Below are 55,851 nucleotides of genomic sequence, written 5' to 3'. Positions count from 1 at the left end.
ATTAATGTTTCTTATAGAAAGAAGTGATGCAGTCAGTCTTTCCTTAACTCTTAGCCAAGAGAGACTAGCATGCATAGTATTTACAATGAAGAGCAAGACGTGGCACACTGTTCTGGGCCAGCTGCAGCTTAACTAGGTATTTCCTTGCAGCACTCGACCACACGACTGGACAATAATCAAGATAAGACAAAACTAGAGGCTGCAGGACTTGCTTTTTGGAGTGTGGTGTCAAAAAATTAGAGCATCTCTTTATTACGGACAGACCTCTCCCCATCGTTACAACCATTGGATCTATAGGTTTTGACCATGACAGTTTACAATCTAAGGTAACACCAAGTAATTTAGTCTCCTCAACTTGTTCAACAGCCACACCATTCATTACCAGATTCAGCTGAGGTCTAGAATTTAGGGAATGATTTGTAACAAATACAATGCTCTTAGTTTTAGAGATGTTCAGGACCAGTTTATTCCCTACCACCCATTCCAAATCAGACTGCAATTCTTTGTTAATGTAACGGTCTGCTTGTGGTGAAGTAGAGGCGGACCAAAAAGCAGGGTGATTATATTGATTCATGTTTAATAACAAAAAGGATAAACACGAACACTACAAAACAACAAACGTGGAAAACCAAAAACAGCCCTGTCTGGTGCAAAACACAGAGACAGGAACAATCACCCACAAACACACAGTGAAACCCAGGCTACCTAAGTATGATTCTCAATCAGAGACAACTAATGACACCTGCCTCTGATTGAGAACCATACTAGGCCGAAACATAGAAATACCCCAAAACATAGAAAAACAAACATAGACTGCCCACCCAACTCACGCCCTGACCATACTAAATAAATACAAAACAAAGGAAATAAAGGTCAGAACGTGACAGTTAAGGGTTTCACTGACTTCAGTAGCTGTGGTTGCTGATGTGTATATGGTTGAATCACCAGCATACATGGACACACATGCTTTGTTTAATACCAGTGGCAGATCATTGGTAAAAATAGAAATGAGTAGAGGGCCTAGAGAGCTGCCCTGCAGTACACCACACTTTACATGTTTGACATTAGAGAAGCTTCCATTCAAGAAAGCCCTTTGAGTTCTATTAGCTAGATAGCTCTGAATCCACAATAATGGCTGAGGTTGAAAAGCCATAACACATTTGTTTACAGAGAAATAGCATTGTAATTGGTCAAACACAATTTTTTCCAACAGTTTGCAAAAAGCTGTCAGCAATAGGTCTGCTGTTAGAACCAATAAAGGCCGCTTTACCACTCTTGGGTAGCGTAATTACTTTGGCTTCCCTCCAAGCCTGAGGACAAAGACTTTTCTCTAGGCTCAGATTAAAGATATGACAGATAGGAGTGGCTAAAGAGTCAGCTACCATCCTCAGTAGCTTTCCATCTAAGCTGTCAATGCCAGGAGGTTTGTCATTTTTGATCGATAACAATTTTTCCAGCTCTTCCACACTAACTTTACAAAATCTAACTTAACATCTAACATCTTAACTAACATCTAACTTGCAATACTTTTCTTTCATTATTTGTTTTTTGTATGCATAAATACGATGGCTCACTGTTCGTTGTTGGCATTTCCTGCCTAAGCTTGCCCACTTTGTCAATTAAGTAATCATTCAAATAATTGGCAACATCAAATGGCTTTGAGATGAATAAGCCATCTGATTCGATGAAATATGGAGTTGAATGACCCTTTCTGCCCATAATAAAATGTATTGTACTCCAACATTTTTTCCCGTCATTCTTTATATCATTGATCTTGGCTTCATAATACAGTTTCCTCTTCTTTTTGTTGAGTTTAGTCACATAATTTCTCAATTTGCAGTAAGTCAGATGTACAGCCAGACTTATTAGCCACTCCTTTTGCCCCATCTCTTTCTACCATACAGTTCTTCAATTCCTCATCAATCCATGGAGCCTTAACAGTTCTAACAGTCAGTTTCTTAACAGGTGCATGTTTATCAATAACTGGAAGAAGCAATTCCATAAATGAATCAAGTGCAGCGTCTGGATGCTCCTTATTAATCACATCAGACCAACAAATATTTTTAACTTCATCCACATAAAGAGGCACAGCAAAATCTTTTGTATGATCTTATCAACTATTTTAGGCCCAGCTTTTGGAACTTTAGCTTTCCTGGATATAGCCGTTATATTGTGATCACTGCATCCAATGGGTATGGATACAGCTTTAGAACAAAGTTCTACAGTATTAGTGAAAATGTGATCGATACATGTGGATGATCTTGTACCTGTAGTGTTTGTAAACACCCTGGTAGGTTGATGAATAACCTGAACCAGATTACAGGCACTGGTTACAGTGAGAAGCTTCCTCTTGAGCCAACAGCTTGATGAAATCCAGTCAATATGCAGGTCCCCAAGATATACACTATCAAGCATTTCACACATATTATTTAGATACTGACTGTTAGCACTTTAGATGTGACAAATGAATCTGCAACTACAACACTTCAATAACACTTGATATAAGATTGAATCTAAGTATTACAGGGATATGGCTCTGAATATGCACAGCAACACCTCCCCCATAAGCATTTCTGTCTTTTCTGTAGATTATATATATTCTTGTATTGCTACTGCTGTATCATCAAATTAATTATCTAAGTGAGTCTCAGAAATGGCTAATATATGAATGTTATCAGATGTTAGCAAGTTATTGATTTCATGAACCTTATTTCTAAGGCGACATACAGTGCCTTCAGAAAGTATTCAGACCTCTTGACTTTTTCAAAATGTTATGTTACAGCCTTATTCTAAAATTGATTAAATAGTTTTTCCCACTCATCAATTTAAAAATAATACTCCATAAAGACAAAGCAAAAACAAGTTTTTAGAAATATTTGGTCATTTATGTATATTTTAAAACTGAAATATGACATTTATATAGGTATTCAGACCCTTTACTCAGTAATTTGGTGAAGCACTTCTGGCAGCAACTACAGCCTTGAGTGATCTTGGTTATGACACTACAAGCTTGGCATATCAATATTTGGGGAGTTTCTTCCATTCTTCTCTGCAGATCCTCAAACTCTGTCAGGTTGGATGGGGAGCGTTGCTGCACAGCTATTTTCAGGTCTCTCCAGAGATGTTAGAACGGGTTCAAGTCCAGGCTCTGGCTGGGCCACTCAAGGACATTCAGAGACTTGTCCCAAGCCACTTCTGCGTTGTCTTGGCTGTGTGCTTAGGTTTGTTGTCCTGTTGGAAGGTGAACCATCGACCTAGTCTGAGGTCCTGAGCGCTCTGAAGCAGGTTTTCATCAAGGATCTCTCTATACTTTGCTCCATTCATCTTTGCCTCGATCTTGACTAGTCTCCCAGTCCCTGCCACTGAAAAACATCCCCACAGCATGACGCTGCCTCCACCATGCGTCACCGTAAGGATAGTGCATGGTTTCTTCCGGACGTGATGCTTGGCATTCAGGCCAAAGAGTTCAATCTTGGTTTCATCAGACCAGAGAATCTGGTTTAGGTGCCTTTTGGCAAACTCCAAGCGGACTGTCATGTGCCTTTTATTGAGGAGTTGCTTCCATTTGGCCACTCTACCATAAAGGCCTGATTGGTGGAGTGCTGCAAAGATGGTTGTAATTCTGGAAGGTTCTCCCATCTCCACAGAGGAACTCTGGAGCTCTGTCAGAGTGACCATCGGGTTCTTGGTCAACTCCCTGACCAAGGCCCTTCTCCCCGATTTCTCAGTTTGGCCGGGCGGCCAGCTCTAGGAAGAGTCTTGGTGGTTCCAAACTTCTTACATTTAAAAATGATGGAGGCCACTGTGTTCTTGGGGTCCTTCAATGCTGCAGAAATGTTTTGGTACTCTTCCCTAGATCTGTGCCTTGACACAATCCTGTCTTGTAGCTCTACGGACAATTCCTTCAACCCTCTTGGCTTGGTTTTTGCTCTGACATGCACTGTCAACTGTGGGACCTTATATAGACAGTTGTGTGCCTTTCCAAATAATTTCCAATCAATTGAATATACCACCGGTGGACCGAAATCAAGTTGAAGAAACATCAAGGATGATCAATGCAAACAGGATGCACCTGAGCTCAATTTTGAGTCTCATAGAGGGTCTGAAGGTTAGAGCGTGGGGCCCTTAACCAGAAGATTACTGGATCGAATCCCGAAGCTGACAAGGTAAAAATCTGTCATTTTGCCCCTGTGCGCTGAAGACGTAGATGTCGATTAAGGCAGTCCCCTGCACCTCTTTGATTCAGAGGGGTTGAGTTAAATGCGGAAGACACATTTCAGTTAAATGCATTCAGTTGGACAACTGACTAGGTATCCCCCTTTTCCGAAGGCACTGGATATTAATATGGGCTAATTTCCTGAGTAGCTTATCGGAGATAGACCTAATATGCAAACAAAGCAAGAGGAAAAAAATATACATTCAGCACTCCATTAATCAATTGGTGTGTGTGCTGCGGGGTTGAAGCTATGTCACCCATAGGCTTGGTGCTCTCATCCCTGCCAGGCTTCTGGGAGGAAGGGGGGGACAATGAGCCTGTCATAGCAGATGTAAGCAATGTCCCCGCATGCTCTGGCAGCTTTCATGGCTGGGATAAGTTCTTTCCTATTCTGGCACACAGCTTCAGGATAGTCCTTGTTGAGGAAGATAAACGTTCCTCTCAAGTTCTTGGCTCTTTCCAGAACAGCTACCTTGTCCTTTAACCTCAGGAACTTGACCACTATCGGCCTGGGCCTGTCACCTGGGCTGGGGATGGATTTTCCAGTTATGTGGGCATGCTCCACCACAATCTTCCCATGGTCCATCTTCAATTTCTCAGAGATCATTCCCTTCATTCAGACTCGGCCCAGGTCTCATGTGGAGATTTTGCAATTCCATCCACAACCATGTTGTTCCACCTTGATTGTCCCTCTGATTTCTCTGTCATTGTTATCATGGATTCACACACAGAACTGATGTCCTCTCTCAAAGACTTACAGATTGCTGTCATCTTGCCGTTCTCCTGTTTCAACTCATCGACCTGACCCTGGGAGAACTGCAAACTGTTCTTCAGGTCCTGGACCTCTCTAGTCAGGTCGTCCATTATTTTATTAACTGACTCCACTAATATTTGGACAAAACACTTGAAGCAATTTTCTTGTTGTTGCAACAACTGCTTGTAGAACTATTTTTGTTAGTTTAAAATATCCTTCACTTGTGATAGAGAGACACCACTGTCCTCAACATTACTACCGCCAGCTTAAGTCTTTGTCATGGTAGCTAGCAATGTAGGTTACGCTGTTACTTCTCGTAGTACCAGACAGGGCAGGTTACAGATTGAAAACAACAACAGCAGAGATTTTGACAGCCACAAATCTGGGACAATCCTCGCTTCCAGCCACAATGGCTAACCTCGCCGCATGCCGCGTTCAAGCCCTCCAGAAAACCCTGCTATCTTGTTAGGCAGCTAGCTAGCAGCTATGTTAGCTGCTACGCAAATAGCTCCTCAGACCCTGCCTTGGTCGGCAGGATCACTAAACAGAGAGTAGCAGTCCCAGCAACTGATACCAACTGCGTTGCGGAATTGACAAACCCCCCCCCCCCATTTTTTTTTTACAATGCTGCTACGGCGGTCTTATCTATGTATAGTCACTTTACCACATACCTACATGTACAGTGGGGAGAACAAGTATTTGATACACTGCCGATTTTGCAGGTTTTCCTACTTACAAAGCATGTAGAGGTCTGTAATTTTTATCATAGGCACACTTCAACTGTGAGAGACGGAATCTAAAACAAAAATCCAGAAAATCACATTGTATGATTTTTAAGTTATTAATTTGCATTTTATTACATGACATTAGTATTTGATCACCTACCAACCAGTAAGAATTCCGTCTCTCACAGACCTGTTCGTTTTTCTTTAAGAAGCCCTCCTGTTCTCCACTCATTACCTGTATTAACTGCACCTGTTTGAACTCGTTACCTGTATAAAAGACACCTGTCCACACACTCAATCAAACAGACTCCAACCTCTCCACAATGGCCAAGAGAGCAGAGAGCTGTGTAAGGACATCAGGGATAAAATTGGAGACTTGCACAAGGCTGGGATGGGCTACAGGACAATAGGCAAGCAGCTTGGTGAGAAGGCAACAACTGTTGGCGCAATTATTAGAAAATGGAAGAAGTTCAAGATCACCCTCGGTCTGGGGCTCCATGCAAGATCTCACCTCGTGGGGCATCAATGATCATGAGGAAGGTGAGTAATCAGCCCAGAACTACACGGCAGGACCTGGTCAATGACCTGAAGAGAGCTGGGACCACAGTCTCAAAGAAAACCATTAGTAACACACTACGCGTCATGGATTAAAATCCTGCAGCGCACGCAAGGTCCCCCTGCTCAAGCCAGCGCATGTCCAGGCCCGTCTGAAGTTTGCCAATGACCATCTGAATGATCCAGAGGAGGAATGGGAGAAGGTCATGTGGTCTGATCAGACAAAAATATAGCTTTTTGGTCTAAACTCCACTCGCCGTGTTTGGAGGAAGTAGAAGGATGAGTACAACCCCAAGAACACCATCAGGTGGAAACATCATTCTTTGGGGATGCTTTTCTGCAAAGGGGACAGGACGACTGCACCGTATTGAGGGGAGGACGGATGGGCCATGTATCGAGAGATCTTGGCCAACAACCTCCTTCCCTCAGTAAAAGCATTGAAGATTGGTTCGAAACACACAGCCAGGGCAACTAAGGAGTGGCTCCGTAAGAAGCATCTCAAGGTCCTGGAGTGGCCTAGCCAGTCTCCAGACCTGAACCCAATAGAAAATCTTTGGAGGGAGCTGAAAGTCCGTATTGCCCAGCGACAGCCCCGAAACCTGAAGGATCTGGAGAAGGTCTGTATGGAGGAGTGGGCCAAAATCCCTGCTGCAGTGTGTGCAAACCTGGTCAAGAACTACAGGAAACGTATGATCTCTGTAATTGCAAACAAAGGTTTCTGTACCAAATATTATGTTCTGCTTTTCTTAAAAATCATACAATGTGATTTTATGGATTTTGTTTTAGATTCCGTCTCTCACAGTTGAAGTGTACCTATGATAAAAATGACAGACCTCTACATGCTTTGTAAATAGGAAAACCTGCAAAATCGGCAGTGTGTCAAATACTTGTTCTCCCGATTGTACAAATTACCTCGACTAACCTGTACTAACCTCTTTCTTGAACTGCATTGCCGGTTAAGGGCTTATACAGTTGAAGTCGGAAGTTTACATACACCTTAGCCAAATACATTTAAACTCAGTTATTCACAATTCCTGACATTTAATCCTAGTAAAAATTCCCTGTTTTAGGTCAGTTAGGATCACCACTATATTTTAAGAATGTGAAATGCCAGAGTAATAGTAGAGAGAATGATTTAATTCAGCTTTTGTTTCTTTCATCACATTCCCAGTGGGTCAGAAGTTTACATACACTCAATTAGTACTTGGTAGCATTGCCTTCAAATTGTTTAACTTGGGTCAAACGTTTCAGTTAGCCTTCCACAAGCTTCCCGCAATAAGTTGGGTGAATTTGAGTCAGGTAACTGAGTCAGGTTTGTAGGCCTCCTTGCTCGCACACGCTTTTTCAGTTCTGACCACACATTTTCTATGGGATTGAGGTCAGGGCTTTGTGATGGCCACTCCGATACCTTGACTTTGTTGTCCTTAAGCCATTTGCCACAACTTTGGAAGTATGCTTGGGGTCATTGTCCATTTGGAAGACCCATTTGTGACCAAGCTTCAACTCCCTGACTGATGTCTTGAGATGTTACTTCAATATATCCACATAATTTTCTTTCCTCATGATGCCATCTATTTTTGAAGTGCACCAGTCCCTCCTGCAGCAAAGCACCCCCACAACATGACGTTGCCACCCCTGTGCTTCACGGTTGGAATGGTGTTCTTTGGAATGCAAGCCTCCCTCTTTATCCTCCAAACATAACGGTGGTCATTATGGCCGAACAGTTCTATTTTTGTTTCATCAGACCAGAGGACATTCCTCCAAAAAGTACAATCTTTGTCTCCATGTGCAGTTGCAAACCGTAGTCTGGCTTTTTTAATGGCGGTTTTGGAGCAGTGGATTCTTCCTTGCTGAGCGGCCTTTCAGGTTATGTCGATATGGGACTCGTTTTACTGTGGCTATAGATAATTTTGTACCTGTTTCCCCCAGCATCTTCACAAGGTCCATTGCTGTTGTTCTGGGATGATTTGCACTTTTTGCACCAAAGTACGTTCATCTCTAGGAGACAGAACACGTCTCCTTCCTGAGCGGTATGATGGCTGCATGGTCCCATGGTGTTTATACTTGCATACTATTGTTTGTACAGATGAACGTGGTACCTTCAGGCGTTTGGAAATTGCTCCCAATGATGAACCAGACTTGTGGAGGTCTACAATTTTTTTTCTGAGGTCTTGGCTGATTTCTTTTGATTTGACTCAAATTATGTCAAATAGCCTATCAGAAGCTTCTAAAGCCATGACATCATTTTCTAAAAATGTTCAAGCTGTTTAAAGGCACAGTCAAACTTAGTGTATGTAAACTTCTGACCCATTGGAATTGTATGTGAAATAATCTGTCTGTAAACAATTGTTGGAAAATTACTTGTCATGCCCAAAGTAGATGTCCTAACCGACTTGCCAAAACTATAGTTTGTTAACAAGAAATCTGTGGAGAGGTTGAAAAATTAGTTTTAATGACTCCAACCTAAGTATGTAAACTTCCGACTTCAACAGTAAGTAAGCATTTCAAGGTAAGGTTGTATTTGGAGCATGTGACAAATAAAATGTCATTTGAGCCAAACTTGAAAGTTAGCGAGCTACTAGGTCTCTCTTTATGTAGTGTTGTGGTGTCTCTCTTGTCGTGATGTTTGTTTTGTCAAATATTAAACATTTTAATCGCAGCCCCCGTCCCTGCAGAAGGCCTTTTGGTAGGCCGTCATTGTAAATAAGAATTTGTGCTTAACCGACTTGCTTAGTTAAATAAAGGTTAGAACAAAAAATAAGAAACTTTTCAATACAATTTCAAAACATTAAACCGAGCTTTCCCTCATGTAGTCCAGGGTTGCTAGCGCAAAAAACCAACATGTGTATTCCTTGGAGTCCCGATGACTGAGTTTGGGAAATGCTGATGTAGTCTAGTTAAGTTGACAAGTTCTACATGTGCTTCCTCGATGCCGGGTGTCTTTTGCTGCCATTGCATTGCTGCTCTAACTAGATGTTGCTCACTATGCTTGCTGTTTTCTGATATCCCACCACCCCATTCAACACTTGTCTAGGTTCTGTGTTTCTTCCTTCGGGAATTTGGTATAGAATATCGTGCTCACTGCCTGTAGTTATTTTATCATATTTATATGATCCTTTGCTCTGGCAGTGAGCTACCCTGAAAGAGCAGAGCCCTAATGCCAAGACTATCATGTTTTAGGGAAGACCCAGATGCAGACAGTGTCAAAGTAACAAAAGTTTATTACTAGAACAGCGGACAAGCAAAACGACAGGTCAAGGGCAGGCAGATGTCAGTAATCCAGATCAGAGTTCAAAACGTACAGAACGGCAGGCAGTCTCAGGGTCAGGGCAGGCAGTCTCAGGGTCAGGGCAGGCAGGTTCAGGGTCAGGGCAGGCAGGGTCAGGGCAGGCAGGCTCAGGGTCAGGGCAGGCAGAAAGGTCAAAACAGGAACTAAACACAGACAGGAGCGAGGGGAAAACAGGAGACGGGATGTTCGTGGAGGCTACGGGGCAACAGAAGATGAACAGCTAATGACCTTGGAGGGGCTAATGACCTTGGAGATGGGGAAAGGCCCGATAAACTAGAGGGAAAGTTTGCAGGACTGTCCGGCAGATCCAGGGTGGACAGCCATACCTTATGATACCGGGGAGCCGGGGTCCGGTGGCGTTCTGCTTGTCGTTGATACAGTGCCTTGCGAAAGTATTCGGCCCACTTGAACTTTGCGACCTTTTGCCACATTTCAGGCTTCAAACATAAAGATATAAAACAATTTTTTTGTGAAGAATCAACAACAAGTGGTACACAATCATGAAGTGGAACGACATTTATTGGATATTTCAAACTTTTTTAACAAATAAAAAACTGAAAAATTGGGCGTGCAAAATTATTCAGCCCCCTTAAGTTAATACTTTGTAGCGCCACCTTTTGCTGCGATTACAGCTGTAAGTCGCTTGGGGTATGTCTCTATCAGTTTTGCACATCGAGAGACTGACATTTTTCCCATTCCTCCTTGCAAAACAGCTCGAGCTCAGTGAGGTTGGATGGAGAGCATTTGTGAACAGCAGTTTTCAGTTCTTTCCACAGATTCTCGATTGGATTCAGGTCTGGACTTTGACTTGGCCATTCTAACACCTGGATATGTTTATTTTTGAACCATTCCATTGTAGATTTTGCTTTATGTTTTGGATCATTGTCTTGTTGGAAGACAAATCTCCGTCCCAGTCTCAGGTCTTTTGCAGACTCCATCAGGTTTTCTTCCAGAATGGTCCTGTATTTGGCTCCATCCATCTTCCCATCAATTTTAACCATCTTCCCTGTCCCTGCTGAAGAAAAGCAGGCCCAAACCATGATGCTGCCACCACCATGTTCAATTTTGGTTTCATCTGACCAGAGCACCTTCTTCCACATGTTTGGTGTGTCTCCCAGGTGGCTTGTGGCAAACTTTAAACAACACTTTTTATGGATATCTTTAAGAAATGGCTTTCTTCTTGCCACTCTTCCATAAAGGCCAGATTTGTGCAATATACGACTGATTGTTGTCCTATGGACAGAGTCTCCCACCTCAGCTGTAGATCTCTGCAGTTCATCCAGAGTGATCATGGGCCTCTTGGCTGCATCTCTGATCAGTCTTCTCCTTGTATGAGCTGAAAGTTTAGATGGACGGCCAGGTCTTGGTAGATTTGCAGTGGTCTGATACTCCTTCCATTTCAATATTATCGCTTGCACAGTGCTCCTTGGGATGTTTAAAGCTTGGGAAATCTTGTTGTATCCAAATCCGGCTTTAAACTTCTTCACAACAGTATCTCGGACCTGCATGGTGTGTTCCTTGTTCTTCAGGATGCTCTCTGCGCTTTTAACGGACCTCTGAGACTATCACAGTGCAGGTGCATTTATACGGAGACTTGATTACACACAGGTGGATTGTATTTATCATCATTAGTCATTTAGGTCAACATTGGATCATTCAGAGATCCTCACTGAACTTCTGGAGAGAGTTTGCTGCACTGAAAGTAAAGGGGCTGAATAATTTTGCACGCCCAATTTTTCAGTTTTTGATTTGTTAAAAAAGTTTGAAATATCCAATAAATGTCGTTCCACTTCATGATTGTGTCCCACTTTTTGTTGATTCTTCACAAGAAAATACAGTTTTATATCTTTATGTTTGAAGCCTGAAATGTGGCAAAAGGTCGCAAAGTTCAAGGGGGCCGAATACTTTCGCAAGGCACTGTACCTGGAGGTGGTCTTGAGAGGGGCCGACCGTGCTCTCTTCCAGGTACGATGACAGCGGCGGACAAACATCTGGGCCGAAGGTATGCAGACCTCTGCCTTTTGCTCAGGGAAGTGCGGGGGCTGATAACCCAGGGAACACTCAAAGGGCGAGAGATCAGTGGCAGAGAAAGGAAGGGTGTTGCGGGTGTATTCGACCCACACTGCTCTCACTTTCCCGGGATCCATCTGTACACTCCCTGCAGCGATGATGTAACCCAGGAAGGGGATGGTGGAGCGATGGAATTCGCACTTCTCTGCTTTCACAAAAAGCTGGTTCTCCCGGAGGCATTGGAGAACCTGTCGGACGTGGAGCACATGTTCTTGGGCGGAGCGGGAGAAGGCGAGGATGTCGTGAAGGTAGACAAAGTCAATAAGGGGATTATGTCGCTGGAGCCAAGAGAATCCCAATACCACGGGAACCTGAGGAGACTTAATGAGCAGGAACTGGATCATCTCACTGTGGTTCCCTGACACATGTATGTTGATATGGGTCGTATTGTGGGTGACCCGGCCTATAGAGCACCGGTCCAGTGCTCTAACATCCATGGGAATGGAGAAGGGCTGAGTGGAGATGCCCAGCTTGGACGTCAGAGTAGCGTCCATAAAGCTCGTGTCAGCCCCAGAGTCGATGAATACCCAGAGAGATTTTGACTTGTTCCCCCACAGCAAAATGGCATGAAAAGGGGTGCGAGTAAGGGGAGAGGAAATGTTCGCAGTATGGCCCACCAGAGTACTCGCTCCTACCGGTGAGCCTGGTCTTTTAGTAGACAGGTGGAGACGAAATGACCAGTAGTCCCGCAATACAGGCAACTCTTAGTCTGAAGCTTGTATAGCCGTTCGGCTGGAGACAGTATAGCTGTGCCTAATTGCATTGGCTCGGGAAGAGGTGAGTTGGCAGACTTCGGAGACTCTCGGGGAACTCGGGTAGCCTAAGGTTCTCTTGGAAATGGAGCCGTCGGGGACTTGCGGGATACCTCGGTGGCGAGTTGGAATCCTTGGGCAGCCGAGGGAAATCGAATCTCCTCTCCTTCCTTCGTTCCCGTAGTCGCCCATTGATCCGAATGGTCAAGGTGATGAGATAGTCGAGATCCGTCAGTAGTTCCCGGGCTGCAAGCTCGTCCTTTACCTCCTCTGATATTCCGTGCAGGAACATGTCAAACAGCGCTTCCAGGTTCCAGGCACTCCCAGCTGCCAACGTGCAGAAATCCACTGCATAGTCTGCCACACTGAGGGAGTCTTGTCCGAGTAACTTCCGGGCAGCCTCTCTCCCAGACAATGGAGCATCGAAAACCTCTGCCACTAACTCCTCCAGACTGAAACATACGGCCAACTGTTGGTCTCATACTGTGATAGCCCAGGCAAGAGCCCTCCCTGACATCAGCGTGATGAGGTATGCTATCTTAAAGCGGTCCGAGGCAAAGGAGGAGGGCTGCAGCTCGATGATGAGGGAACACTGAGCGAGAAACGCACGACAGGTGCCCAACTCTTCATCGAAGCGTTCCGGGAGAGGTAGGTGGGGTTCCAGAATGGCCGGGGAGGTGGTGCTGCTAACAGCCGGGATACTGAGGGGCTGGGAGGTTACTGTCGTGGTAGGCTTCCTAACAGACAACCAGCGGAATTGCGCCAGGAATGTGTTCAACGCTCAGTCATGGCGTTCTGCCAAGGTCTGGAACCCTTCCATAAGACCACGAAACAACTCCTCGTGCCTTCCAATGGTGGCTCCTTGGGAGGAGATGGAGTTGTGGAGCTGGTCCGAGTCTGCTGGGTCAGTCATGGCCAGTTCGTACTTTCATGTTTTAGGGAAGACCCAGATGCAGACAGTGTCAAAGTAACAAAAGTGTATTACTAGAACAGGGGGCAGGCAAAACGACAGGTCAAGGGCAGGCAGAGGTCAGTAATCCAGATCAGAGTCCAAAAGGTACAGAACGGCAGGCAGTATCAGGGTCAGGGCAGGCAGAGGTAAATAATCCAGTGTGGTGTGATATGGTACAGAACAGCAGGCAGGCTCAGGGTCAGGGCAGGCAGAATGGTCAAAACCAGGAAAACTAGAAAACAGGAACTAGCCACAGACAGGCGCAAGGGGAAAACCACTGGTAGGCTTGATGGACATAACGAACTGGCAACAAACAAACAGAGAACACAGGTATAAATACACTGGGCATAATGGGGAAGATGGGCGACACCTGGAGGGGGGTGTCGACAAGCACAGACAGGTGAAACAGATCAGGGAGTGTCAAAGACGGCATTGTAACTGGTTAAAGGTACACTTGCTGTTTCCTTTATGAACCTTAGTTGTTAAAAAAATATGAAAATGCTGATGGAAAATGGTGTCCCATAAAGTATGCATATTTAGCCTTCTTGCCATTAAAGCTAGTTAATCTTAAACCTAGGCGTCCGGCTAGCGGGACAACTTCCGGTGACACTGGAGGGCATGCAATTCAAATAAATAATCATACAAATTATGAATATTAAACATTTAGGTACATACAAGTGTCTTATATCGGTTGAAATCTTATATTCTTGTTAATCTAACTGTACTGTCCAATTTACAGAAGCTATTACAGTGAAAGCATGCCATGCGATTGTTTGAGGACGGCGCCCTGCATCAAAATATTTTTGCACAGGTTTCATAAATTCACAAATAGCGTTTAAATATTCACTTACTTTTTGAAAATGTTCCTCTGATTTGTCATCCAAAGGGTCACAGCTATAACATGTAGTGTCGTTTTGTTAGATAAAATCCTTCTTTATATCCCAAAAAGTCAGTTTAGTTGGCGCCATCAATTTGAGTAATCCACTCATTCAACATACAAAGAAAGGAGTCCGAAAATCTAACCCTAAACTTTGTTTCAACAAGTCAAAATGCATTTCTATATATTCCTCAGATACCCTAAAATGTCATCAAACTATAATATTTCTTACGGAAAGAAGTATGTTCAGTAGAAAACTGATTTTAGCAGCTGCGTCTTGTCTTGGTGCGCGCAAACACGGATTTCCAAAATCTGTACTAAAACTGTTATTTCTTATTCATTATTCAAGTTTCAAGCCTGAAACCTTGAACATAGACTGCTGACACCCAGTGGAAGCCACAGGAATTGCATCCTGGGAGGTAGAATTGAGTATGCCCTTATACCGGCCATTGGAAGAGCATGGTCTCTCTCTCTCTCTCTCTCTCTCTCTCTCTCTCTCTCTCTCTCTCTCTCTCTCTCTCTCTCTCTCTCTCTCTCTCAAAAAAACAAAACAATTTGGTTGGTTTTTCTTTGGATTTTCTCTTACCATATCTATTGTGGTATACTCTCCTACATTATTTTAATATTTATACAAACTTCAAAGTGTTTTATTTCCAATGGTACCAATTATATGCATATCCTGGCTTCAGGGCCTGAGTTAACAGGCTGCTTTAAGAATGGAAATGATGCCGTTGCAGCCTTAATGGATGATGCTTTATGTACCTAGGCTAACTTTAACAGACCAATAAGAAAGAGAGTTCCAAACCTCTCTGCCAATAACAGCTAGTTTTCAGTTTTCCCCTCCCCACTCCCAGATAGTCCTTCTTGCTCAAGAAATTGCTCTTTGCTAAGAAGCTATTTATGTTTCTTTTTGACCATTTTAATTTAAAACAATCAGAGTAAGGTACTTAAGTACTTAATTGTTACCAAGAAATGATTTGATATCAAGATAAAAACGGCTGCATTGGACCTTTAATTCATCAAACGTCATGTATTTAGTACACTCCCTCTCCTTTGGGACCTCTGTCTCGAGCAGCCCTCCCCTTGTGCTCTGGCAGCCTGAGCCTACGTAAAATCATTTGGTGAGGAGAGAATCAAGAGGGATCTGCTGGCTTGGACGTTGGCCTTATGGTTAAATCCAAACGCAAGACGATATTAAATAGCCACTGTTTTGTCAGAGAAAAAGAGAAAACGATATCTACAATGCCAGTTATCGAACTGCCCAGTAATAACCCAGAAAGTGAAAGGTGAGTTATGATAGTGTAATTTAGTTAGTAATTTATATTTAGCTAACTCCAGAAGGGCTATGCTAATTCATTAGCCACAGAGGCCTACGCAGCTAACGTTAGTGCCACTTGTTTACAGGGGATATTAGCTATGTATCTAATAACGAGTACGTGGAACAATATTGTTCTAAACTCGTTATTTATCTTAAAGTTGAATAACTGTATTTAGCTTTGATCGATGCCTGTATAATTGTGCTTATTAAAGTTGAATAACTGTATTTAGCTTTGATCGATGCCTGTATAATTGTGCTTATTAAAGTTGGATGCGGTTCGAACAATAATTTGTCATTTAGCATTCTGCGGATGTTTTTGGCTAAGGACAGGTGTTCGGTAGCTAACTAGCTAGCCAGTTTACCAGCCAATGTTCGTTTACTTGCTTTGTCGACAATGTACTGTTTACTTGCTTCATATGTGAGATTAAGAAACAAACGATCTAACGTTACGGCAATATGTTTCTCAATAATAGCGGAATTAATGGACTGACCCATGTTATTTCGTCGAATGTTCTGGGAGATGTTAGTAAACTAGTTAGCCAGCTGGCTCGCGATTTTAAAGCAATAGGCACACAGCCATGTCGTTGTCTATACCGATTTCAGACAAGATGTGGTGTGTTACCAGTAAAGAAAATATTTTAAAAAAGGCAATGTTTCCTAAATACATTTTTTTTTTTTACTCCATACATTTTCCCTGACACCCAAAAGTACTCGTTACATTTTGAAAGCAGGACAAGAAAATTGTCCAGTTCACCCACTTAATGATCGAGCAGACTCACTAAATACAGATTTTTGTCTGTATATGAAAAGGATACTAGCTACTGTTACTAGCCATTACAGCAAATATTTAACTTGCAACCCTTCGACACTTGTTAGCTGCTCACCTGCCGGTATCAAGATCATATCTGTTCACTCACATTCAATGTGATTTATTAGCCAATAATTGTTTGGCCAATTTAAAGCTTTGATGGCTTGAATGACTGTTATCCTAGTTTAAGAATAACATGAGTGACAGCTAGCTAACTTACCTATTGGCCAGTTCCCAGTCAGTACTTGTGCCTAAAAACCAAAGTACCGGATGTACATTCTCTAAAGGTAGGTCATTTAGCTAAAAACAACCTAGCTATTTTCACATTTTGTTTTGGTCAAGTCTGTTCCCAATGGGTGTAAAATGCTGTTATTTATGGTCTGTTATGTTGGTGGGGCATTGAGCAGCAGTCTGTTTACTAGATGAAGAGGCCTCTTGAAACGTAGTCCCCACCATTTTAAGTGATTTGAGTAGAGGTTAGGTGTCCATGAATGCCTCAATTATTTCCCTTTGACCTAATATCTATTTGTATTTCTCTGCGAGACAGTATTTTTCCACATCGCATTCATTCAACTGTTAATGGCTCTTACGCAAGTGGTGGAGACTCATCTCCCACCTGACTAAGCCAGTTGTCACAATTTAAGCCTCTTCATGAATATTGCCTACTGTGTAGCAGAGTGTAATGGGGATTTTAAGGAGTATTGTGAAGAGGCTTAACTTGGCATAGAATAGCAGTGCTGTTGAATCTGCGGGAACAACGTGCAGGTGGAATGCGAACGGACAGGGATTTGACATAAGGATGCTAGTTGGATATTATTTGCGATCTGGTCATGCAGTTTCCAAAGGAACCTTATTCACTAGGACCACTTATTAGGGATTCCAGTCAATATGCCGCACAAATGATGAGCCTATGACGCCATCATGACGATGGTTGAGGTATATCACTGTTACTCAGAGGTTGAGCTCCAAGGTTGACACAATGCTTCTTACTTTGCTTTCACATGCCTGCTCCACATATAACGCTGGAGTGGTGTTTGCGTAAGAGCGCGTCCGTGAGCAGTATGCCACCCTTAATGGGGGTTGTTCACTTTTCGACCTCTGAGAATTGGCATACTCATCTCTCCTAGCGCAACCCCCACACAAAAGCTTATTCTGAATCTTAACTAGAACACACACTCACGTTGTGGCTTATGCAAAATGGCTGATCGGTGGAGTGGGTAATCTGGCACATGTCTCAATGACGTAAGAGGTTGGTGTTTTTGTCCTCCGTGCAGACTTGAATTAGGCCAAAAAACAACACACTATTTTTACCACCCTCATTTTTAGCTGAAATTGTTCTCAGTATTTTTCCATTGACATTGTCACCACCTTTTTTGCCACACGGAGCAGTCATCTCTCCCCATAGGCTACTCCTACTGTGACAGTCCTCTCTGATTAATCAGTGATGTCAACTGGGAATCAATTACAAAGGTAGCATTCAACCTGAGGGAAGGCAGTCATTTTGTCATAACTCATTGGGACATCCTGTTACCGAATGTGCTTTGTTGCCAACAAAGCAAATAAAATATCTCCTGCCTGTTACTTATTTAGCCTCAAGCAAAGTGTTCCATTCAGACATGTAAAGATTTAGTCAGTGGAACAGTTTGAACTTCAATCCTTTGTCCTGGTTAGGGTACCTATTCAAATTACAATGTTTTACCATATTAGTCATGTGAGGTACATGGACTAGAATGATGATACATAGACTTCCAAAGGGACATTTTTCCTGGTCTCCAGTTAGGCTAGCTCATAGTCAGTGAATCCTTGAGGAATAATGGCTCAGTTCTTCTGTGTCCTCCAGTCCGAGGTGGTGTTCCCGCTGTTGCAGTAACCCGTGTCCGGGGCCTCTGTGGTGTTCCTGATGCCCCTCACCCACCCCTAAAGATCCCAGGTGGGCGAGGGAATGACCAGCGGGATCGCAATCTTTCAGCTAAGCTATTCTACTCTGTGAGTCCACTCTCTTCTCTTTCTCCTTCATCATCTGGTGTTAAGCTACCTGTATCAAACCTCTCTTCATACCTGCTAATTTCTGCATTCTCCTGCAGGATGCTCGGTTGCTGGTTCTTGAGGAGCCGCCCCCCGCCAATGGCAGAGTGCGTTTCCTGCTTTTTGAGCCTCGTTGCTCAGAGGGCAAGCACTGTGTCTGGAGGGGGGTGCTGAAAGGGGGGAACATCTACATCGAGATCCCCCCTGGAGCTCTGCCCGAGGGCAGCAAAGACAGGTCAGTGATCCAATGCAAGTACAACCCCTCGTTGTCCTCTGGTTTTACTTTAGACTGTTTTTGTTGTCTTTTAAAGGCGCAATATGCAGAAATCACTCTGCCATTGCCGGTGTGTAAAATTCTACAACTAGTGTGGAGAGTCATTGTACCATCTAAACTGCTGTGAAATCTTTCATTAACCAAGAATATAGTATATAGTATATCCAGATGCAAAAAAATTAAATTTTCGGACAGGGACGCATTGAAATGGCACACACAGAATGGATCTACCGCTTATCAGACTTGCTTACAATGAGAATGACAGCTCTATAACTCAAATTTCTATGTGAATTTGGTCTGGTCGCGCACAAAGATGCATATTGCGCCTTCAACTTGTTTGATGTTGTTTCATGGTAGATGGACTTAGTTTCTATTGCTTGCTGACTGCAATGCACTACCTTCATAACTCATTGACTTACTTAATCTCTCCAGTTTCGCTCTCCTGCTGGAATGTGCGGAAGAGAAGCTGCAGGTTGACCATGTCTTCATCTGCTTCCACAAGAACCGAGACGACAGAGGTAAGTCACTGTGTGTGTCTGCTTTCAGTCAAACACCTCTGTTAATACTTTATGTGCTTTGTTATGAGGCAGTTCTCTCATTGTCCTTTTCTCTCTTCAGCATCTCTGCTGCGTACCTTCAGCTTCCTGGGCTTTGAGATTGTGAGACCGGGTCATCCACTCGTCCCTACCCGCCCCGATGCTTTCTTCATGGCTTACAGAATCGAACGAGACTCCTTCAACGATTAATAATGGGTCACGCACATGCCACAAATGCATATATATATATATATACACACACACGTTAGCTTTTACATACCCTTCCCCATCCCACTTCATCACTTAGGGAAAATAAATATGATCAAAATTCATTAAGGTCAAGATTTCCTGTGAAATAGTTTATTTACTTTGATGTGATGTATTACAATGACATTTGAACTAGTGTGTAATGTTAAACCAAGAATGTATCCTTATTAAATCTGGGAAATGTTTCCTCAACACTGTACTAATTTCCATGTGTAGTACTGATTTCCTCCTTCCCCATCCACTACAATGATCATCTCTAGGCTGTACAATTTATGGTGAAAATGTCCATGCTGCATATTCATGTTATGTTAGTTATGTTTTCTTGGGTATTTCAAGTTGATTTTCATGTTTTATATTGATTTGATTTTAATGTGTGCATGAACTTTGATTTCTAGTTTTGATCCACTTGACTGAAATCTGCATGTTGTAACAAGTGCCCGAATAAAAGTGCTCACCTTAACAATAAGGCATAAATCCACTTGTTATGTGTTTAGGAATTGGGGAAAGGGCATTGAAATATGTGTAACGATTTTACAAGACGTATTTTGTGGGCACACGTACCAGAGTTGTAGAAGTATCTGTTTAAACTCGATCAGTCTGTGTTGAATTTAACATAATGCACTTTAAGTTGATCTTTTAAAATCTTTAATGGGGCTCCTTGGATCCATGAAATGTTAATTATAGAACACAGTGCATATACATTTGATTTGGAGCTGATATGTCATTTGCTCAATATCCTTGGAAAGCAATACTGTGGAAAAATGTCTAATAAAAAAGCAAACCTTTAATGCATTCCAGATGTTCAAGATAGATTCTGACAACATGAACGTTAAATATCATCCACATTTTACATTAGATTAGAGCAGGGTATCCCTAAGTCTGTCCGGGGACCCCACCCGGGTGCACATTTAGTATTTTGCCCTAGCACTACACATCTGATTCAAATAATCAAAGCTTGAGTAGTTATTTTAATCAGCTGTGTAGTTCTAGGGCAACAAACAAAACGTGCACCCAGGGGGGGGGGGCTCAGGACCCAGTTTGGGAAACCCTTGATTGGAGAATCATTAATTCAAGTGGTGTTAACTTCAATTAACAGATATGAGTAATCACAACTTCTTGTCCATTGTGTTGTGGAGTCCTAGTCGAGCTGTGGCCCTCATCACAGTTTCAGAGTCAGTGAAGGAGATGTACTGTAGACACAGGCAGTGCTCCCAGTCCAGACTGGGCAGGTCCTGGATCAGCCCTCTCTCTGCCAGCTTCAGCATCAGAAGGGCCTGCTTGACTGACAGCCAGTTGTGCAGAGTGGAAGGCACGGTGGCATTTACCCTGAAGAGCTCAACACGTGGACCCCAGAGCAGAGCCTGCAGGACCCCCACTACGTCTGCTATCTGTAGCCCACTACCCTCATCCTGAAGCCAGGAGGCTAGTTGGAGAAGCCCTGGTAGATATGGGGAGCTCTGGATGGCGCCATCTGAACTCTGTGTATGTTGAGAGGGAGCATTGTCAGAGAGGTACAGGCAGTACTCTAGCAACACTCCGAACTGAGACTGTATGGATAGAGGTGCATGAGCAGGCTGAAAGAGACTGGGGTCACTGTGACTGGTGTGATTGGTCAACGCCACACGAGGGGTTCCCCACTTTCTCCATAGCTCCTGAATCTCTCCTTTTATCTTTTCATTCTCCAATAACTCCATTTCTTCACTTCTTCCACTTTCTTCTGCTTTGTCTGCCTCTGTTTCCTGCCCTCTCTCCCTTGGCCATACCAGCAAGATGCCTTGAGCCTTCAGCTCAGCGCAGGTGGCTGCATTACTCCACAGGTGTTGTAACCCCAAGGCTAACTGTAGCAGCAGAATACTCAGTTGCCTTTCATACACTAATGGTTTAAAGCTCCGCAGGAACCTTCCCTCTTGTACAAAGTCTTCCAAAGTAGCCTGTGGTAAGTCTCTCTCAATTGTCACTGCATATCCCTTGAGCAATAGTGAAGCAACTGTAGGTCCACTGCTCTCTTCAGACTCCGCTTGACTTTGGTCTGCCTCAATTCTGCTCTCATCTGGTGATTCTGTCCCTGTCTGATCAGACTGTGAGGAGTCTGAAGTGGTTGTGTTTTTGGTTCCAGGTTCTTTCTCCAGTGCTGGGCATGATGGGAAAGATACAATGACCTGCTGAATGTTGACATTGGGCGGCACTGAGGTAGGTTGAGACAAGGGGCCAACTTCACTGCTTACCTGGGAATGAAACCGGGGAGGAAATTAGAACAAAAAAAAAACCTTTCACTTCCTTAACAAGGCTTAGTCACATTAAAAGTTGTTTTTCTCCTCTATTGTACAGTCATATCTGATTCATTCACAGTCTAACAAAAGACCCCTAATCTAAAATTAGGATTCCCATTAGCTGCTGCTAAAACAGAAGCTACTCTTCCTAATGCTAATAAGCCTTTCTAAGACATGGATGTTTGCTGTTGTCTGTACAGTCTGTTGGGTTGCTCAACACCTGTTGACAGTTCAGAGGAAATGTGTCACTGGAGTCGGGGGTTGCCAAACTTGCTATATAATGGTGCAAAACATGACTGTTGCTTGAGGTAGAGCTTAGAAATGAGCCCTTTTGTTGATTATCTCTTCTTTGGCTTTTGGCCTTATCGTGGCTTTTTACATTTGGTGCAGCTGTGTTTGCATTCTGCTTGACTTTTGCATTGTGCACATAACTCGAGTATGAATACTGCTTGAGCATGATGCATAAACTGCACAAACTTATTTACAACCACAGACAGATGCTGGCACTAAGACCGCAGTCAGTCAGCTGTATAAGGAAATAAGCAAACAGGAAACCACTCACCCAGATGTGGCGCTCCTAGTGGCCGGAGACTTTAACGCAGGGAAACTTAAATCAGTTCTACCAAATTTCTATCAACATGTTAAATGTGCAACCAGAGGGGAAAAAATTCTAGATCACCTGTACTCCACACACAGAGACGTGCACTAAGCTCTCCCTCACCCTCCATTTGGTAAATCCGACCACAACTCCATCCTCCTGATTCCTGCTTACAAGCAGGAAAATTAAAGCAGGAAGCCCAGTGACTCTGGCTATAAAAAAGTGGTCAGATGAAGCAGATGCTAAACTACAGGACTGTTTTGCTATCACAGACTGGAACATGTTCCTGGATTCTTCCGATGGCATTGAGGAGTACACCACATCAGTCACTGGCTCTATCAATAAGTGCATCGAGGACGTCGTCCCCACAGTGACTGTACGTACATACCCCAACCAGAAGCCATGGATTACAGACAACATTCGCACTGAGCTAAAGGGCAGAGCTGCCGCTTTCAAGGTGTGGGACTCTAACCTGGAAGCTTACAAGAAATGCTGCTATGCCCTGCGACGAACCATCAAACAGGCAAGGCGTCAATACAGGGCTAAGATTGAATCATACTACACCGGCTCCGACGCTTGTCTTATGTGACAGGGCTTGCAAACTATTACAGACTACAAAGGGAAGCACAGCCGTGAGCTGCCCAGTGACTACCAGATGAGCTAAATCACTTCTATGCTCGCTTCGAGGCAAGCAACAATGAGGCATGCATGAGAGCATCAGCTGTTCCAGACGACTGTGTGATCACACTCTCCGTAGGCGACATGAGTAAGACCTTTAAACAGGTCAACATACACAAGGCTGCGGGGCCAGACGGATTACCAGGACGTGTGCTCCAAGCATGTGCTGACAAACTGGTAGGTGTCTTCACTGACATTTTCAACATGTCCAACATTGAGTCTGTAGCACCAACATGTTTCAAGCAGACCACCATAGTCCCTGTGCCCAAGAACACAAAGGCAACCTGCCTAAATGACTACCGACCCGTAGCACTAACGTCAGTAGCCATGAAGTGCTTTGAAAGGCTGGTAATGGCTCACATCCACACCATTATCTCAGAAACCCTAGACCCACTCCAATTTGCATACCGCCCAAACAGACCCACAGATGATGCAATCTCTATTGCATTCCACCCTGTCCTTTCCCACCTGGACAAAATAAACACTTATGTGACGTGGCAGATGTGTTGATACCTACCCTCACCACCTGGGGGCGGCCCGTCAGGGAGTCCAGGATCCAGTTGCAGAGGGAGATGTTTAGTCCCAGGATCCTTAGCTCCTTATTCATTGACTACAGCTCAGCGTTCAACACCATAGTACCCTCAAAGCTCATTACTAAGCTAAGGATCCTGGGACTAAACATCTACCCCAGGTGGTGAGGGTAGGTATCAACACATCTGCCACGCTGATCATCAACACTAGAGCCCACCAGGGGTGTGTGCTCAGTCCCCTCCTGTACTCCCTGTTCACCCACGACTGCATAGCCAGGCATGACTCCAACACCATCATTAAGTTTGCAGACAACACAACAGTGGTAGGCCTGATCACCGACAACGAAGAGACAGCCTATAGGGAAGCGTCAGAGACCTGGCCGTGTGGTGCCAGAATAACAACCTGTCCCTCAACGTGACCAAGACTAAGGAAATTATTGTGGACTACAGGAAAAGGAGGACAGAGTACGCCCCCATTCTCATCGATGGGGCTGTAGTGGAGCAGTTTGAGAGCTTCAAGTTCCATGGTGTCCACATTATCAACAAACAAGAATGGTCCAAACACACCAAGACAGCCTATTACCCCTCAGGAAACCAAAAAGATTTGGCATGGGTCCTGAGATCCTCAAAAGGTTCTACAGCTGCAACATCGAGAGCATCCTGATTAGTTACATCTCTGCCTGGTACAGCAATTGCTCAGCCTCTGACTGCAAGGCACTACAGAGGGTAGTGCGTACGGCCCAGTACATCACTGGGGCTAAGCTGCCTGCCATCCAGGACCTCTACACCAGGTGGTGTCAGAGGAAGGCCCTAAAAATTGTCAAAGACCCCAGCCACCCCAGTCATAGACTGTTCTCTCTACTACCGGACTGCCAAGTCTAGGACAAAAAGGCTTCTCAACAGTTTTTTACCCCCAAGCAATAAGACTCCTGAACAGGTAATCAAATGGCTACCTGGACTAATTGCATTGTGTACCCCCCCCCCCCCAGCCCTCTTTTATGCTGCTGCTACTCTCTGTTTATCATACAGTGCAAAATTATTCAGCCCCCTTAAGTTAATACTTTGTAGCGCCACCTTTTGCTGCGATTACAGCTGTAAGTCGCTTGGGGTATGTCAGTTTTTCGAGAGACTGACATTTTTTCCCATTCCTCCTTGCAAAACAGCTCGAGCTCCATTTGTGAACACAGTTTTAGTTCTTTCCACAGATTCTCAATTGGATTGTCTGGACTTTGACTTGCCATTCTAACACCTGGATATGTTTATTTTTGAACCATTCCATTGTAGATTTTGCTTTATGTTTTGGATCATTGTCTTGTTGGAAGACAAATCTCCATCCCAGTCTCAGGTCTTTTGCAGACTCCATCAGGTTTTCTTCCAGAATGGTCCTGTATTTGGCTCCATCCATCTTCCAATTTTAACCATCTTCCCTGTCCCTGCTGAAGAAAAGCAGGTGATGCTGCCACCACCTGACAGTGGGACTGGTGTGTTCAGCTGTGTTGCTTTTACGCCAAACATAACGTTTTGCATTGTTGCAAACTTTAAACAACACTTTTTATGGATATCTTTAAGAAATGGCTTTCTTCTTGCCACTCTTCCATAAAGGCCAGATTTGTGCAATATACGACTGATTGTTGTCCTATGGACAGAGTCTCCCACCTCAGCTGTAGATCTCTGCGGTTAATCCAGAGTGATCATGGGCCTCTTGGCTGCATCTCTGATCAGTCTTCTCCTTGTATGAGCTGAAAGTTTAGAGGGACGGCCAGGTCTTGGTAGATTTGCAGTGGTCTGATACTCCTTTCATTTCAATATTATCTCTTGCACAGTGCTCCTTGGGATGTTTAAAGCTTGGGAAATCTTTTTGTATCCAAATCCGGCTTTAAACTTCTTCACAACAGTATCTCGGACCTGCCTGGTGTGTTCCTTGTTCTTCATGATGCTCTCTGCGCTTTTAACGGACCTCTGAGACTATCACAGTGCAGGTGCATTTATACGGAGACTTGATTACACACAGGTGGATTGTATTTATCATCATTAGTCATTTAGGTCATCATTGGATCATTCAGAGATCCTCACTGAACTTCTGGAGAGAGTTTGCTGCACTGAAAGTAAAGGGGTTGAATAATTTTGCACGCCCAATTTTTCAGTTTTTGATTTGTTAAAAAAGTTTGAAATATCCAATAAATGTCGTTCCACTTCATGATTGTGTCCCAATTGTTGTTGATTCTTCACAAAAAAATACAGTTTTATATCTTTATGTTTGAAGCCTGAAATGTGGCAAAAGGTCGCAAAGTTCAAGGGGGCCGAATACTTTTGCAAGGCACTGTATATGCACAGCCACTTTAACTATACATTCATGTACATATGTACATACTACCTCAATTGGCCCGACCAACCAGTGCTCCCACACATTGGCTAACCAGGCTATCTGCATTGTGTCCCGCCACCCACCACCCTCCAACCCTTCTTTTACGCTACTGCTACTCTCTGTTCATCATATATGCATAGTCACTTTAACCATATCTACATGTACATACTACCTCAATCAGCCTGACTAACCGGTGTCTGTATGTAGCCTCGCTACTTTTATAGCCTCGCTACTGTTTTTCACTGTCTTTTTTTTACTGTTGTTTTTATTTCTTTACCTACCTATTGTTCACCTAATACCTTTTTTGCACTATTGGTTAGAGCCTGTAAGTAAGCATTTAAGCTGTAAGGTCTTCACCTGTTGTATTCGGCGCACGTGACAAATAAACTTTGATTTGATTTGGAATACTGCTTGAGCATGATGCACAAACTGGTTTACGCATAGAGTAGGCTGGGTTGGCCCTTGGCTTTTGGTGGCAGGGATAAAACATTTAAGTGACCCCCCCTCGTGATTTCAGAGTTTTTGCTGTAGTTAATTTCCTGCAATTATATACAATTTGCCATGGGTGGAGAGAAGATTTCGCAATTTTCTAACACATTTTATGCAATTCTATAAATTGTGCCATGGGGCGGATAAATTTTTTTTGCAGTTTTACAGCGAACTTCCTACAATTCTACAAATTTAACCATAGGGTGGAGAGATATTTCAGCAGTTTAAAACCACATTTCTGCAATTCTACACATTTTGCCATGACTTATGATATCTGAGTGAGAGTGACTAACAAAATCATCGGGGGCCCACTGGTGGTCAGGGTCCCTGGGCTCGTGCCCCGTGTGCCCTGTCAGTAATAAACCATGATTACTAGCTACAAGTTTAGATAACTGGTCAGACTAATTTATAATCTAATGAAAAAATGAATTGTGAAACTGCACCTTGGGTATTCTACTATTCTAAGTCTCAACAGAGTTCCTAAAAACATTTAAAATAATTTGGGTCGAGGGCCCCCTAGCGGCCGCTTAAATCACTAATGCCCTGAGATCATGAGCATAACCTTACCTTAGCTGCGATTATCCTCCCTGGAAACTTTGGGCTATGCAGGCTGTAGTACAGTGAACCTGCTATCTGCTTGGGCTGGTAGTTTTCACACAGTAGGAAATCTTGGGGCTGAAATGCAACAAGGCCTTCGCCGGACTCTCTCATCAGGAGAACCCCAGCCTCCATGCGCTGTTCCATACTCCTCAGGAACAGTAGGTGGCGATGCTGAATACCTTGAGAAATGTCCCCTTGGTTGTAGAAACTGCTGAAGAAGTAGGTAAGCTGTTCATCAGGTGTATCGAAGTCCAGTTGAGACAGCGGCTGCAAGTTGAGAGGGCTCTTCTGGACTGGTCTTTCTTCATCTATCTCTACATGGGGCTGAGTGCCTGCGTTGGGGACCAGCATGTAGAGAGGGTTGTCATAGTTTTGGTGACTGCAGGGTAGTGGGGAAAGGGGACACAGATAGACCCCTGGTAGGGAAAGGGTTCGAGCCAGCCTCTTCTTGGGCACTGGTGGAGGGGTGGTGCTATCTGAGAAAAACCTCTCTTGATGACAGTAAGAGGGGTCTGAAAGATAAAGGGAAATACAGAACATGTAATAGACTTTCCAGAGAAGTCATTGCCTATTTCCACGCTTTGACTCTCTATGATGATCGAGAACTTCTTTAGAATAAGGTAGAGAAATTACAGAATAGTAATACTCTGCAACAACAAAAACATTTTGGCCAATGTTTATCTCAAACTGTTGTTGGATACGTAGATTAAATATTTGACAGAAGGGGCCTCCCGGGTGGCGCAGTGGTTAAGGGCGCTGTACTGCAGCGCCAGCTGTGCCACCAGAGACTCTGGGTTCGCGCCCAGGCTCTGTCATAACCGGCCGTGACCGGGAGGTCCGTGGGGCGACGCACAATTGGCCTAGCGTCGTCTGGATTAAGGAAGGGTTGGCCGGTAGGGATATCCTTGTCTCATCGCGCACCAGCGACTCCTGTGGCGGGCCGGGCGCAGTGTGCGCTAACCAAGGTTGGTTGGGTTGGGTTGAGGACGCATGACTTTCAACCTTCGTCTCTCCCGAGCCCGTACGGGAGTTGTAGCGATGAGACCAGATAGTAGCTACTAAAACAATTGGATACCACGAAATTGGGGAGAAAAATGGGGTAAAATTTAAAAATAAATAAATATTTGACAAGAGCTACTGTATTCAGTTGAGCTTGTGACAAACATGTGGACACAAACGTTGTGGTTATTTATCAGCATAGGCCTGGTTTCAGGTGTCACTTCCTCCCATTCAATTCACATGAGAAAAGGGAAGCAGGACAAGGAAGGAAAATGAGAGGGTAAAATACAAGTGCTTTCTATTTAATATTTCAGCTGGGAAAAAGCAAATACCTAAAGAACTTATATCCTAATCCATTTTATAATTGAAATCAACAGGATAATATCAGTGTCTGATAAAGGTAGATGTGTGTTGTACTCACCATAGCGCTGGTGAATGGGACACTGGAGTGCATGGCAATCAGTGGCTGCAGAGAACACATCTGTACAGGTAGAGCCCTGGTGCTGATGGGGCCCCAATGGGCTAGAGACACTCCCATCCAACTCCAGGTCCACACTGGAACCCATACTAGAGCCTCGCGAGTAGAGACTCCTGAGCGCGCACACACACACAATCAGATTCATTAATTGATATGCTGTCCTTTGAACTAGTTACCCAAAATAAGTGCCTACAGTACAGAAACTGCATAGCACTCAGATAGACTCTATGCAGTGTCTTGATAGTTTTTCTGAAGAAGCTCACATTTAAAGGTTCAGTCGAACTGTCAAGACGCTGCATAGAGACTGAGTGCTATGCAATTTCTGTACTGTATGTTTTTGTTTTACCTGCGCTGTTTGATAGGCAACACTGGGGGTCCACTCTGTCTCTCTGCTCCCTGAGTTGCACAATCCATCGCCTGGTTACGGTGTCTCTCACTCAGAATAGCAGTCTGTCAAACTCAAATGGAACTTGAGGTCTCTAATATTATTGCTTAGGTTCACGTTAATATCCTCTCTCCCTCTCTTTCGCTCTCTCTCTCTCTTACTGTCTGTCTGTCTATCTCTGTCTCTCTTTCTTGTGAGAATGTAATTATCTGCTGTTCTGATCTTTGCAGTCTGAGGTTGGTACCGGAAAAGTAGTGCCTGTGTGAGGGCATATCAGTACTTATGCAGTAACCTCAACTACAAAATGAGGAAGAACACCAAAAAAGACACCCAACTTCACACACTCTTTTTTTTCTCTCTCACTTTCCTTTTAAGTTAGATCCATCACACACTTGGTCTCTGCCTCCCTGGTACTTTGTATTTTATGGATTGGATCTCAAATCACATTTTTCTTCTTCAATGTGCTAGCCCCCAATTGCTTTATGATGCATCTTCTTGGTCAAACACGTGTGATCAATCTAATTGCATTAGAAGGGCTGAGAGATGAGGAAATGTTGGACTGGAAAGGAGGCATGGCTGAGTCAAATAGGAATCCTGACTTAATGAGGTGGTGATTAAACAGCTCAGACATACGCTCCTTGTCAGTAGCAACCCCATCATCAACACTGAGGGACATGGGCAGCTGTGAGGAGGAGGGTTTATTCTCCAGGTCTTTCACCATTCTCCAGAACTTCTTGGGGTTAGACCCACAGAGAGAGAACGGCTATTTAAAGTAACTAACTTTGGCCTTCCGGATAGCCTGAGTGCACTTATTTCTCATTTACCCGAACGAGAGCCAGTCAGCCTGAGCATTTGTGTGCCGAGCCTTTCACCAAATGGTGTTCTTGAGGTGGAGTAACTCTGCCAGATCACGGTCAAAGCAGGGGTTGAACCTGTTTTTAATTCTCATTTTCTTTATGGGGGTTGTCTGTTAACAATACCACTGAAAATATCAAAAAAGAAGGTCCAAGTGTCTTTGACAGAGGGCCAGGTCATGAAGGAAGGCTTGTACATTAAAGTTTTTAAGCAAGCGTCTATGACAAATCAGGACAGGTCGTTTAACTGAGAAGCCATTACGAAAACAGTCTGTAAAACAGTGATCACTAAGGTCATTAAAGAAAACACCAGACTGATACCTATCAGGATTATTTGTGAGGATAACATTTAAGGAGAGTAGCCTTTTCTGGGTGTTTGGAGTCATACCTTGTGGGATTGGTAATAATCTGAGAAGGATTTAGGGAGTTGTTTTAGGACTTGGTCAGGTGGTTTAAGCATGTCACAGTTTAGGTCACCTAGCAGGACAAATTCAGACTAATTCAGACTATGTGTAAGGGGCCAGGAGAGACCTTAGGGCAGGTAGGGTACAGGCCAGTGCTGATGGAGGACGACAACACCCAGCAACAGTCAACAAAGAGCTATTTGAAAGCTTAATGCTTAAAACCAGCTATCAAATTGTTTGGGGACAGACTTGTTGGAGACAACAGAGCACCGAAGGCATTCTTTGGTAAAGATTGCCACTCCACCTCCTTTGGAAGATCTGTCTTGACAAAAAAGGTTCTAACCAGAAAGGTTAACATCAGTGTTCAAAACACTATTTCTTAACCACGTCTCAGTAATGACCAACACATCTGGATTAGAGCTGTGAACCCAAGCTTTCAATTGATCCATTTTAGGTAATAACCTTCTAGTGTTAACGTGCAGAAAACCCAGGCTTTTACAAGAGCAAAAATCAGTGAAGAAGATATCAGAGCACAAGTAAGAATTGGGGCTAGCAACAGTAGACGGGCCAGGGTGTACATGCACATTTCCAGATATCATCAGCAGTAATCCAATCAGGGCACGGCAGAGGACAGGGAGAGAGTGTTGATTTTTTATGATATTTCAATGTGCATCAGATGGCAACAAGATCCTATTGTACAGCAAATTCATCAGGTAACATGAATACAAAGCTGGCGAGATGTAGTTAGAAAAGGATGGGAGACCAAGAGTTCATGTAACCAATAGAGTCTGAGTCGCGAGTGTGGGGGGAAAAGACTTCAGTCCCATGGTTGGGTAAACGATCAAGTTCATAGTCAACAAAGCACGCAAAAGTCATGGGGCAAATAGGATAAAGCACAAGAAAAAATGTTTACAGCTTGGGGCAATCCCATTGTAACTTCAAAGAGTCACTCGCCCCAACAAGATAACTTGAGAGTAGCTCTCTATGAGTCCAATATGCTATAAAAGTCTGAGATTTAAAAAAAAAATAGTAGGCCTATAGTAGTTAGTGTTTCTGAGTAAGCTCACGTAATAAGCATCACAAGTTAATTCACCTACATACAATTATGATCAGTCCAAAGTCTACAGTGTGTGTACAGTGGGGCAAAAAAGTATTTAGTCAGCCACCAATTGTGCAAGTTCTCCCACTTAAAAAGATGAGAGAGGCCTGTAATTTTCATCATAGGTACACTTCAACTATGACAGAATGAGAAAAAAAATCCAGAAAATCACATTGTAGGAATTTTAATGAATTTATTTGCAAATTATGGTGGAAAATAAGTATTTGGTCACCTACAAACAAGCAAGATTTCTGGCTCTCACAGACCTGTAACTTCTTCTTTAAGAGGTTCCTCTGTCCTCCACTCGTTTCCTGTATTAATGGCACCTGTTTGAACTTGTTATTAGTATAAAAGACACCTTTCCACAACCTCAAACAGTCACACTCCAAACTCCACTATGGCCAAGACCAAAGAGCTGTCAAAGGACACCAGAAACAAAATTGTAGACCTGCACCAGGCTGGGAAGACTGAATCTGCAATAGGTAAGCAGCTTGGTTTGAAGAAATCAACTGTGGGAGCAATTATTAGGAAATGGAAGACATACAAGACCACTGATAATCTCCCTCGATCTGGGGCTCCACGCAAGATCTCATCCCGTGGGGTCAAAATGATCACCAGAACGGTGAGCAAAAATCCCAGAACCACACGGGGGGACCTAGTGAATGACCTGCAGAGAGCTAGGACCAAAGTAACAAAGCCTACCATCATTAACACACTACGCTGCCAGGGACTCAAATCCTGCAGTGCCAGACGTGTCCCCCTGCTTAAGCCAGTACATGTCCAGGCCCGTCTGAAGTTTGCTAGACAGCATTTGGATGATCCAGAAGAAGATTGGGAGAATGTCATATGGTCAGATGAAACCAAAATATAACTTTTTGGTAAAAACTCAACTCATCGTGTTTGGAGGACAAAGAATGCTGAGTTGCATCCAAAGAACACCATACCTACTGTGAAGCATGGGGGTGGAAACATCATGCTTTGGGGCTGTTTTTCTGCAAAGGGACCAGGACGACTGATCCGTGTAAAGGAAAGAATGAATGGGGCCATGTATCGTGAGATTTTGAGTGAAAACCTCCTTCCATCAGCAAGGGCATTGAAGATGAAACGTGGCTGGGTCTTTCAGCATGACAATGATCCCAAACACACCGCCCGGGCCACAAAGGAGTGGCTTCGTAAGAAGCATTTCAATGTCCTGGAGTGGCCTAGCCAGTCTCCAGATCTCAACCCCATAGAAAATCTTTGGAGGGAGTTGAAAGTCCGTGTTGCCCAGCAACAGCCCCAAAACATCACTGCTCTAGAGGAGATCTGCATGGAGGAATGGGCCAAAATACCAGCAACAGTGTGTGAAAACCTTGTGAAGACTTACAGAAAACGTTTAACCTCTGTCATTGCCAACAAAGGGCATTTAACAAAGTATTGAGATAAACATTTGTTATTGACCAAATACTTATTTTCCACCATAATTTGCAAATAAATTCATTAAAAATCCTACAATGTGATTTTCTGGATTTTTTCTCTCATTTTGTCTGTCATAGTTGAAGTGTACCTATGATGAAAATTACAGGCCTCTCTCATCTTTTTAAGTGGGAGAACTTGCACAATTGGTGGCTGACTAAATACTTTTTTGCCCCACTGTATGTGCACTGGAGGCAAACAAAAGCTCAGGAGAGAGGGGGGAATGTGGCCGGGGCAAGCCAGGGCAGATGTCGGGGAAAAGATTGCCATGTGGGATCAAAGTAACAATGCAGCAGGTAAGGCGAGTACATTTTAACATCTTAGTAATTTAGCAGATGCTCTTATCAGAGCAATTAGGGTTATGTGCTTTTCTCAAGGGAACATCGGCATATTTTTCACCTAGTTAGCTCGGGGATTCGAACCAGCAACCTTTACAGTTACTGGCCCAAACCTGAGGCTGAGTAGGAGAGGAGGCGTTAAACCCTACTTGGACATTCAGTCTTTGGGACGTGGAAGGTTGTTGTTGTGCAGAGAGGGATTAGAATTCATACAGTTATAATAATAGCACACTGTAGGCCTATTGGTTAGCATGAATAGATTTAAACAATAAGGCTTGTAAGTTCATACATTTATGTAGACGCTCTTATCCAGATCGACTTACAGGAGCAATTCGTTTTAAGTGCCTTGTTCAAGGGCACATTGACAGATTTTTCACCTAGTCAGCTCAGGGATTCCAACCAGCAACCTTGCAGTTACTTGCCCAACGCTAGGCTTCCTGTTACCATACTTTCTTACTTTGCAGTAAGCATTATTCTGAAAATGAATATCTTGTTCCATTATATTATTGAAATATATTAGGTAAAGTGCTCTTCAGACAAAGGGTTTTTGTGATCTATTTTTAGAAGTAGGTTTCGTATTTATTCCACAGTGAGGCACAATTCCTCTTCATGATCTATGAGAAAGGAGGCATAATGAGTATCAGTAGAAGGTTGCAGAGTAAACATCATTAGGCCCTAGTGTCCTTTCTCTTAAGAGCCCCTTCATATGCTAAGAGCCACAGAGAACAGGGTCTCCCTACCTCACATACAGCAGATGTTGCATCAGCACACATTGAACAACATGCACTTAAGCTTTACAGACTGTTGGACATGCTGAAATACATCATCCTTTTATGATATGTAACTTTAAATTGTCATCTGAAGAGTGTAATACACCATTTAATATATTCAGGTATCATATGTGTTGTTAATGATAGTGTATGGTGGATTAGGATTTCTGTTAAATTCAGTTGAGAGGATTAAGGTTTAGATTACGCCCCTTAAATAAAACATACAGATGTAAGGCTAGCCATAGCGGGGATCTACAGTATAGTATTCTGGATTTCATGAGATATTGAACTGTCTTGAGAGGAGAATGTTTATGAAAGGATCAGCTTTCATATTCATACAAATGTTTCAATGAGGAGGTGGAGGATGAGCCTGAGGAGATGGTTCATAGTATCTCCTCCTTTGGTGCTGATTCAGTCTGTGAGATACTATATTCTATGGACAGGCGTTGGACAGTAGTTGACCATCTGGAGGCATTGGGTTTAATGTGAATGGCCTGTGTCGTGTGGTGGATGCTGTCTTTATCCTTGTGTAGGCGCCAGAGCCCAGCTTGGAAGAGCAGAGCCTCCTCGTAGGCCATCTGAGAGCTCTGACTCAGGGCGACAAAGCCATGCGGTCTGGTGACCTTGGCAAGGCAAGGTGAGGCAGAGACAGGGCAACTCTGGCGGTCGGGTCGGGCCAGTGCTCATTCTCCAGGAAGGTACAGGGGTAGGATCTCTCCCTGTGGAGTAGAGAACGCTTGTAGGTGAAGGGGTCTGAGATGGTCCAGTGGGCTTTTCGCTCAGGTGAAGACCCAAATCTGGATGATGACGTTGATGTAGAGAGTGAAGAGGATGGTAAAATACATAAACAGCAGGTGTCCACTTCAGGGCCCCCAAAGCCTTCCTATGCACCTCTCCATCATCGCCTTGGGAATGGTGAAGACTGGGAATTGTAAACTGTAACTCCCAAGAGAGCGCATGCTGGAGCGCAACTGTGCCTGCACGGTGTGGAGAAATCCCACATTTCTGCAGCGTTAAAGTGTTTTGTGCAACTGCCAATAGTTCCAATGCTGATGGTGCTGTCATGTTTCTCTTCGTTGTGGCTGTTGTTTGTGTGCATGTGTGTGTGTGTAGGCTAGCCTATGTGTCTCTCTCTCTCCCTTTCAGCAGTGCTATTAGTTTGTGTCTTGGATAGGTTAGATTGGTCTGGAGAGAAAACAGTGGGGCTTTATACCTGTGACTCCCCCTGGAGTACCGTTGGTGCTTTCAAGACAACTATTTGGGGAAAAACTAGGTCAAATCATGACTTCAGTGATCTTCAGGTCGGAAACTCGGAGCTCTCGAAAAATGCCAGAGTTTCCGACTTTTAATTACGAGTTGGAAGACCGTCCAAAACGATTTTCGCAGTCGGCGCTTGTTTTCTTGTCTTCGACTTCCCAGTTGTTTTGAACGTGTGTGCGTAAATGTGACGTGTCTGCCTAGTGGCGGAAGCTCTAACCAAGTTTGGTTATCCCTGTTCAGATGGATGGACGCCACAAAATAAAATAAACACCTTACTGTTTACAAAATAAAACAAAACAAAGCAATAATTTCCCTTGTAAATATTATAATTAGTAGTTGTCATTTTCGTTCAGTTTATTCTATTTATTCAATTCTCACTTTCAATACCATTAGGCTGTGTTTACACAGGCAGCCCAAATCGGATAATTATTCCACTAATTGTTCTTTTGACCAGACAGATCAGTTATTTTGCTACTAATTGGGCAAAATATGAGAACTGGGCTGCCTTGCCTGTGTAATGCTGTGTTCATGTGCTAGTCGTAACTCTGAAATGTCCGACTTGCTAACTGGTTACCTAGTTATACACATTCCGCATTCAAGGAGTTAGCAAGTCTGACATTTCTGAGTTTAGTTCCGAATAGCATATGAACTAGTCACATTTTGCCTACCGAATGCGACAGGCTATTGTCGGCCTATCTGATGTTGGCCCATACCTTTCTACAGATGCTGCCATAATTCATCATTTCGCTAATTAGTGATTCGATAAATGGTCACAGTTAGCCTAATTGTTTGTGTGGGGTGATTGGCTCATCTTCTGCTATTCCGGGGTTCATAAGAACACTGATCACATACCGCTGTTATCAGCTTCCTTCCAATCTATCGCCACATTGATCAGTATGACCTCTGAATGTAGCGTCGCCATCGAACAGGACAACGACGGTGTTGAGGTAATATGGGCAAATTATGTTTGTACTCCGATGAACTTGACGGCAACTTTTATTGTTGAGGTTGTTTAACTTGCTATAACACCTTGAGCTCTTTGCGGCGGGAAACTTTGAACGCCTGCTAGCTTCTGTTGCATCTGTCATCACAAGTGGCTGCACACTAACGAAATGCTCTGGGACACTCCTTTCACGACACGAAGTGACTTTCGTAGCATGTTAGGACAGCATTTTCGCGAACTTATTTCCTAACCTACGTTAATTGTCCTAGCCTGCTATGAAAGTACATTTCATATTGAAGTGTTTCATCAATGCGCAACTAGTTAGCCATCTGTCTGCACACCTTGATATTTTATGCTTGCTTTGTGGCTTTTAAAAAAAATATATATATAGGATTTAACTGACCCATTTTTACCTTCACAGGACAAAGTTGTGGTGAAGAGAGACAGTGTGTTAACCACTGTACTCTGTCGCCTGTCACAGTTTTGGCCTGTCAGGCTAGCGGTAAGCATGTTCCCCAAGCTTAATTTATCTTCAGCTTAATTTATCTTCACTGGTTAGTTTGAATTTTACATGTTGGACATGGGATGGTTGCGTTTCAATAGTTTGTGTCCATAATTGGCCTCCATAAATGTGCCACCATATTAATCCCACAAGCACCTGTCCTCACTTTGCATCTGTCTTGGATATGTGAATTATGGCTTTTAAAGCTCAGTGATTATACTTCCTGTCTGCAGATGCGTGCTCTCCGTGGGTTTTGGTGGCTGTTGGGTTTCTCCCCTTCCGATGAGGCTTTTGTTCCTCCAGAAGAGGATGACAATCCTAGTCCAGCCCGCCACTGTCTAGCAGGCCGCAAGCGTCTGCGTCGAGCCACACGCATCCTGTTGGCCATCCTGCCTCGCCGTCTGCAGAGCGCCCTGGGCTACCCTGTGTGCACCAGCATCGGCTGTGCTGTATCCCCAGGCATGTATAGTCATGGTTTCTATATACAGAATTGAGACATGTGCTTGAAATGGTATGGGGGAATTCTACTATTCATTTGGGTTGTTTTTCAGAGGTGCTTTGCTCCCCCACTAAGCTCTGTGGGAAAGGCAACAAGAGGAAGCAGGATGACATTGATGACGACGAGGAGCAGCAGACCTGGGTTGAGGCACTCTCTCAGGAACTAGAGGATGAGGAGCCTTCTGTTGATCCTGACTATGAGGTGGGTTCTCCTGTTATGGTTTCCTTTGAATGGGCCTAACCCTTCATCTCACATGAATAGTATATGGTCTCTAAAATGCATGCACGCATTACTCATTTCTTCAGTTTCCCGTGGCACATTGATTTCATACTTGACTATCCAGACCTTTCTTTTTTTTGACAGCTGAGTGCAGTGGATACTGACAGTGAGGAGTATAACTCTCAAAATGACACAGAAAGTGACCTCGATGTTTCAGGGAAGGTTGTGATCGATTACCTTAAAACGGTACAGAGTGAGCATCTCGTTGGCATTGCCTTTCATCATTCTGCAAGTACTCTGACTATAGAAGATTGGCATTGAATCTAGTTGTCTTTTTGCCTTGTTTGCAGAATGTTCCTCAGACGGCATAGTGGAAGGTGGCATTTCAGGTACATCTGGTGTGACAAACATTTACTTTTTAAAAAATGTTTTAACATGCATGAGGGTCAACCTATTTGTAATCCTGTTATGATGTTTGACTATTTATATTGATTATGTCTTCTATGGCCCACTTGTAAATTGACATCAGTACTATTTATTGGTCCTTAGGTGCGCCGCCTTCAGTTTTATCACCACCTGTAAGCCTCCAGTGCCAGTATTCACTTTTTGCTTGTTTGTAATTTACTAAATAAAACATTCATCTTTATGTGCAGGTTTATTGTGCTTAGTAGCTTCAGACATGCAGTGTAATAACTGACCAGGAGATGGCAATACTAGATTCTTGTTTTATCCTGAAACATCTAGCAGTGTTGACAAGTGGATGATTTGATGGTTGTCACCATATGTATGGAAACATAAGAGGTTCATGGTTAACACCTGGACAGTGAGTTGCTGCTTGACCCCCTAAGTCTCTGTCAAGTAAGATCCCAGTTGAGCTGCAGGAATGGACTTGTACACTGACTAAGGCCTGTTCCATTCAGTCTACTTACACGTGCATATTAAAACGTACATATACTTGGTGACTTTGTAGCCTCATCTCAACCAGTTTATATTTCCAATGGATATATAATTGCAAATGTCTGTGGCTAGTTTCTAGGTTGGCTGTCAGAACTGTTCAGTGCATGTAATGCCACTACCACCCATAGGTTAAAGACTCCACTCATTATGCTGACCTCTACTTTGACAATCTACTGCGCATTCATACCTTTGCCCATCACCTTTTACGCTTCGAATATTCATGATGCTAAACCGAAGGAGCTAAACTGCTTTGTGTCCCTGCTAAAATACAAGCTTGGTTAGCTAAGAAAGTATCCCACAGTCTCTGAGGAAAGCCACATGGCTCTGTGGTACTTGTCTGACAGGACAGAGGGGGTCAGTAAAGGGCACATGCCCATCCAGGGTGCCACGCTCTAGGCTGAAGAGGACTGTGGTCAATGCAAAAGGGGAGGGTAGGAGGTGTAGAGCACTTGAAGCCCCTCCAATGTATTCCAGGTGCTTGCCCGTTTCATCTGTTCGCCGACTGTAGTGGGTTAGTCTTCGTTCTGTCTAATCAAACATGAGCTGTGAGTGCAATATGAAACTGAGAACCAAATTTGTATTCAACTTAGTTACTAGTGAAATGTAGACTGTAGGTTTAACAGATGTTTGACAGAACCTTTTAGATTGCCTCACTAAGGCTTCTTTCTCTTCCCCCCCCCCCCCCGTGATCTTCAAAATAGAGCTAGACATGACCTTGAGAATTGGAATGAATTAAAAGCTGTTTTTTGGATGTGGGTAGCAAGAGGATGGTGGGGTTGCTTCTGCGAGCAATGTGTGCTAAACACAAAGCAGATGTTGCTGGTCCCTGGGGATTCCCTTGGCTCTCTGGGTGTTTGCAGGAGAGCCTGCTCAGTCTTGGGCTCCACCTGTGCTTCTAGTCAGCTATGGAGTCTGCATGGCTTTACACCACCAGCACTCTCACCCTGCCTTTCAACTGCAATGTGCTTTGAAACAGCACTGAGAAGGGTCATGTGTGAAAGTCCATGCATAGTATCAGCTGTGCAAGGTTGTGGGCAATTATTTTGTGCTTTTGTGACACTTTGTCCCCCTAATGAATGACATGCAGTGTCAAGGTAATCAGTTTGCAGTGGTGTTATGTCTTACATGAGCCAGATGCCCACACTAACCTCCATACAGTATGCTTAATGTAGAGGCACTGTTCAGGCCCCCTGTAACTTGGCACAGCACACTGCAGCCATCTGCACATTGTCACCTTGACTGAATGACAGCAGGTGCTACCTGCTCCCCATGCACTCTGACCTGTAGGATATTATCTGCTGGATTACAATGTGACTCTGTCAGGCCACAAAGGTCCTGGTACTTACTCTCCCTGTCTCACTATTTTGGTCTTTCCCTATGCCTCTCACACACAGGGCTTTACCTCCCCCTAATGACCAGCAGTCCCCTTGGATTTAAGCAGCCATCCATCATCTGTGTGACTGCTTTATTGGGTGCATGTAAGGAGGGACAGAGACCGTCTTCCCTAAGTACACGGGCCAGAGGCTAGGAATGGCACTGGCTGGATAAAAAGGACCGGGATAAATGCCGAGAATTCACATTTTCGGCCATCAATGTTGATTTAAGTGCACTTGTGTGATGGGACCCTCCAGAGATGACTAGCACGGTTACCTAAGGGCCCTGTCACTCACAATCAGGCCACCAAAGATGGCGGTGCCCTTGATTTAATCCCAGTCTCCCTTATTCCAGCTAGAGAAACTGTTATGAAATCCAAACAAAATAATCTGGATCCACTGAAGGCCATTAGACTGTCTGGGTTTGGTTTAGCCACGTGCTCCTAGTGGCTATCATACCTTCAAACAGGAATAAAAGGTCTAGTTGTACTTTCAGTCCTGAAAGTAGCTGGTCCAATGTAGTCAGTAAAACCTTTCCTCCTCAGCCTGACTCTGTGATCATAAGAGGACACTGTGCACCTGCTGCACACATTCCAGATTGAGATTATTTCAAGTTGATGAGTGAAGTATGAATGCATGGATAATGTCTAAACTGTCTGTTTTGAAGGGCTGAGCAGTAGCACACACTCAAACTCAGTTTGAGAGTGGAGATGGCTTGTAAAGTCCCTGTATTTCCCAATTAGGGCCAGATGGCCTGTTCTTATTGTCATTTGCTTGAGTGGAGGACAGACTCTTTGATTCAGTATGCCCATAACACCTGCAGTTACATGTCATTTTGATTACATCATGCTGATTTTATCATTACAATTTATGACATGTTGCTGTTTTTATTCATTGTACATTTAACCTGGTGTTAAAAAAAAAAAAAAGTACCTCCTTAAACAATTACTTTCTATTTCATTCTTTTAGAATTTTCACCGTGAATAATGTATAGAGACCTCATTTGCTTGTAGCTTACAACTTCTGGCCTCTGGATCCAAACACCAAAATGGCTCCTATTCATCTGATGGCCAATTACAGCCATTTTAAAACTGCGTTTAGACAGGCTTTTCTGGGCTTACACTGATTAACATACGCAGCACCACACAGAGTGCAATCCAATTGTCCAATTTAGTTACTAGATTACAATTTCATACTGTATATGCCCCTTGCTTATGGATTAGTGATTTGAAGGTGCTCCTCACTCCAGAATGCATTACAGAAAGATGAAGGGAGAGCCGGGTAGAGATGCATCATCCAGAAGATCTCATTCCCTCACTTTAATTATTTTTCTTCCCATAATAGAATATGATTAATTGATGTGCAATGTGACAGCCCGGTGTAGGATGCTAGTAATGCAGTATTAATGGGGTGGATACTGATGTCGATAGCCTGTCAGTTTATGACCATTTGTCATGAAGTGCCATATTCCTCAGTCTACGGGGTCTATGCAATATAAACAGGTAATGCAATGCCTGTGGGGTATTCTAGAACTCAAGCTCAATCTACTCAGGGTTTTCCGAAGTTAGACAGCTTCAGTTAGCTTCATATCCCAGCTCAGGGTGCAGCCGTACTACGACGGTGGATATTGCTAGTCCGCCTGCCGCTCACTCTAGCAAACTTGTAACTGCGCGTGCATGTCACACACATTTTTAAAACTAGCCCCCCAATTCCCCCTTCCCAAAACACTTAAATATTGCACCATACATTTTTCCTTCCTGTATTAGACTTATGCTAAAATATTTATTCTACTGAGCTATTTACTTTGTTTGTATTCTTATCTTTTATTATTTCTTATTGTTGTTGGAACCTGCCAGTAAGCATTTAGTTGGATGGTGTTTACCATGTGTATCACATACATACGACTAATGAAACCTGAAACCCCTGTTCTGTCTGTGCACAGGAGGTAGAACTGGCCATTTCCCAGTTGCCTGAGCGATGCTGGGAGACAATCGATTAAATGATTCAACTCATGACAAATATGGATTTCCCCTGTGGCCCTGTACACACAAAGTACACACAGTGACAGCCCAAAGTTTTGTGTTTGAGATGAGAGCATCGCCTTAGTTTTATCTGATTGAGCTGGGGGAGAGCATGTGGAGGAGTGGAGTGTTACACTCATGTTTCAATAACCTCATCGAGAGCTGGTTTTCACTGCCCTAGGGTCTGGAGATGAGATTTCTGATTGGTCTGCCAACAGGAAATTAAACTTGGATGTTGTGAGATTTATGTGAGGATGTTTCTCTGTGAAGCAAGCAGAAACAGCTTCTGTTTCTGACAATCATTTCAAAGGACGTAGGCCTCTGCCACCGGAAAAGGAAATATTCCACAGCCTTATTGCTTTGTAGCTTAGATCTCCTTTGATAATTTGTTCACCAAAAGACTCTTGTGTTAAGTTTTCATCCTGCCCTGCTTTGGCTAGCAGTTGACATAATAACAGCTATTTATTTCATTGTGCAGCCAAGAGAGAATTCATGGCTCCCTAAAAGCGTGATGGATATATACTCTGGAAGGCCAAGACAATCTGTTATCTCTATGCTTGTGTGCTCCCAATATTGGTATTTGTCATCTTGAATAGAATTAATGCTCTGCCAGTCATGCTATTTGTTTTGGAATGGGAAAATTATGACAGATACTAAGACTTAAACTACAGACTTCAGAACCAGGGACCTATCTGAGTGTAGCAGTGTGTTTTTGAAGCACAGTGGACCATAGAGAGACAGAAGGAGGAGTTTGAGGTATCAGACTGGCTTTTTCTGTAGTCTTGACTCCAACAGAACTTGACAACTGCAGCCAGGGTCCTTACGTAAGAAGCAGGACTGAGCAGGACTGTTGAACCACTAGTCATAAAAACGAGTCCAACTACCTTCACTCACAACAAAACAATCCATAAACTGCAAATAAGGGAAATAATGTTGAAATGAGAGGTTTCATAATGGCAGCTACTTTCATGTTTGTTTTCCTTTTTCTTCTATTAAATGTAGTATTCTGAGGTTGGTGTCATTCAGAGCACTGTGCTATGACAATACAATAGCTGATATAAACTATACACTGAGTGTACAAAACATTAAGAATGCTCTTTCCATGACAGACTGACAAGATGAAGCCACGTGAAAGCTATGATCCCTTATTGATGTCACTTGTTAAATTCAATCAGTTTAGATGAAGGGGAGGAGACAGGTTAAAGAAGGATTTTTAAGCCTTGAGACAATTGAGACATGGATTGTGCATGTGTGCCATTCAGAGGGTGAATGGGCAAGACAAAATATTTGAGTGCCTTTGAACGAGGATATGGTAGGTGCCAGGCACACCTGTTTGTGTCAAGAACTGCAGCTCTACTCGGTATTTCATACAGTTTCCCGTATGTATGGGGGTGCAATTCAGTATTAGGAATGTGATTTTATTGTCTTGTACACTGTGTATATAAACTAGAAACGCAAAGCTGTCTTGCCCAAGGTGTTATTATGTATAGCAATGCCCACAGCAATACCAAAGCAACCATTGTAAAGTGATTTAGTTGTGCTTTTGGATGATGTGAGAATAGTGTGGACCTGAGCCAGCAACCCTCTGCTGAATGCCACACCACCTCATCTCTTCTCATGGCTTGGCTGCAGCACTAACAGGCTTAAATTAAATGTAGCCGTGGTCAGCACACTCTACAGTACACATTCTCTCACAAAAAAAGCCAGTCAGGGATATTGCATGTGAGTGCACATGTGTGTGCATTTGTGTGAGGACAAGTGCACGGTACATGCATAGGTGTGTGTATCAACGTATATCCATAGAGAGAAAGTAAGCATTCTGCAAGTGAGATGGTTTCCCCTTCTCATGAATCCTACTTAATAAATCCTCTTAAGGATCGTCCCCCTTTTAATCAATTTTCGGCTAAAATGACACCCAAATCTAACTGCCTGTAGCTCAGGCCCTGAAGCAAGGATATGCATTTTCTTGGTACCATTTGAAAGGAAACACTGAAGTTTGTGGAAATGTGAAAGGAATGTAGGAGAATATAACATGAGATCTGGTAAAAGATACAAAGAAAAAGTTTCTATTATCTTTTTTTGTACCATCTTCGAAATGCAAGAGAAAGGCCATAATTTATTATTCCAGCCCAGGTGCGATTTTGATATTGGCCACTAGTTGGCAGCAGTGTATGTCCACATTTTTAGTCTGATCCAATAAACCATTGAATTTCTGTTACATTTTGTATCAATACTGCCTAAATGTGTCTAATTTGTTTATTAATAACTTTTCATGTTCAAAACTGTGCACTCTCCTCAAACAATAGCATGGTATTATTTCACTATAATAGCTACTGTAAATTGCATAGTGCAGTTATATTAACAAGAATGTAAGCTTTCTGCCAATATCAGATATGTCTATGTCCTGGGAAATATTCGTGTTACTTTCAAACTCATGCTAATCGCATTAGCCTACGTTAGCTCAACCGTACCGCAGGGGACCCACCAATCCTGAAGAAGTTTTAATGTAATCTAAAAACCAATTTCAGCGCTGTACACCCAGTGATACCATTGCTCTAGTAAATGCAGATTGTAGAGCGTGTCTTCTTTGTGTCCATCTGATTGGTTTGTATTGTATCAGCCTCAGTCAATTGGTAGTAGTATTATGTGAAATCATGTGAATTCCTGTCCTCGTGTGAAATCCTCCTGTAAAACACAGAGAAATTAGAGTCGCTGACGCTTTCTAATCCACCCACCATCCTCTTGTCTCGGCTCTGCCTCAATCTGCATACTGTGTGGGTGGCCATTGTGTGGCCTCGCTGATCCATGTAAATCGTTACATTACTCTCAGGTAGATTTTCACACAGCCAGACGCACACACACACTAGGAGCCATAATCAAGGTGATACATTTCTATTACAAAACAGAGAACATGCATATTTAGCCTTAAATATCATAGGCTAAGGATATCTAATGCAGTACATATAGATAGCCTGTGTTCTAAGAGCACATTGGAATTTCAAATGATTCATTTCCCAAACACATTGAGCACAATTCTTTATGTTTCTGTTTACATGTTCTGAGGCACTCACACCACCATGGGCTGAGGCTGGTAAGATGCCATTGCTGTTTAGGGCAGGTAGCCTAGTGGTTAGAGCTTTGGGCCAGTCACCAAAAGGTTGCTAGATCGAATCCCCGAGCTGACAAGGTAAAAATCTGTTGTACTGACCCTAAACAAGGCAGTTAACCCACTGTTCCTAGGCCGTCATTGTAAATAAGAATTTGTTCTTAACTAACTTGCCTAGTTAAAAAAATTGTTTTAATGTATTTCTGCTAGTTTTTAACATAATAGGCTTATTGCTATTAGCATTCTAACAGTTGAAATAAACCCTGGAGGAGTGGGCAGCATGAGCAATTCTTACCCTCCAGTTGCATCTCGTACTGTAGCTGCAGTATGATGCTTGACCTAACATTTTCAAATAAAGGATGCACATGTTACTGAGAGAAAGTTTGTATTACGGAAAAAACAGCCATCTATTTTAGTCACTGTAGAAAACTGTTGCTGGGAATAGCCCATCTCCCTTTTCCTCTAAGCTCCTGTATGACTTTACCTTCCTGCTGAGTATAATTCTCTATGACACATCTGCCGCTGGAATATATTAGAGCAGAATTTTTAGGATTCTTTACAGACTACAGAAGTTCTTGGGAATGAGGAGGAATGGTATAATTGAGAAGCTGACTGCAGGCATGATGCTATTTGTATTTATTAAGGATCGCCATTAGGTGCTGCCAATGCAGCAGCTACTCTTCCTTGGGTCCAGCAAAATGAAGGGCATTATACAATTTTAAAAACATTACAAGACATTGACAGATTTCACAACACATTAACTGTGTGCCCTATAGCGCTGATAATAAGAGAGAGTGCTTTGTATCTGGATTGAGCAGAGCGCCTTTACGCAATACAGTCCTCATGAAATATATTTCTTCCATAAATCCACACTTGGCTCATATGTTTCCATCCTTTGGACATTTGCCTTTTAAAACCTGTATTGTGTTTATCTCTTTCCAGTTCCATGCGGAAAGAGCTGCCTCAGAAGGCAAGGCGGGGTTCACTAATCCCACCCATGCACTCCTTATTTACTCCTGACAGCTCCAAATTGAAACTGTAATCACATGTTACACACCATCCCTCATTCCCCCCTTCAATCTATAAGCTCTCTTCCCGAACACACAGAAGTCACATTTTCACATTCTCTCTTCCTGGCTGTTTGCCTATGTGCCTTGAGGGCCCTATCAATATCTGACCCGAATGCCTCTCTGTTCTCCCTCTCGCTGTCTTTGGAGAAGACTTCATCTGTTAAGATGGAGGACTGCGGTGTTGGTGGTGCAGTGGGGGTGGATTAGTCACCGGTGGTGCGGTGGGGGCTGGTGAGGGGAGGATGGCTCATAGTAATGGCTGGAATGGAGTAGATGGAATGGAATGAAACACACCTCCACTGTGCTGGTTTATTTCTCTTTCTGAAGGCTACAACCAGTCTTCCCATTTAATAGCAGGTAAAGAGGAAGAGAACCCGTGTCTGGGAAGAGCCATAGCCATTTGTCCTGCCACTCTATCTTTGGTGGTGTTAGTGGAACAGTTGGTTTAAATTGTAAACCAGAGGTGGGCAACTCCAGTCCTCGGAGGCCTGATTGGTGTTACACTTTTCTCCATCCCTAGCAAACACAGCTGATTAATCAAACTGAAGATCATGGTTAGGTGATTATTGGAGTCAGGTGTGTTAGATGTGGCTGGGGCAAAACTGTGACACCAATCAGGCCCTTGAGGACTGGAATTGCCCACCCCTAGGTGTAAACAGTGGCAGATTTTATGCCAGGCTCAGATTTAGGAAGTGTCTATGGGAACAAATACTATACTATAGCCTAGTGTATCCAGCCTAAACACACACTCACTCTCGCTTAATGGGATGACACAATGTATACACAGCCGTGGCCTGTTCGTTGAGCATAATCTGGGTGGCCTTGACAGACAGTTTGTGAGCGCTGGCCTGAGGCCTGCACTAGCATGTGGAAGTGGGCAGCGTGTTTGTCTTTACTCATTAGATGCCCTTATGGCACACATGCCAACTCTAAGGCAGGCTGCAAACAGAGACAGGCAGCACAGCTGTCAAGAGGAAATCCTCTCCTCCCTCTCTCTACACTGCAGGACTGCATCAGAGCTTCCTCACTCATTAGTCTACCTCAACCTGTCGGATTCACCTGCCTCTGATGAGGACTAATAACTAGCTAGAGGAGTATTATTAATTTGCATGGTCATTCAGCACAGCACCCTAGTTCATGGAAGAGACAATGAGCAGGTTTAACACCTACAGTGGGGCAAAAAAGTATTTAGTCAGCCACCAATTGTACAAGTTCTCCCACTTTAAAAGATGAGAGAGGCCTGTAATTTTCATCATAGGTACACTTCAACTATGACAGACAAAATGAGGGAAAAAATCCAGAAAATCACATTGTATGATTTTTTAAATGAATTTATTTGCAAATTATGGTGGAAAATAAGTATTTGGTCACCTACAAACAAGCAAGATTTCTGGCTCTCACAGACCTGCAACTTCTTCTTTAAGAGGCTCCTCTGTCCTCCAGTCGTTAGCTGTATTAATGGCACCTGTTTGAACTTGTTATCAGTATAAAAGACACCTGTCCACAACCTCAAACAGTCACACTACAAACTCCACTATCGCCAAGACCAAAGAGCTGTCAAAGGACAACAGAAACAAAATTGTAGACCTGCACCAGGCTGGGAAGACTGAATCTGCAATAGGTAAGCAGCTTGGTTTGAAGAAATCAACTGTGGGAGCAATTATTAGGAAATGGAAGACATACAAGACCACTGATAATCTCCCTCGATCTGGGGCTCCACGCATGATCTCACCCCGTGGGTTCAAAATGATCACCAGAACGGTGAGCAAAAATCCCAGAACCACACGGGGGGACCTAGTGAATGACCTGCAGAGAGCTGGGATCAAAGTAACAAAGCCTACCATCAGTAACACACTACGCCGCCAGGGACTCAAATCCTGCAGTGCCAGACGTGTCCCCCTGCTTAAGCCAGTACATGTCCAGGGCCGTCTGAAGTTTTGCTAGAGAGCATTTGGATGATCCAGAAGAAGATTGGGAGAATGTCATATGGTCAGATGAAACCAAAATATAACTTTTTGGTAAAAACTCAACTCGTCGTGTTTGGAGGACAAAGAATGCTGAGTTGCATCCAAAGAACACCATACCTACTGTGAAGCATCATGCTTTGGGGCTGTTTTTCTGCAAAGGGACCAGGACGACTGATCCGTGTAAAGGAAAGAACGAATGGGGCCATGTATCGTGAGATTTTGAGTGAAAACCTCCTTCCATCAGCAAGGGCATTGAAGATGAAACGTGGCTGGGTCTTTCAGCATGAAAATGATCCCAAACTCACCACCCGGGCAACGAAGGAGTGGCTTCGTAAGAAGCATTTCAAGGTCCTGGAGTGGCCTAGCCAGTCTCCAGATCTCAACCCCATAGAAAATCTTTGGGAGTTGAAAGTCTGTGTTGTCCAGCAACAGCCCCAAAACATCACTGCTCTAGAGGAGATCTGCATGGAGGAATGGGCCAAAATACCAGCAACAGTGTGTGAAAACCTTGTGAAGACATTTGACCTCTGTCATTGCCAACAAAGGGTATATAACAAAGTATTGAGAAACTTTTGTTATTGACCAAATACTTATTTTCCACCATAATTTGCAAATAAATTCATAAAAAAATCCTACAATGTAATTTCCTGGATTTTTTTTCTTCTCATTTTGTCTGTCATAGTTGAAGTGTACCTATGATGAAAATTGCAGGCCTCTCATCTTTTTAAGTGGGAGAACTTGCACAATTGGTGGCTGACTAAATAATTTTTTGCCCCACTGTATCTCATGGTACAGGTTTCCCAAACACAGCTTTGGGACCCCCCTTGGGGCCCATTTTGGTTTTTGCTCTAGCACTACACAGATGATTCAAATAATCAGCTAATCATCAAGCTTAGATTTATTTGAATCAGATGTGTAGTGCTAGGGAAAAAAACGAAATGTACAGCCAACATATTTTTCTCAAATCAATCACAACATGCGTTGACAGCGTGAGCTGGGCCCTGGCAAATATGGCGAGGTCCTCATCCTGTTCTCCTATGTTAATGTATGTGGAGTTTAATTCATGTTGACTGTGCCATGCCTGTGCTCCCCAGCTTGCCAAGATATCGCTGTTCCCATTAGGTTTTAATGAACTGCTGTTGCAGAACTGCAGGGAATGAGAAAGGGGTGAAACGTTCCCATAGCGCTGAATGTCAAGCTTGTTTGTTTTAATAATGCTGCGGTTTTGTGCTGCCAGGGGCCCAATAATCATTCTGTCATACACATGCTGTATATTTGCATATCAAACAAACAACCAATTAACGTTGACTGTTTTTCCCTCATTTAATTATAATCCATTTCTGTATGCCTTTGTTCCTTGTCGGTGCTACAAATCTAGCTCACTACCCACAACACCTAGTCGTTACCACAGAGCTTTTAATGACCTTTTGAATTCAAATAAATGTTCTCATTTCAATAGAGAATTGCTGTGTGTGAATGTGAATTGCCTAGAATTGCACACTTTGTGTACATTTGGCAAATACAGTGCCTTCAGAAAGTATTCATACCCCTTGACTTATTCCACATTCTGTTGTTACAGTCGGAATTCAAAATAGATTAAATACAGTATCATTTTTTTCTCACCCATCTACACAAAATATCCCATAATGACAAAGTGAAAACGTGTTCGTAAGTGTATTGAAAATGAAATAGAGAAATAGAGAAATATCACATTTACATAAATAGTCACACCCCTGAGTCAATACATGTTAGAATCACCTTTGGCAGTTATTACAGCTGTGAGTCTTTCTGGGTAAGTCTCTAAGACCTTTGCAAACCTGGATTGTACAATATTTGCACATTGATCTTTTAAATAGTCTTCAAGCTCTGTTAAGTTCGATGTTGATAATTGCTAGACATAATAATTACTAGACCCCCCCCCCCCTCCCCTCCACTGCTTCATTTCATTTAACCCTGTTAGTGCTCCAGCCAAGACATGAGAACAGATTAGGTGGTGTGGCGTTAAGCAGAGGGTTGCTGGCTCAGTTCCACACTGTTCTCATGTCACCCAAGAGCACAACTAAATCACTTTACAATGGTTGCTTTGGTATTGCTGTGGGCATTGATATACATAATAACACCTTGGGCAAGACAATATGGCCTTATTGTGTTTCTAGTCTACATATATACACTGAGGGTACAAGACATTAAGAACACATTCCTAATATTGCGTTGCACCCCCCCCCCCTTCCCTCAACAGTCTCAAATTCATTGGGGGCATGGACTCTGCAAGGTGTCGAAAGCATTCCTCAGGGATGCTGACCCATGTTGACTCCAATGCGTCCCGCACTAACACTACCAGTCAAAAGCTTTAGAACACCTACTCATTCAAGGGTTTTTCTTCATTTTTACTATTTTCTACATTGTAGAATAATAGTTTTAGATTAACTAACTTCTTAGTAATGACTCGGGACGTCGGGTTTGATACGAAAGCTTATTTTAGTAAGAATACTTGTTTACGTTACATTTAACAACAATTGTTTTGGTACAGAGCAATGCAGGTAAGATGCTGTTGGAAAGTCAGCCACAATCACTAGCACCTGCACATAATTGGCGCGTTATCACTCATTCCTCTCGCAAGGCATTCTGGGACTTGCAGTCAAAAAGCGTAATTCAACACAACCCAATACAATTACATATGCAAATAAATCTAAAGAAATATCTTTAGATACAGCTCAAAGAATAAACTTAAACATTAACTCTGTAACACATTAAAGTTACAACAAATAGTGAAGACATCAAAACTATGAAACAACACATACAGTGGGGCAAAAAAAGTATTTAGTCAGCCACCAATTGTGCAAGTTCTCCCACTTAAAAAGATGAGAGGCCTGTAATTTTCATCATAGGTACACTTCAACTATGACAGACACAATGAGGGAGAAAAAAAATCCAGAAAATCACATTGTAGGATTTTTAATTAATTAATTTGCCAATTATGGTGGAAAATAAGTATTTGGTCAATAACAAAAGTTTCTCAATACATTGTTATATACCCTTTGTTGGCAATGACAGAGGTCAAACGTTTTCTGTAAGTCTTCACAAGGTTTTCACACACTGTTGCTGGTATTTTGGCCCATTCCTCCATGCAGATCTCTTCTAGAGCAGTGATGTTTTGGGGCTGTTGCTGGGCAACATGGACTTTCAAATCCCTCCAAAGATTTTCTATGGGGTTGAGATCTGGAGACTGGCTAGGCCACTCCAGGACCTTGAAATGCTTCTTACGAAGCCACTCCTTCGTTGCCCGGGCGGTGTGTTTGGGATCATTGTCATGCTGAAAGACCCAGTCACGTTTCATCTTCAATGCCCTTGCTGATGTTTCCACCCCCATGCTTCACAGTAGGTATGGTGTTCTTTAGATGCAACTCAGCATTCTTTGTCCTCCAAACACGACGAGTTGAGTTTTTACCAAAAAGTTATATTTTGGTTTCATCTGACCATATGACATTCTCCCAATCTTCTTCTGAATCATCCAAATGCTCTCTAGCAAACTTCAGACGGGCCTGGACATGTACTGGCTTAAGCAGGGGGACACGCCCGGCACTGCAGGATTTGAGTCCCTGGCGGCGTAGTGTGTTACTGATGGTAGGCTTTGTTACTTTGGTCCCAGCTCTCTGCAGGTCATTCACTAGGTCCCCCCGCGTGGTTCTGGGATTTTTGCTCACCGTTCTTGTGATCATTTTGACCCCACGGGGTGAGATCTTGCCCCAGATCGAGGGAGATTATCAGTGGTCTTGTATGTCTTCCATTTCCTAATAATTGCTCCCATAGTTGATTTCTTCAAACCAAGCTGCTTACCTATTGCAGATTCAGTCTTCCCAGCCTGGTGCAGGTCTACAATTTTGTTTCTGGTGTCCTTTGACAGCTCTTTGGTCTTGGCCATAGTGGAGTTTGGAGTGTGACTGTTTGAGGTTGTGGACAGGTGTCTTTTATACTGATAACAAGTTCAAACAGGTGCCATTAATACAGGTAAGGAGTGGAGGACAGAGGAGCCTCTTAAAGAAGAAGGTACAGGTCTGTGAGAGCCAGAAATCTTGCTTGTTTGTAGGTGACCAAATACTTTTTTTCCACCATAATTTGCAAATAAATTCTTCAATGTGATTTTTTTTTTCTCATTTTGTCTGTCATAGTTGAAGTGTACCTATGATGAAAATTACAGGCCTCTCTCATCTTTTTAAGTGGGAGAACTTGCACAATTGGTGGCTGACTAAATACTTTTTTTGCCCCAATGTATGTTGTTTCATAGTTGTGATGTCTTCACTATTTTCTACAATGTAGAAAATAGTAAAAATGAAGAAAAACCCTTGAATGAGTAGGTGTTCTAAAGCTTTTGACTGGTAGTGTTAGTGCGGGACGCATTGGAGTCCTTTTTTGCCCCACTGTATGGAATCATGTAGTAACCAAAAACGTGTTAAACAAAGCCATCCTTTGCCTTGATGACAGCTTTGCACACTCTTGGCATTCTCTCAACCAGCTTCATGAGGAATGCTTTTCCAACATTCTTGAAGGAGTTCCCGCATATGCTGAGCACTTGTTAGCTGCTTTTCCTTAACTTTGCTGTCCAACTCCTCCCAAAACATCTCAATTTGGTTGAGGTCGGGGGATTGTGGAGGCCATGTCATCTGATTCGGCACTCCATCCCTCTCCTTCTTGGTAAAATAGCCCTTACACAGCCTGGAGGTGAATTGGGTCATTGTCCTGTTGAAAAACAAAGGATAGTCCCACTAAGCCATAACCAGATGGGATGGTGTATCGCTGCAGATTGCTGTGATAGCCATGCTGGTTAAGTGTGCCTTGACTTCTAAATAAATCACAGACAGTGTCACCAGCAAAGCACCCCCACACCATAACACCTTTTTCTCCATGGTTTACATTGGGAACCACACATGCGGAGATCATCCGTTCACCCACACCGCATCTCACAAAGACACTGCAGTTGGAACCAAAAATATCACATTTTGATTCCAGACCAAAGGACACATTTCCACCGGTCTAATGTCCATTGCTTGTGTTTCTTGGCCCAAACAAGTCTCTTCTTCTTATTGGTGTCCTTTTAGTAGTGGTTTCTTTGCATAAATTTGACCATGAAGGCCTGATTCACACAGTCGCTGAACAGTTGATGTTGAGATGTGTCTGTTACTTGAAATCTGTAAAGCATTTATTTGGCCTGCAATTTCTGAGGCTGGTAACTCTAATGAACTTATCCTCTGCAGCAGAGGTAACTCTGGGTCTTCCATTCCTGTGGTGGTCCTCATGAGAGCCAGTTTCATCATAGCGCTTGATGGTTTTTGCGACTGCACTTGAAGAAACTTTCAAAGTTCTTGAATTCTTCCGTATTGACTGTCTTAAGGTGATGTCTTAAAGTGATGATGGACTGTCGTTTCTCTTTGCTTATTTGAGCTGTTCTTCTCATAATATGGACTTGGTCTTTTATCAAATAGGGCTATCTTCTGTATTCCCCCTGCCTTGTCACAACACAACTGAATGGCTCAAACGCATTAAGAAGGAAATAAATTCCACAAATTAACTTTTAAGGCGCACCTGTTAATTTAAATGCATTCCAGGTGACTACCTCATGAAGCTGGTTGAGAAAATGCAGAGTGTGCAAAGCTGTCATCCAGGCAAAGGGTGGCTATTTGAAGACTCTCAAATATAAAATATATTTGGATTTGTTTAACATTTGTTTTGGTTACTAAATGATTCCATGTGTTATTTCATCGTGTTGATGTCTTCACTATTATTCTACAATGTTGAAAATAGTAAAAATGAAGAAAAACCCTTGAATGAGTAGGCGTTTTAAAACTTTTGACCGGTAGTGTATGTCAAGTTGGCTGAATTTCATTTGGGTGGTGGATCATTCTTGACAGAAAAACCCAACAGTATTGCAGTTCTTGACACAAACCGGTGAGCCTGGCACCTACTACCATACCCCCTCTGAATGGCACATACACAATCCATGTCTCAAGCCTTAAAATCCTTATTTAACCTGTCTACTCCCCTTCATCTACACAGATTCAAGTGTATTTATCAAGTGCCATCAATAAGGTTCATAGCTTTCACCTGCATTCACCTGGTCAGTCTGTCATGGAAAGGGCAGGTGTTCTTAATGTTTTGTATACGCAGCTTATATTTGGCCTTGTGTCTGTGTCTGTTGGAAAGCAGACTGAACCAAGTTTTCCTCTAAGATTTTGCCTGTACTTAGCTCTATTCCATTTATTTTCATGACAAGCATACCCATAACATGATGCATAACATATTTTTTACTCTGTACAGGCTTCCTTTTCACTTGGTCATTCATGTTAGTATTGTGGAGTAACTACAATGTTGTTGATTCATCCTCAGTTATCTCCTACCACAGCCATTCAACTCTGTAACTGTTTTAAAGTTACCATTGGCCTCATGGTGAAATCCCTGAGGGGTTTCCTTCCTCTCTGGAAACTGATTTAGGATGGACGTCTGTATCACAGATAGAACAATCAGACAGAGATTTCACTGGATGTATAAATGTGAAGCCTCCGCTTGGCGTTTCCACTCACTACCAAATATTGCAGTGAGAGGAAGCCCACTGGCGGGTAGTGGAAGAAAATTGAACCAGATGGATTTTGTCTGACATTCTGCACATTTTCTCATTGATGAAACATTTGCTCTCAATAGAGTTTTCTGTTCCCAAAACTAAAATCTGCTATGAACAGAGTGGACTAAGTTTTGTAGACTTTACCCTTTGCAAAAGTTGTAAAAAATCACACTGTGTAGGAGTGCAAAGGTGAAATTAGTTATTGGACATGCACACATCCCAGAGTAGGCATTCCCTAATGGAAAAATGCAGGTACATGCTGGAATGGCCAATAGGATCTAGCTAGCGTGTGCTTGGCTCTGCCCACCTCCTTGCTTGTTCTGCCCACTATGACTCATTTGTTCCCATTGGAAGCAGGCAGTGGTCTATCTTGGTTTAGTTATATATCTTTGCCTGTATCTTTGTAGTGACTGGGTGTATTGATACACCATCCAAACTGTAATTAATAACTTCACCATACTCAAAGGGATATTACTTCTGCTTTTTTTAACCCATCTACCAATAGGTTCCCTTCTTTGCAAGGCATTGGATATCTCCCTGTCTTTGTGGTTGAATCTGTGTTTGAAATTCACTGCTCTACAGAGGGACCTTACAGTTAGTTGTGTGGCATACAGAGATGAGGTAGACATTAAAAAACCATGTTAAACATTATTATTGCACACAGAGTCCATGCAACTTATTATGTGACTTGTTCAGCAACTTTATCTCCTCAACTTATTTAAGCTTGCCATAACAAAGGGGTTGAATACTTATTGAGTCAGGACATTTCATCTTTTCATTCATTACTAATTTGTAAAGATTTAGAAAAAACTAAATTCCACTTCGACATTGTGGGATATTGTGTCTAGGACAATGACACAAAATCTTAATTTGATTCATTTTAAATTCAGGATCTAACGCAACAAGATGTGGAAAAAGTCAAGGGTTGTGAATACTTTCTGAAGGCACTGTCCACTTGTATAATTCACTTAGCTGGGGCTTTGTGTTGAGAAACTGTGTATCCTCTATGGGCATTATACAGAATCCATGTTAGCTTATCTAAATGCCACGGCTGTCCGGTTGGATCTGTCCCTACTGTCTTGAGCAGAGCAGGAGGGCAGGAGATCCAGTCGGTTAGCCACTACTAATACAGGGCTTTGCTGGCCAGAGCCAAGTTTAGTTGTGTTTTAAGCCAGGGATAAGGGACAGGCAGTATCTGACTGGGGTAGGTGTGATGATGATGCTGACCCAGTAAGCTCCAGCCACTATCCACCCTCTTACTGACACGCACAGGGACTGGAGAACCACAGACCAAAACAGTGCAACCTATTTCCCATGTGGTCTTTATGCCAGTGGTTGTCTTGGTAGTTACTATGTAGCCTTGTTGAATACAGATACAGCCAGGTATCAAGGCTATTTCTCATGGTGATCTCAGTGTGTTTGTATTATTGGTGCAATTCATTTTCCAGCCCCTCTCCTTCCTCTTCCTTTTCTGTAGACTTCAGCATTATCGGGGGAACACGCTACTGACTGAAATTCACCTCCACCTTTATTTGCTGGGTCAGCCGTTTCCCGCTAAAATTGTAGGTGATGGATGTTTCATGCTGTTGTG

At 43.1% G+C, this 55,851-nt stretch overlaps 2 protein-coding genes and 1 pseudogene across 3 annotated transcripts; 2 read left to right on the top strand and 1 right to left on the bottom strand.

The window, feature by feature from the left end:
* Positions 1-15,266: 15,266 nt before the first annotated feature.
* Positions 15,267-20,210, top strand: LOC139409172 (ornithine decarboxylase antizyme 1-like; annotated as a pseudogene).
* On the bottom strand, positions 20,047-29,126 carry LOC139409171 (inactive tyrosine-protein kinase PEAK1-like). The gene is made up of 4 exons (XM_071153955.1): positions 28,772-29,126; positions 28,369-28,538; positions 26,916-27,460; positions 20,047-21,643 (listed from the first exon to the last, which is right to left on the bottom strand). The coding sequence occupies exons 1-4, from the start codon at positions 28,837-28,839 to the stop codon at positions 20,525-20,527; spliced, it is 1,902 nt and encodes a 633-aa protein (XP_071010056.1). The 5' UTR covers positions 28,840-29,126; the 3' UTR covers positions 20,047-20,524.
* Positions 21,512-37,747, top strand: LOC139409173 (oogenesis-related gene). Of its 2 annotated transcripts, none has more exons than XM_071153957.1 (7): positions 21,512-21,608; positions 36,355-36,435; positions 36,669-36,894; positions 36,987-37,135; positions 37,298-37,399; positions 37,504-37,542; positions 37,703-37,747. In XM_071153957.1, the coding sequence occupies exons 1-6, from the start codon at positions 21,585-21,587 to the stop codon at positions 37,522-37,524; spliced, it is 603 nt and encodes a 200-aa protein (XP_071010058.1). In that variant the 5' UTR covers positions 21,512-21,584; the 3' UTR covers positions 37,525-37,542; positions 37,703-37,747. The 2 variants fall into 2 exon arrangements, with proteins under 2 accessions (XP_071010058.1, XP_071010057.1); XM_071153956.1 differs by lacking the exon at positions 21,512-21,608 and adding an exon at positions 35,835-35,937.
* The last annotated feature ends 18,104 nt before the right edge of the window (positions 37,748-55,851 follow it).

Source organism: Oncorhynchus clarkii, chromosome 5 (assembly GCF_045791955.1).
Source record: "Oncorhynchus clarkii lewisi isolate Uvic-CL-2024 chromosome 5, UVic_Ocla_1.0, whole genome shotgun sequence".
Lineage (NCBI taxonomy): Eukaryota > Metazoa > Chordata > Actinopteri > Salmoniformes > Salmonidae > Oncorhynchus > Oncorhynchus clarkii.
The sequence above is the reverse complement of the archived record's forward strand: the minus strand, read 5'-3'. Positions and strand labels throughout refer to the sequence as shown.

Coding starts and splice junctions, on each gene's coding strand:
- LOC139409171 (XM_071153955.1), bottom strand. CDS start 28,839: ATGGATTGTGCAACTCAGGGAGCAGAGAGACAGAGTGGACCCCCAGTG. Junction 28,539..28,771: donor TTGCCTATCAAACAGCGCAG/GTAAAACAAAAA, acceptor GTGCGCGCTCAG/GAGTCTCTACTCGCGAGGCT. Junction 27,461..28,368: donor TCCCATTCACCAGCGCTATG/GTGAGTACAACA, acceptor TTTATCTTTCAG/ACCCCTCTTACTGTCATCAA.
- LOC139409173 (XM_071153956.1), top strand. CDS start 35,887: ATGACCTCTGAATGTAGCGTCGCCATCGAACAGGACAACGACGGTGTT. Junction 36,436..36,668: donor TTTGGCCTGTCAGGCTAGCG/GTAAGCATGTTC, acceptor TCCTGTCTGCAG/ATGCGTGCTCTCCGTGGGTT. Junction 37,400..37,503: donor TGATCGATTACCTTAAAACG/GTACAGAGTGAG, acceptor CCTTGTTTGCAG/AATGTTCCTCAGACGGCATA.